The following is a 67,260-nucleotide window of genomic DNA, read 5'->3' on the forward strand; positions in this document are numbered from 1 at the left end:
CATTTTAAGATAGATGTTTAATATTTAATGTACTCTTTCCATTTTTTAAAATTTGTGCATTTACTTATTCTTGTATATATAATTCGTATATTTATATATTTATAATATATACTTATTATTTATTTTTCTATATATTGAGTATTTCTCTTTCTTATACTTCTTTATATTTAGTTAATATTTATATTTTATATTTTAAGATAGATGTTTAAATCTTAATGTATTTTTCCATTTTTAATGTAAAACGGCAATGTTTAATAGAAGAATTTGGACAAATAGTCAAATAGTTATATTTATGTTTTTTTATTTTTTTATAAAATGGTAATATTACATTATGGAGATAAGCCGTTTTTTTAGTGAAAAATGGTAATCTTACATATGTTTAATGTAGTTTTTCCATTTTTTATCTTGTATGTTTACATATTATTATTTTTAAATAAAAATGTAAAAAGGTAATCTTACATATGTTTAATGTAATATTTCTATTTTTTATTTTGTATGTTTACATATATTTATTATTTTTGAAATTATATATAATGTTTTTTGTTTGTTTTTTATAGAACAGTAATGTTACATTATGGAGATAAACCGCATTTTTTTTAAGTGAAAAATGGTAATCTTACATATGTTTAATATAGTTTTTCTATTTTTTATGATGTATGTGTACATATTATTTATAATTTTCGAAAATTAATAATATTAAAATGTAAAACGATATTTTATGCCACGTGTCATCTTTCGGGAAAAGTTTTTTTCGCCGATATGGACACCCCATGGAGCCTCAAAAGGTCCATTTTATTAGTAGAGATTTTTATAAAATGGTAATGTTACATTATGGAGATAAGCCGTTTTTTAAGTGAAAAATGGTAATCTTACATATGTTTAATGTAGTTTTTCCATTTTTCATGTTGTATGTTTACATATTATTTTTTTTAAATAAAAATATAAAATGGTAATCTTACATATGTTTAATGTAATATTTCCATTTTTATGTTGTATGTTTACATATATTTATTATTTTCAAAATTATATATAATGTTTTTTGTTTTTTTTTATAAAACGGTAATGTTACATTATGGAGATAAGCCGCCTTTTTTTTAAGTGAAAAATGGTAGTCTTACGTATGTTTAATATAGTTTTTCTATTTTTTATGATGTATGTGTACATATTATTTATAATTTTCGAAAATTAATAATATTAAAATGTAAAACTATATTTTATGCTACATGTCATCTTTCGGGAGAAATTTGTTTCGCTGATGTGGACACCCCATGGAGCCTCAAAAGGTCCCTTTTATTAGTAGAGATGTAATATTTCTATTTTTATGTTGTATGTTTACATATATTTATTATTTTCGAAATTATATATAATGTTTTTTGTTTTTTTTTATAAAACGGTAATGTTACATTATGGAGATAAGCCGCCTTTTTTTAAGTGAAAAATGGTAATCTTACGTATGTTTAATATAGTTTTTCCATTTTTTATGATGTATGTGTACATATTATTTATTATTTTCGAAAATTAATAATATTAAAATGTAAAACTATATTTTATGCCACATGTCATCTTTCGGGAGAAATTTTTTTCGCTGATGTGGACACCCAATGGAGCCTCAAAAGGTCCCTGGGGTTCAATTATATTAACAAAAGTATTAAGTTTTAAATCTTAATATACCTTTTCCATTTTTTTTAAATTGTGTATTTACTTATATTATATATTTTACATTTTAAAATAGATGTTTAAATACTAATGTACTTTTTCCATTTTTTTAAATTGTGTATTTCCTTTTCTTATACTTTCTATTTGCGTAATATCTATATTTTACATTTTAAGATAGATGTTTAAATCTTAATATACTTTTTCCATTGTTTTTAAGTTGTGTATTTCTATTTTTTATACTTTCTATTTACTTAATATCTATATTTTACATTTTAAGATAGATGTTTAATATTTAATGTACTCTTTCTATTTTTTAAAATTTGTGCATTTACTTATTATTGTATATATAATTCGTATATTTATATATTTATAATATATACTTATTATTTATTTTTCTATATATTGAGTATTTCTCTTTCTTATACTTCTTTATATTTAGTTAATATTTATATTTTATATTTTAAGATAAATGTTTAAATCTTAATGTATTTTTCCATTTTTAATGTAAAACGGCAATGTTTAATAGAAGAATTTGGACAAATAGTCAAATAGTTATATTTATGTTTTTTTCTTTTTTTATAAAATGGTAATTTTACATTATGGAGATAAGCCGTTTTTTTAGTGAAAAATGGTAATCTTACATATGTTTAATGTAGTTTTTCCATTTTTTATCTTGTATGTTTACATATTATTATTTTTAAATAAAAATGTAAAATGGTAATCTTACATATGTTTAATGTAATATTTCTATTTTTTTATGTTGTATGTTTACATATATTTATTATTTTTGAAATTATATATTATGTTTTTTGTTTGTTTTTTATAAAACGGTAATGTTACATTATGGAGATAAACCGCATTTTTTTTAAGTGAAAAATGGTAATCTTACAAATGTTTAATATAGTTTTTCTATTTTTTATGATGTATGTGTACATATTATTTATAATTTTCGAAAATTAATAATATTAAAATGTAAAACGATATTTTATGCCACGTGTCATCTTTCGGGAAAAGTTTTTTTCGCTGATGTGGACACCCCATGGAGCCTCAAAAGGTCCATTTTATTAGTAGAGATTTTTATAAAATGGTAATGTTACATTATGGAGATAAGCCGTTTTTTAAGTGAAAAATGGTAATCTTACATATGTATAATGTAGTTTTTCCATTTTTTATGTTGTATGTTTACATATTATTTTTTAAAAATAAAAATATAAAATGGTAATCTTACATATGTTTAATGTAATATTTCCATTTTTATGTTGTATGTTTACATATATTTATTATTTTCAAAATTATATATAATTTTTTTGTTTTTTTTTTATAAAACGGTAATGTTACATTATGGAGATAAGCCGCCTTTATTTTAAGTGAAAAATGGTAGTCTTACGTATGTTTAATATAGTTTTTCTATTTTTTATGATGTATGTGTACATATTATTTATAATTTTCGAAAATTAATAATATTAAAATGTAAAACTATATTTTATGCTACATGTCATCTTTCGGGAGAAATTTTTTTCGCTGATGTGGACACCCCATGGAGCCTCAAAAGGTCCTTTTTATTAGTAGAGATGTAATATTTCTATTTTTATGTTGTATGTTTACATATATTTATTATTTTCGAAATTATATATAATGTTTTTTGTTTTTTTTTATAAAACGGTAATGTTACATTATGGAGATAAGCCGTCTTTTTTAAGTGAAAAATGGTAATCTTACATATGTTTAATATAGTTTTTCTATTTTTTATGATGTATGTGTACATATTATTTATTATTTTCGAAAATTAATAATATTAAAATGTAAAACTATATTTTATGCCACATGTCATCTTTCGGGAGAAATTTTTTTCGCTGATGTGGACACCCCATGGAGCCTCAAAAGGTCCCTGGGGTTCAATTATATTAACAAAAGTATTAAGTTTTAAATCTTAATATACCTTTTCCATTTTTTTTAAATTGTGTATTTACTTATATTATATATTTTACATTTTAAAATAGATGTTTAAATACTAATGTACTTTTTTCTATTTTTTTAAATTGTGTATTTCCTTTTCTTATACTTTCTATTTGCGTAATATCTATATTTTACATTTTAAGATAGATGTTTAAATCTTAATATACTTTTTCCATTGTTTTTAAGTTGTGTATTTCTATTTTTTATACTTTCTATTTACTTAATATCTATATTTTACATTTTAAGATAGATGTTTAATATTTAATGTACTCTTTCTATTTTTTAAAATTTGTGCATTTACTTATTATTGTATATATAATTCGTATATTTATATATTTATAATATATACTTATTATTTATTTTTCTATATATTGAGTATTTCTCTTTCTTATACTTCTTTATATTTAGTTAATATTTATATTTTATATTTTAATATAAATGTTTAAATCTTAATGTATTTTTCCATTTTTAATGTAAAACGGCAATGTTTAATAGAAGAATTTGGACAAATAGTCAAATAGTTATATTTATGTTTTTTTCTTTTTTTATAAAATGGTAATGTTACATTATGGAGATAAGCCGTTTTTTTAGTGAAAAATGGTAATCTTACATATGTTTAATGTAGTTTTTCCATTTTTTATCTTGTATATTTACATATTATTATTTTTAAATAAAAATGTAAAATGGTAATCTTACATATGTTTAATGTAATATTTCTATTTTTTTATGTTGTATGTTTACATATATTTATTATTTTTGAAATTATATATAATGTTTTTTGTTTGTTTTTTATAAAACGGTAATGTTACATTATGGAGATAAACCGCATTTTTTTAAAAGTGAAAAATGGTAATCTTACATATGTTTAATATAGTTTTTCCATTTTTTATGATGTATGTGTACATATTATTTATAATTTTCGAAAATTAATAATATTAAAATGTAAAACGATATTTTATGTCACGTGTCATCTTTCGGGAAAAGTTTTTTTCGCTGATGTGGACACCCCATGGAGCCTCAAAAGGTCCATTTTATTAGTAGAGATTTTTATAAAATGGTAATGTTACATTATGGAGATAAGCCGTTTTTTAAGTGAAAAATGGTAATCTTACATATGTTTAATGTAGTTTTTCTATTTTTTATGTTGTATGTTTACATATTATTTTTTTTAAATAAAAATATAAAATGGTAATCTTACATATGTTTAATGTAATATTTCCATTTTTATGTTGTATGTTTACATATATTTATTATTTTCAAAATTATATATAATGTTTTTTGTTTTTTTTTATAAAACGGTAATGTTACATTATGGAGATAAGCCGCTTTTTTTTTAAGTGAAAAATGGTAGCCTTACGTATGTTTAATATAGTTTTTCTATTTTTTATGATGTATGTGTACATATTATTTATAATTTTCGAAAATTAATAATATTAAAATGTAAAACTATATTTTATGCTACATGTCATCTTTCGGGAGAAATTTTTTTCGCTGATGTGGACACCCCATGGAGCCTCAAAAGGTCCCTTTTATTAGTAGAGATGTAATATTTCCATTTTTATGTTGTATGTTTACATATATTTATTATTTTCGAAATTATATATAATGTTTTTTGTTTTTTTTATAAAACGGTAATGTTACATTATGGAGATAAGCCGCCTTTTTTTTAAGTGAAAAATGGTAATCTTACGTATGTTTAATATAGTTTTTCTATTTTTTATGATGTATGTGTACATATTATTTATTATTTTCGAAAATTAATAATATTAAAATGTAAAACTATATTTTATGCCACGTGTCATCTTTCGGGAGAATTTGTTTTCGCTGATGTGGACGCTTTATAGAGCCTCAAAAGGTCCCTTTTATTAGTAGAGATTCACATATAGAAATTAACCATTACGCAAAGAAAAAACAGTGAATTATTTGCGTTGTTTGTATATGAAATTTCTGATGAGGTATCTAATATATTACAAAGGAATAAAGAATCCCGCGTGCGGGTAAGTGTATTTGATTTGGAAATGCGTTTATAAACACTCCCCAAGTTCGAAGGAATCCTAGTAGTACTAGCAACAAAGATAATTGCACGTTGGAAAGCAGGGAATGGGGTTTGTCCACAATAGGTTCCTCCAAATCGGTGCTAAAACCAGGCTCGTTTTTGACAGCCGGATAAAAGAACAGGGTTCTGATACCAACTAATGAAAGAGAATGATAAAACTAGAGATCTATTGATTTTGAAAATACTCTAGAAAGCTAGAATAGTAATAACAATTATTTGTTTAGTGTAAGAATTCTCGAATAAAAGTTTCTTAGCCCTTGAGACTATTTATATGTAAACATAAAAATTATAAGAGCATCTTTATCGCTCAAAAGTGAGCGTTTCTTAGGGGGGCCTACGAATGTGGAAAAAATCGTGTTATATGGGCAAAATAATAGACGTGTGTTGTGTTTTTTTTGCACTATTCGCAGGTTCCACCGACATGTGGCGGTCTGCGATTGGTGCGTTTTTTAATTTTTTTTTAATCAGAAAAAAAAAATTAAGAAACTCTTAATGGGGTTTAGAGATAAAGATGCTCTAAAACCCTAATCCTAATTAAAATAAAAACTATTAAAATAAAAATAAAATAAATAAATAGTAATTATCCTAATTTTAAGCTGCATCAAGGGCCCAGTTTTAAAAGTCGGTGGGCTGAGTTTTCTCTGTAGGGCTGACTCACTAATGGAATTAGTCGGAAGTCTCTCCACTGAACAGAAGCTATGGAAGGGATTAGACAAGTTACATTTTATGGTTTTCTAACTTTGTAAGGACGTGTGTGTATTTGTGTATACATAAGAGTTTTGATCTTGCCAAGACATCACAAAACCAGTCCAACAAAAAGACAATAACCTGGTGATAAAAATAAATAAACATAACATCATTTTCAGTGGAAAATCTCTCAAAATATATGATTCATATGATATTAACATAATTATTTTTTTCTTATAATTTATCTACAAACATATATCACAAACTTTTATTAAGACTAAACATAACATATCCACACATTTAGAATACAACACCTATATTATTATATCACCGATCTGTTTAGGACACGACTCCTTATTTATTGTACTTTTATAGACTAAAACACACATATGCTTCATTGCACACATATATGGATAGGGTAGATACTACAACTAAAGAACACTCTTCTCTAGTCCTCATTCAGGAGATGTTCATCTATCTCTTTGGAAACTTGAACACAGAACTCAATGAAAGTCTCAGGGTGAGCCACTCTCTCGTCAATTTTCTCATACTCAACGTGCCAGTGCACTGTACTCCCAGGTCCTCCCTGTTTAGGAGTCGCCTGGATGGTGATGACAAAGCTCTTATACTCTTTTAATAAATCTCCCTCTATCACCCTAAAAGTGATCAAATTTTTCTCCGGCTCCACTGCCTCAATCCTTTCTTTCGCTACCTTTGCCTCCCCATCTGCACCAAATAAATATTAATATATGTTTCGGTTTTGACTCTGGGAATCGTTATGACTTTTAGTTCCTGAACATACTATAAGAAGGTACATGTAATTCAATCGAATGATGGTAGACAAATGGTGAGTATTTAACAGTAATTGCCATACCATCTATCTATCTATATATATAAAGTAGACTTTTCTCTCTTCTTATGACATGTGGAAGGGGGGTTTGTTGACATGTGTCCACTTTTTTGTTTTTTTACATTTTATATCATTCTTCTTTTAGATTATTGCATGGTTCACTATTTTTTAATTATACACTATCTAATCCTTCTCACACTAACCATCATCATTTGAAGTTTGATAATCTATTTTAATCTATTTTATTGTTCAAAAAATTGCAAAACGAATAAAGAAATAAGTAAAAAAATATAAATGTATTTTAAATATTCAATTTATTCACAGCTAAAAATAACATAAACTTTCGCGATTTTATTATTTTCTATTATTTCATTTATAACTATATATTTATCTTAATATTAACCAAACTAAAACATAACATAATCTAAACATAAAACCTCAGAGAGAAAAAAATGTCAAAGTAATACTAACTCAATAAAGGTCCAGAACTCAAAGGCGATCAAGAACGAAAACTAACTTACCCCACTTTATCATAGAGTGTCTTGGCCAGAACAATCAAAAGTCAGTAAAATGTAGAAAGATAATCTTGAGATAAAACAATCTCTCAAACACAAATGAGCGTGATCAATGACCAATGCAAAGAATCAAGAAAGCAGGTTAGAGGAAGAATAATCAACAGAAGGCCAAAATCACCACGAAGCATGAAGAGACATACATAACGAACGATAAGCACAACCACCAGCTAAGAGGTAAGAAGCACCTCACAAACTAAACAAGCACAAACAAGACGCCTATGCCGGTGAAGAACCACAAAGCTCGGGATAGAAGGGACCAAAGCTCCAAGAGACTAATACCGCACACTTATACTAAGGGGAGCAAAGGAAGAAGAGAACAACATGAGTGAGGGAGAACGAAAGCCAACCCCGAGAAACATGAGCCCAGACTTGAGACCAGAAACAATCTTCCAAATCTACAGAGCATACTCGGAGGAGAACATTATCCAAACCTGGAGTGGCAAATATAGCGAAAGAGAGAGTCACAGAGACGCAAGCAACGATGAAAGTTGCAACGAGATGAGGGAACATAAATGGAAGGGTAGACAAAACAAAATCATCGTGGAGCCGTCCTCGAGCTATAGAAGTCAAATCACCAAAAACCATATCTTGAAAACCAAGACGACAAGGGAGTATCAATGGTAAGCTAACGACGAGTAAAACAACTTTAAAAACGACTAAACTCTGACCCAACCCAAAGAGATGCAGTTCATAACATCAACTAAAATCTAAGGAAGAAGAGGAAAATCCTATATTGAATGGAGCAGCCTAAAACAACGCTAGAAACAACCGCACAACTGGGAACTCCTAAACCCGATTTACAACAAATACCAGAAATCTCAAGGTGAAGAAGGCGATAAAGAACAATAGCATGAGGTGAATCTTTTTCGGTGATGATGAGAAACACCGCATACCTGAAAGGTAAACAAAATACATAGATGTTGAAGGCTCAATTTCAAAATATGGGAAAATGACAAAAACATCTTGAAAGTTATAATGTTCAAAAATATGAAAAAAATAAAAAATAATTTTGATGCTGAAACCGTTAATCTTAGAATCAACAAATGCATAAATGCAAATTTAAGTTATTGAAATTCAATATATTTTTACATTAGATGCTCGCTTCACTACTATACTGAAAAAAACACATTATTGAAAAAACAAAGATAAAATATATTAACATATCACTATTACTACTAAATAACACAATAAAAACACCAAATAACGTTCTTAACAAATAAAAGTGATCATCTAATTACATTATCCAAAAAAATCATACTTTTAACAACAATAGAACAATATTCCGCGCGAAGCGCGGACACCCCTCTAGTATATAATATACATATGAGTTTTGTTAAGTTTATAGGTTTCAACTCATAACCAATTAGCAATAACTGGATTTGTCTATTATTTTCTAACAAGAATTAATAGTATATAGTATTGTATGATATAATCAATAAAGTGTAACTTCGACTTGCCATGAACATAATTCCAAAAGATGATAGAACCAACTTTTCCCCATTCGCCTTCGTGCAGATCACAACTCCGAATATTGCCTGGAGATGCTTTGGAGACATGGTGTGGTCTACCAGCAAACATGTGATGGAACTTCCCAGCAGAGGCCTTGATGTCAACATCAACCTCAAGCTTCCCAACCAAACTTGACACTTCTGTCTTCCTCATATTATGTGCAGCCCCGGCCATTTTTGTCGCCATTTTTATCTCCCGTTGATATTTTCTTGAGAACTAAAAGGATTTTGAGAGAGGATGAGTTCCTTTTGAGTTCTTTAGCCTCTTTTTGTAGAGGAGTGAGTGAGGTAACGGTTTCAGAAAAGACAAAATGTTTATTAATTGCTATTTTGTATCCCTTGTGATCATGACCCGATCATACTGAATTTCTGTAAATGGATCAGGATTATTTAACGTTGTACATAAGAATTATCGCTCAATACCACACAGTTGATCACGTCTACTGTTTTAAAATTTTCGTTTTGAAGTATTTCTTATTGGCAGGTAGTGTTAATAATACACACTTTATATTCTCGAAATAAATATTTTTCCGATGAAAATTTCATAAAATTTATAAATACTTTGAAATGATCCTAAATAGAACTGTCGTTTGTTAATGAAGACACGTTTGTTCATATGCAAATGAAAAAATATGTTATCAACAATGTTATCAGATAGAGATATGTTTAAAATCAATTTTTAAGTTCGGGTTATTGGCATCAAGACCGTAAAATGCGGAAATATCCCCAACACATACAAACACATGTAACGTAGTTTTTTATCAACAAAAGAGGGATACAATGACGTCGTGAGATGTTATTTGTCTATAAATGTAATATAATAATGTAAAGGTAAAATAGTAAAAATCTCATTTTTGTCAACATATAAAAAATCTGTTATAAAAGAACTGAAATTTTATTATATCGAAGGAATTTAAATAAGGGCAAAATTTTATACCCGTACGAAGAAGATAACACTGATAAAAAGAGAAAATGTGTTATTAAAGGAGAAGGGATGGTGTAATCGTGTTTTTACAAATGATCGAAAACTCCGTATTTATAGAAGAAAAATTACTGTGCAAATAGTGACAGTGGGACCCACATCTTTAATTATTTCAACATTTTCGGCGTTGGAAATGTCTGACTTTCATAACACTCCCCCTTGGGGACCGGTGTCACTCTCCGCTCTCGCTTAACGTCTTTGTTGCCTCGTTAAAAACCTTTCTAAGAAAACCCAATGGGAAAAACCATAGTAAGGTAAAAAGAGTACAACTACGTAAGCTCCCCCTCGAATGAGCAGTCATAGATCCTTCTGATGACGCATTTCAATGTTACGAACATGTTTTCTGAATATCGAAGTCGGAAGTGATTTTGTGAAGAGGTCAGCTGCATTGTCGCATGATTGGACATATCTTACTTCAATCTCTTTCTTTTTCACGAGCTCTTGAGTGTATGAGAAGAACTTCGGATGAATATGCTTCGTTCTATCGCTTTTGATATATCCTTCCTTCGTTTGAGCAACACATGCCGCGTTATCTTCATATAGAATAGTTGGCTCCGTATTTTCGCCAATCCCGCTGCTTGAACAGATGTGTCGGCTCATTGATCTCAGCCATACACATTCTCTACTTGCTTCATGGAGTGCAATGATCTCAGCATGATTTGAAGAAGTAGCCACGAGCGTTTGTTTCTGGGAACGCCAAGATATAGCAGTGCCTCCGATCGTAAAAACGTATCCTGTTTGCGATCGGGCTTTGTGTGGATCTGAAAGATATCCTGCATCTGCAAAACCAACCATTTGACCTTTTGAACTTTTAGGATAAAATAAGCCCAAATCAATGGTCCCTTGGAGGTAACGAAAAACATGTTTAATCCCATTCCAATGTCTTCGAGTTGGAGATGAGCTGAATCTTGCCAAAAGATTCACAGCAAATGATATATCAGGCCGTGTACAATTTGCAAGGTACATCAGCGCTCCAATTGCACTTAGATATGGTACTTCTGGACCAAGTATCTCTTCTTTCTCCTCAGGTGGTCTAAATGGATCACTTTCAATATTAAGTGACCTAACGACCATCGGGGTGCTAAGAGGAGTTGATTTATCCATGTTAAATCGTTTCAACACTCTTTTAGTGTATGTGGATTGATGCACAAATATACCATTTTGTGAATGTTCTATTTGTAGGCCAAGACAATACTGTGTCTGTCCAAGATCTTTCATCTCAAATTCTCCTTTGAGATAGTCTGATGCCTTTTGTATTTCCTTTTGAGTTCCGATGATGTTAAGATCATCAACATATACCGCGATTATTACAAATCCGGATATTGTTTTCTTGATGAAAACACATGGGCATATAGGATCATTCACATATCCTTCTTTTGTTAAATGATCACTGAGACGATTATACCACATACGTCCAGATTGCTTTAACCCATATAATGATCTTTGCAATTTTATTGCACATACATCTTTAGGTTTGGAACTTAATGCTTCTGGCATTTTAAATCCATCAGGAACTTTCATGTAGATATCAGTATCTAATGATCCATATAGATAAGCTGTAACAACATCCATGAGACGCATCTCTAGATTTTTATCAGCTGCTAGACTCATCAAGAATCTAAATGTAATGGCATCCATAACTGGAGAATACGTTTCTTCATAATCGATTCCAGGTCTTTGAGAAAAACCTTGAGCCACTAGACGAGCTTTGTATCTCGTAATCTCATTTTTCTCATTTCGCTTTCGAACGAAAACCCATTTGTACCCAACTGGTCTCACATCTGCAGGTGTGAGCACAATAGATCCAAATACTTTTCGTTTATTAAGCGAATCAAGTTCAGCTTGTATTGCATTTTTCCATTGTTCCCAATCATGTCTCTTTTGACATTCATAGACAGATTTTGGTTCTGGATCATCGATTTCTTCATTTATTTCACTTGACACAATATATGAGAAAGCATCATCAAGGTCATTTTGTTTATTTCTATTCCATATCCTTTTATTATGGATGTAATTAATAGAAATCTCATGATTATCTTTCGATTCATGATGCTCTGATTCATCAGAATCCTTATCATTTATTTCTTCCAAAATATTTTCTGCTATTTTGGGTGCATCATATATTTCAGCTTTCTTCTGTTTCCTAGGATTCTTATCCTTAGAACCAACAGGTCTACCACGCTTCAGGCGTGTTTTTGGCTCTCGTGTGTCATCCTCCTTTTCTTGTTCATTTGGCATTTTGATACGAGCAGGAGCATTTGCAGCTGGTATATGAGATTTAGTTACCGTCTTGGTATCTACAAATGCATCAGGTAGCTGGTTAGCTATACTCTGTAAATGCATAATTCGTCGAACTTCTAGTTCTGACTCTTTAGTAGGAGGATCAAGATATAACAATGATGGTACACTCCATTTTATATCACTTCCAACATTTTTGTTTTCTCCCCCTAGAACTGGGAATACATTTTCGTCAAAATGACAATCAGCAAAACGTGCTGTAAAGACGTCACCAGTCTGTGGTTCTAGGTATCTTATAATTGATGGGGAATCAAAACCAACATATATTTCCAATCTTCTTTGTGGTCCCATCTTTGTACGTTGTGGTGGTGCTACAGGCACATATACCGCACAACCAAAGATTCTAAAGTGGGAAATGTTTGGTTCTCGACCAAACGCTAACTGTAGTGGGGAATACTTATGGTATGCACTCGGTCTGATCCGAATGAGTGCTTCTGCATGCAAAATGGCATGTCCCCATACAGAGGTTGGAAGTTTTGATCTCATGATCAATGGTCTTGCAATCAATTGCAGACGCTTAATTAAAGATTCAGCCAAACCATTTTGCGTATGAACATGAGCAACCGAATGTTCAACTTCAATTCCCATTACCATACAATAGTCATTGAATGCTTGGGATGTGAATTCACCAGCGTTGTCTAGTCTAACTCTTTTAATAGTATAATCAGGAAACTGTGCTCGCAGTTTGATTATCTGAGTTAGAAATCTCGCAAATGCCACATTTCGAGATGATAATAGACAAACGTGTGACCATCTACTGGATGCGTCAATTAATACCATAAAATAGTGGAATGGTCCACAAGGTGGGTGTATAGGTCCACATATATCGCCTTGAATTCTTTCAAGGAACTTTGGTGATTCTTTATCGATTTTGGTTGGCGATGGCCTTACGATCAATTTTCCTAGAGAACATGCAACACATGTCATTTTATTCCCTTGAGAAATCTCCTGGATTTTCAGTGGATGACCATGTGAACTTTCTATGATTTTACGCATCATTGTAGTTCCTGGGTGGCCAAGGCGATCATGCCATAACGTGAACTCTTCTGGGTTCCGTTCTACTACAAGATTTGATTCGATCTCATCGATATAAGTATGATGTAACCCCGAAGGAAGCTCTGGAAACTTTTCCAATATGTGTTTTCTGCCACATTTCTCAGAAGTTACATACATGTATTTCTTTCCATCCTCAGTTGCAGACTGAGTATCATATCCGTGAAGATATATGTCTTTAAAACTCAACAAATTCCTTTTAGAACTTGGAGAATATAGAGCATTATTTATGGAAAATTTTGTTCCATTCGGTAAAGTAAAGTTTGCTTTACCAGTTCCTTCAATCACGTCTGCAGGACCTGATATTGTATTGACGACAATTCTTGTTGGTTTTATATCAGAGAAATATCTCTTTTGTCTCAGAATAGTGTGCGTTGTTCCACTATCTGGTATGCATATTTCACGAATCCGTTTCTTGGATTTTGCTTCATTACCATTCTGATCCATTTCTGAAATTGTCATAAATATAAAAGGAAACATAAAATTCATTCATATAAGGAAAACACAATAATTATACATTAAGGTGATGTTAAAACATCATTATTTGTTTAAAACAAGAAATGTAATAATTATACATGGTAATACTGAAAACTATTCAATACTCTTATCATAGGCATTTCGATTCTCTTCAGGAGTAATCTAGTCCAGCTCATTAGCGAAGTCGGAGGATTCAAGGTATGAAGTCCCTTCAACATTTTCTGTGAGGTTCACCTCTTTAGCCTTTCCTTTTATGGACTCTTGATATAACTTGCACAAATGTGGGGGAGTACGACAGGTACGGGACCAATGTCCCTTACATCCACATCTGTAACATACAGTCTCACTTTTCTTTGTGGTATCCTCTTCGGTTTCTTTGCCTTTAGGAGGTTGTTCAGATCTAACCCATTTGTTAGATCTAATACTTTTAGGATAGTAAGGCTTTCCACGTTTGTTGTTGAAACGCCGACCACGACCTCGGTTGGTCTGGTTTCTCCTTCCCGAATATTCTACCGCCGTAGCATTCACTTCGGGAAATGCCTTGGCTCCCGTAGGTCGGGAATTATGGTTTTTGATTAGTAACTCATCGTTCTTTTCAGCCAACATGAGTGTTACCATCAATTCAGAAAATTTGGTGTACCCACATTTTCTGTAAATTCGGGATAAGACGTTGTGTTCTTTGTGGAAAGTATTATATGTCTTGTCAAGCATTTCTGCTTCGGTGACAGGGTTACCACAATATTTTAATTGTGCAACTATCCTCAAGATAGTGGAATTGTAATCTCTAACCCTTTGGAAATCCTGAAACCTCAGGGTTTTCCACTCTTCAAGAGCGTGAGGGAGATTGATTTCCTTTTGATTATCGAACCTATCTTTCAAGGCTTGCCATAGTACGGCTGGGTCCTCAACGTCTCCATAGTCGTGAGTTAGATTCTCATCTAAATGCTTCTTCAGGAAGATAATCGCTTCGGCTATATGCTCGGGTGGCGATTTGTTACCGACTTCTATCGCTTCGGTTATCTTTTTTATTACAAGATAAGGTTTCACATTTGTGACCCATCTGACATAATTTTCGCCGGTTACTTTCAGAGCCGGGAACTGGAGTTTCTCGATGTTTGCCATTTGTATTTCTAAAACACAAAATAATAATTTTATTAGAACTTCATAATTTAAAAACCGTTTACATTAATCATACAAACAATTACAAGGAGAAGCGATGTAAAGAAAATTAAACCGATATTCATCTTAAATTCACTCGGAGTAAATTCTCCAACGAATAAACCATAAATAGAAACACAAATAAAAATGGCACATTAAAAACAAAAGTGCGCGAATCATCTTTCTTGAAATGGAAAATCGGAGGAGAGCGATTTGAAATTTTTGAGAGAAGATGAAATGTTTTGGATGATGAAATGGAGTGAAAATGAGTTGTATTTATAGGTGAAAAACACTGTTCATAACCGTTGGAGAAAGGGGAAATTTTTGAAAAAATTTCTTTGTGACCGTTGGGGTTAAATCGAGTGCACCAAAAATTAGTCTGAAAATATCGTATTAAACGGTCAATCAAATCTATAAAATTTCATAAAAGTAAAAAATTATGGCAATGAAATATTTATGTTATGACAACAAATCATGCGACGGCTCAGCCGATCAATGCAGAGTAATAAATAAATTATACGGCGGCTCGGCCGACTAATTAATAATAAACAGAATATAAGGCGGCTCAGCCGACCAATAAATAATAAACAGAATATGAGGCGGCTCGGCCGACCAATAAATAATAAACAGAATATGAGGCGGCTCTGCCGACCAATAAATAAATTAAATTACTAGTAAATAATATAGGCGGTATTCCGGCCATTATAACATGATATAAAAAATAGTAGAGGCGGTATACCGACCATTATAACAGGGTATAAATGATACAAATAAATTTTACCGAATCGCAGAGTGATCGTGCTGATAACGTGTTATAAAAGAACTGAAATTTTATTATATCGCAGGAATTTAAATAAGGGCAAAATTTTATACCCGTACGAAGAAGATAACACTGATAAGAAAAGAGGATGTGTTATTAAAGGAGAAGGGATGGTGTAATCGTGTTTTTACAAATGATCGAAAACTCCGTATTTATAGAAGAAAAATTACTATGCAAATAGTGACAGTGGGATCCACATCTTTAATTATTTCAACATTTTCGGCGTTGGAAATATCTGAATTTCATAACAAAATCTAATTTATCACTAGAATTTCACTATTTTCGTAGGTTTTTTATGATTAGACGTTTGCAAGAACATCTTTGTTTCAAGTATTTCATTTTAATTTTCTTAAAGTGGAAAATCAAAAAAACTATTGTGTGGATCTCTCAAAGTACTAGGAAAAAATGAGGAACTTTTGTGTGGTGTTCAAGTATTCGAGGGACCCACATATATTTTTTGAACTTGACAAAACTACAATCTTATAGTATATCAACATGTATAATTAATCTATAAGCTTCATTTGTTATTCCTCGGTTGCAGTCCTTTCCTACTTCAACAAATCACGAAAGAATGCTTAATTTATTTATTAAACATATATGATTTTATTATAAACAATCAGTTCATACATTAATTTTGAGTAGCTTCATAGCTGATGCTGCTACACTTAGCTTCTCAAACATAACAACTTCCAAACACTCATGACACACATATCTCTTGACAAACTCGGACAAGGCGGCTCCTGAGTCCTTATTCATTTCAAATTTAGAGACTGAACTTTAAGGCAAACACACCAATAGAAGTATGGATATGATTGAAACAAGAGAATTCTTCCTCTATTCTTCGGACATGAGATGTGCATCGATCTCTTTGGAGACCTCTACGGCAAACTGGAGGAGAGTCTCAGGGTGTGAGCCACCTCCTCGTTAATTTTCTCGTACTCAAAGTGCCAATGTAAAATGCTTCCAGGTTCTCCTTCCTTAGACTTGAAAGGTGACCATGAAACTCTTGTACTCGTTCATTAAATCACCCTCTAACACCCTGTACGTGGCCCGATTGTTCTCCGGGTCTATTGACTCGATCCTCTCTTTCATTACTTTTGCCTCCCCATCTGACCATATATAACACATTGACACATAATTATCGGTTTGAGATTGTTAGAAATCTTATATCTGAACAAGATCAGACATAATATAATGTGTAAAATAATATATATGAATGGATCAATCCACCCGTTTCAAATTTGTTTCCTTCAAAAGTGGATATATTTTAATATAGATTCGCTATGAATGTATTCACATAACTAGATAATTATAACGCTGACTTGCCATGAAAGTAATTCCAGGTCACGATAGAACCAACTTGGCCTATCTCGCCTTCATGCAGCTCACAGCTCTGAATGAAGGATGGAGATGCATCGGGCATGTGGTGCTTTTTTCCCGACAAGCATGTCATGCAACTTCTCCGGCGTAGATTTTACCTCCACGGTTGTCTCAATGATCCCGACCAAACTTGATGCTTCTTCTGCCATTCTTGATCTTTCGATAATTTGCAAATGTGTCTTTAGGGTTTAGCGTTTTGAGAATGAATGTGTTCCCTTCTAAGCTCTTCACACCCCCTTTAAATAGAAGAACGAATGAAGCGAGAAATACACTGGAATTTATTTTATACTTTATAATTTTGATTGGTTCTTTCTTCTCTTTGATCACGTTGACCCATCTGGCGCTAATTGATAAGACTGGATTATAAGATAATTTATAAAAAAAAAACTGTAAACGGTAAAGCTATATAAAATACATTCGTAGCTCGTGTCATACATAATATTTTGAATAAGTATTATTAGTGGGAAAGCAGTCAGTTTCGTGAGTCTTAAGAAAATAAGATAAAACGATGTGGGTTTAGGGTTTCATAAATCATGGACCATATTGGTTAACTAAGGGATTACGTAGTGCAACCATCGGTTTGCATCTACGATATACACTGTTTGTGTCAATTTAATTTAGACATAAATCATAATTCGGAGCTTGGAAGAGTACTTTGAAGAGGACCTAAGAATGGTATAGCGTGGATGTGACTGAAACTATACTTAAAAAAAAAAAGAAATCATTCAAGTTATTCGATGACTCAGTTCATTTCAGTTTTAAATTGATAAATTTCTTGAAAAGTTCTTACTCCGAAAATATAAAGAATTTTTTTGTCCATAAAGAATTCATATATCTGGATAATCCCTAAATGATCTTCCTTCTGTCAATCCTACAAGATCATATCTTTTGTAAAGGGGTACACGTTATTACATAATTTCAAAAGATAAATAAGCATTATTATAAATTGAGAAAGATTGTTTATCCCGCAGCTGTATCTCTTTAAAAGGAACAGAAACCATTTTTTGGGTCAAAATTCAGAATTTAAAATATCTCCCATTCTGTCTATAGTAAGGTCCAAATTTTGTTTTTAATATGTTTGTTCACTAACCAATAGGTCATAGCTGTTTTGACTTTTGATCAAATATATACATCAATCGTCATTATTGTAATTATAAAATTATATATGTTTGGTATGACATAAAATAATGTCTACTAGGCAACGTGTAGTTTGAAAAAGTTTGATAAAGTCACAATCGGATATTGATTTTAGTTAATCAATTTTGTAAAGTCTATGGAGAATTTGATACTAATCAAAGCACAATATATTTTTTGTTCATTTTGATTAAGCCTAATTTTGATGGATCATGTTTTAGTTTATATGAGGGTACTAGAGATTTTATGCTCAGGTATAGAAACTTCAAAATATCAATTATAGAGTCACTTAGATATGGTGTGCGTTGTATGAGGCTATACTATAGGAATTGATTATGAATAATTTGAGATGTACAAATTTAACTATATGATGTATTTTTTGTGTATGTATCACATGAGAAAACTTATGTTAGTTATAGAATATGCGGTACTGGATATGGAGTAGAGGATAAATGAATGACTGTATTATTTTATGCATCATTGAAAAAGTTGTTGCACTAAAAACATCCAAGGATTCAGATAAGTACATGTGACTAAAAAGTTGCTTGGCTAATTAACCAAATGATTTTAATAAGAACATCTTCATCTCATGTTACTCTCTGACCATCTCAAAGTTAAGCAAATACATTTCTTAACCAAATCATTTCTTACGTCAAACCAATCAAAGTTAGCTAGTTTAGCATTATTAATGTTATTGTTCATAAATTATCAGGACGATCCATCAAAAACCATAATTCACACATGTCTTACATAGAAGCAACCGTTATAAACAAAGCAATAACAATAATTATGCTATACTAGTTAACTTTGATCAATGGCACGGCCGCACGGGTTCGTCAATGGTTTGAACGATAACAGTTTGAGCATTCCTCTAAATTTATTCTCACTTATAAGCATGACTGATTTTAATTTTTCAAATATACTACATAATCCATAAAAGAAACTCCTTCCTACATCCTCAAGTAGATCTAATATGTTAATTAATTAGACTAGACAAAACAACATCTGATAGTATATATTTATTCTATAGGCTTTATATCCTTCATAAAAAAGTTATGTTAATAAAATATAACGGTGGGTGCTATGTTACATAGAGTTTTGTTTGTTAACTTATACTCTCAGTTAATTGTACCTTACAATTGTAAGGTACAACGTAAAGAATAAGGTATCTTTCTTTCTATTCCCGTTCTTCCCGTTTAACTTTCATCACGACTCAGTTGTTATTCCTCGGTCGCAGTCCCTTCTTATCTTCATCAAATCACGAAGCATAATGCTTAATTTATTAATTAAACATATATGCTTTAACAAACATTTCATACATCAATTTCGAGTAGCTTCACAGCTAATGCTGCTACATTTTGCTTCTCCAAAGTAACAACTTCCAAACACTCATGACACACAAATAGAAGTATGGATAATGGGCTCCTCAGTCCTTATTTATAGCACTTTCAAAGACTGAAATTTAAGGCAAAAACACACAAATAGAAGTATGGATATGTAGGATTGAAACAAGAGAAATCTTCCTCTATTCTTCGGAACAGAGATGTGCATCGAGCTCTTTGGAGACCTCGACGGCAAACTGGAGGAGAGTCTCAGGGTGAGCCACCTCCTCATTAATTTTCTCGTACTCAAAGTGCCAATGTACAACACTTCCAGGTTCTCCTTCCTTAGGGGTCACTTGTAAGGTGATCACGAAACTTTTGTACTCGTTCATTACATCACCCTCTAACACCCTGTACGTGACACTATTGTTCTCCGGGTCTATTGACTCGATCCTCTCTTTCATTACTCTTGCCTCCCCATCTGACCACATATTTATAGGTTTGAGATTGTTAGAAATCTTGCATTTGAATAAGATCATATATGTGTATATATGGATCAATCCAGCCGTTTCAAATTGGTTTTGATTCAAAAGTTAGTATATTTTAATATAGATTCGCTATGCATGTATTCATATAACTAGAGAATTATAGCGTTGACTTGCCATGAAAGTAATTCCAGGTTACGACAGAACCAACTTGGCCCATTTCGCCTTCATGCAGCTCACAGCCATGAACGAAGGATGGAGATGCACTGGGAATATGGTCCTTTTTCCCGACAAACATGTCATGCAACTTCTCCGGTGAAGATTTTATCTCCACGGTGGTCTCAATGATCCCGACCAAACTAGATGCTTCTTCCGCCATTCTTGATCTCCCGATAATTTTCAAATGTCTCTTAGATTTTAGAGTTTTGAGGATGAATGTGGATCCCTTCTTAGCTCTTGACCTCCGTTTAAATAGAAGAATGAATGAAGCGAGAAATAGACTGGAAGTTATTTTATCACTAATAATTTTGATTAGTTTTTTTTTTCTCTTGATCACGTTAACCCATCTGGCGCTAATTGATAAGGCTAAATTATTATATAATTAATATAAAAAATGTAAAGGCTAATATATAAAATACCATTCGTAACTCGTGTCACAAAAAGAAAGAATGATTAGTAGAATTAGTGGGAGAGCAGTCAGTTCGCGAGCCTAAAAGAAATAAGATAAAATGATGTGGGTTTAGGGTTTAATAAATCATGAACCATATTGGTTAACTTAAGATAAATGAAATCATTCAAATTTTTCGATGACACGATTCTATTCAGTTTTTTAATTGATAAATTTCTTGAAAAGTTCTTACTCCGAAAATAATAAGTATTTATATTTCTGGATAATCTCTAAACGATCATCCTTCTGACAAATCCTATGAGATATATTCCGTAAATGGATTATACGTTGTTATTTCATTATTTTAAAAGATAAATAAGTTTTATAGGTTGAAAAAGATGTTGTTTATCCGGGAGCTGTATCTCTTGACGTGGAACGGAAACGGAAGTTCAGAATTTAAAACATCTCCCCATTCTGATTTAAGGTCCGGAATCTATTTTCATGTGTTTGTTCACTAACCCACAGTAGGCCTGGAACGGATCGGATATCCGGACAATTTTAAGATATCTGGATCCGGATCCTTATCCGGCGGATCCATAATTTTACTATCCTTATCCGGATCTGGGGTTCGCGGATATCCGGATGTTGGATATCCTTCTAAAAATTATAATATCCGGCGGATATCCGGATCCGGATTTGGATCCTTAAAATAAATAAAAAATAATATTAATATATATAAAATATTAACAATAATTTAAAAATAAAAATATATAGAATGTTTTTAATTATTTCTATGTATAATATTACAAAATTTACATAAAATTTATATATACTATTATAAAAATGAAAATATATTAAATAAAATTAGTTTTTATATATAGATATTACTATTTTTGAAATAGTTATTAATAAAATTTACGGATCCGGATATCCGGACTAAAAAACCAAGATATCCAGATCCGAATTCGGCTTTGACGGATCCAACATTTTACTATCCGGATCCGGATTCGGCCTCTCCGGATATCCGGATTTTCGGATCGGATCCGGATCGGATCACGAATCGAATCCGGATCTCGGATAAAAGTTCCACCCCTAACCCACAGGTCACAGTTTGACTTTTGATCAAATATACATACTTATCAAACTTCTTTATTATTATAATAATATCTCCTTTCGGTATATGGTAAAAGATAATGTCTACCATGCCCCGTGTAGACAAAGTTTTGAAAAATTATTTGGTAAAGTCACCATGGATATTGATTTTAATACTATATATAAATTGTGTAAAGTCTAGGGAGAATTGGTATTAATCAAATCGAAAAATTATTTTTGTTGATTTTGATGGGTCATGTTCTAGTTTATCTGTGGCTACTAGAGATTTTATTTATTCCATGGAGCTTAGGTATGATATGAAGGTTGCATTTGAAGCTAGTCTCAGAGGAACAAAAGTGAAGGCTCGCCTCGTGAAACTTGTGAAAGTCAATTGATGCAAGAATCTTGTTTCACTTCTCCAATAGTGTAGATGCGTCTTTCCTCGATCTCACCACTATAGGTGAGGTCGAGAAGCGTCTACCCTTGTCTGAAACAGAGGTACAATCTATTTCTTCTCTGCACCGAAGAGAGAGCAATGACACGTGTCTGAGGACATACACTGATACACATAACACAACTCCCTTAAACCATGAAAGCACATTATCATAAACACACACTTCAACTTATATAAAACATAGCTTCTCTGACCTCATGGCCTAGTAGAGGTAAGAAATTTTCCTTAGCTTTAGTTCGTGAGATATGTTCTGTCCTGAGCATATGAACTCCAAAGAACACAGCGCTTTAAAAATACAACAAATCACCGATCTGAAAAGGATGATGTAAAGATAGTAAACAAACAAACGTAGCTAGTCAAAGATCTAAAGAACACCTACACATGGAGAAGAGCCACTAAATTCCACAATAATCTGAAAAGTTTCCGTGTCAAAGCCTTTCATACTAGTAAAAGTTTTCATCTTCGAATCAAAACTCAAGCTCAGACTCACAGTGAAGATGGATATAAAGGATGCACGACCAGCATCAGAAGTTAGAAGACCAAGTGCTTGCATCAGATAACCTAAGCTAACCCAAAAACCTAACTCAATCCCTGAGTTTCGCGTTTCAGCATCAGTCAACGACCTTACAACAAAAGGTGTAAACGGAATCGCAGCCACCAGGAATCTCACAACACTCATCAAAAGCTGCAGGATCCATGATCCCTTCAACTTCTTTAACGACCGCGATATTACTACCAGCTAATAAAACTTGTCTCTATTCTAGTAAACACACTTTCCATAGACGATAGTAATGGCATTGAGCAAAATGAAGCTCCTAAGTTTCGTTGAAGAAAACAAGATCTTCCTCCACAGAGGTTCTGAGGGGTAATCTCGTTTGATGGACGGTAGGGATTTCAAGCTTGAAATTCTTAATAGGACTTATGATGACATCAATGCAATAGATAACTTCAACTTTTCTCCTTAATTATAATGATAACTCTGCCCCTTTTTAACCTCTTCTTGTTTAGAATATGTCCCTTTATTATTAGTATTATCAAACGTTCATCAAATACTAGCAAACATAAACTTGAAGTAGTCTTGCAGGAAGCTTTACTTCTTTTACACATCGATTTAAATTAAAAACTTCAAACATAACTCGGCCGTAATATTATTCATACACAGATGAGTCGACACACACCAAGTCACCAACATATACCTCTTACCCAAACTCGGACACAGCTCATTATTTATTGAAAGCTTTGAAGACACAAAGATGCACAAACTTAACAAACACACGAAGAGTAATCCTCTATTATTCTGTCAAGAGATATTCATCGATATCTTTTGACACTTCAACACTTAACTGGAGGTGACTTTCAGGGTGACCAACTTCTTCGCTGACTTTCTCGTACTCAAGGTCCCAGTGCACAATACCACCAGGCCCTCCATGCTTAGGGGTCACCTGGCTCCTGCTCACAAAACTCTTGTACATTTTCAACAGATCACTTTTAATAACCCTGAACGTGATCAGGTTCTTCTCCCGCTCCACCTCCTCGACCCTATCCTTACACTCTGTTGCCACTCCATCTGCATCAATTGTTTAACTTTTTATTTATATAGGTTGTTAGGGCATTTACGAATCAACGTAATGTTATTTTTATAAGCATAAGACTCTCATCGACTTGTCAATCAAAATTTAATCTCTGTTTCGGTTCTAAGCATTTTTGTTACTATTAGATTCACATTGAAATTGTACATTTACAAAAAATAGTTTAGACTTCGGTTTAGAATCCAATAGTTTTAATAAAATAATATACATATACAATGACTTGCCAATAACGTAGCTCCAGATGACCACTGAACCGACTTTTCCCCAGTCGCCTTCCTGTAGCTCACAGTTCTGGATCTTGTCTGGAGTTGCTTTGGGCAGATCGTGTACTCTTCCTGCCCACATGTGATGGAACTTTTCAGCAGAAGATTTTATCTCGACATCTGCCTCAAGCTTTCCCACCAAATTAGCCGCTTCTGCCATGATTTTTGCTTGCTTAAATAAAAAGTTAGGACTTTTGGAAAGGAGTGAGTTATATTCATGTTTTATTTAGCCTCTATATGTAGAGGAAGAGTGAGCAACTGTCAAAGAATAAATTTTTTTTTTTATAGCACACTACTAAAACATGTTTTTATTTTTAAAATAACATATAAGAAGAAAAATAGCAGTAAGGTTAGTAGTTAGGATTTAGGGTCTATAACTTAAAGTTTAAAGAATATAATTTAGAATAATATTATCTATTTTATTTTTAAATAATTATTTTGTAAATACTTTATAAGGTAAATCTTCAAAATATAATATTTTTATTTTGGGTAACTCTTTCAAATAGATATTTTTAAGTTTTTATCACAAAAATAGTTTTAATGAGAAAAATGACTAAAATAAATTTCATTATTGAGGCAAGAGACATTTATACCTTAGATATATAAATACAAATAAATAATAAAATAAATAATAATAAATAAATAAATATTATAGTTTTAAATTATATGTTTTCAAATTCAAACTTATTTATAAACAAATAAAAAATTTATTTTTTCAAATTATTTTGTTTAATTCGAAAATACTTTTTGAAACTGTTTTTAAATTTTTAATTTTAATTTCAAAATTAATTTTATAAAAAATTTCTTTATTTTTTCAATTTTTGGAATTTTAAAGATCTTTTTAAGTTTTTAGAAAATTTTGGAAGAGTTTTTATTTTTTAAAAAGAAAAATAAAATTTTAATTTTAATTTTTATGCTCTAAATTAATTTTATAAAAATCTTCTTTATTTTTTTATTTTTTGTGGAATTTTAAAGATCTTATTAAGTTTTTAGAGAATTTTTTATATTTAATATGTACCAAATAAAAGTAAACATGTTAGTAAATACATTGAAAGTGCCAGTAGTCCAGTGGTAAAATACCTTGCCATTTGACCAACCAACCTGGGTTCGAATCCAGGGGTCTACAACGCCAACAATAAACGATGTCAAATATTTCTGTTAAATTTATTGACGGCGTGCTAAATTGGCAAGTCAGCGAAAACATAGTTAATTAATTCTAAAGTCAATGAAAGTTTAGTGTTTTTTTGGTCAGCCCAAAAGTTTATGTTTCTTTTGGCAATTCGTGCAAAGTTGAGGTTTTTTTTGGCCGAATTTTTTTGGCAATTCGTGCAAAGTTAAGTAATAATTTTCTTACTAAAACGAGCAAAAATATGTGTAATTTTAAATAAAATAAAATAAATATTTTTATTTTAAATAGGACTTTCAAAATTCGGACCGCCTCTAATGGCATCTCCAACGATATTCTATTTGTTACTCTAAAATGAAAGGAAATAGAGTACGGAGTAAGAAATGCTTTAATCCAACTTCATATCTCATTGTATAATAGAGTTTACTCCATAAATAGAATAATTTATTTTTTATTTGTTCAGTACTCTATCATAGAATGAGATATGGAGTTTGGCTGGAGAGATTTTACTCCATTTTTTAATTCTATTTTTTAAAAAAAATGAAATTTTAAAGTAGCAAACATAAACATAATTTTAAAAAAATATTGATATTCATCATATTTTTAGGTTATTATACCAAATGTCCCTTTATTATTAACAAACGTACATCAAATACTAGCAAACATAAACTTAAAGTAGTCTTGTAGGCAGCTTTAATTGCTCTTATTACACGTCGATTCCAACTAAGAAACTTCAAACATAACTCTGGCGTAGTATTATACATACACGCGTGAGTTGACACTTGACACACACCACACCATACACCTCGTACCCAAAGTCGGACATTGCACATTATTCATTGCAACTATAAAGACTTAAAGACTCACACAACACACACAAAGAGTAACCGTCTACTCTTCTGCCAAGAGATATTCATCGATATCTTTTGAAATTTCAACAGCAAGCTGGAGGATAGTTTCAGGGTGACCAGCGTCTACGATTATTTTCTCGTACTCCATGTGCCATTTCACAACACTACCAGGCTCTCCATGTTTAGGGATCACTTGGATTGTGGACACAAAACTCTTGAAATCTTTCATCATATCACCTTCTATAACCCTGAACTTGATCAGGTTCTTCTCTGGATCCACTGCCTCGACCCTCTTCTTGGTCATTGCTGCCTCTCCATCTGCACCAATTGTTAAACTTTTGCTTATATAGGTTGGGGTGGGGGGCATTGACGAATCAACGTAAATGTTTTTTTCAAAAACTTAATTCGACTTTTCAATTAAGATTTGATATCTTTTTTCTGTTCTAAGCAGCTTTTGTTACTTAAATTGAAATTGTATATTTAAAAAACAGTTCAGATTTCGGTTTAAAATTCAATGGTTAAAAACAATAAATAATGTACATATAACTTACCATGAACGAACCGGGCCTCGTGGTCTGGTGGTATAGGAACCTCGGCTGAAGTGCCCGCCATCACGAGTTCGAGCCCCGGCCACAGCGGATTTAACATCCCTTCCGTTGGAGCGCTGGACCCCCTACGGGGATAGTTGGGAATGTGGCTGCCCAGATACCAGAGTTACCAAAAAAAACTTACCATGAACGTAGTTCCAGAGGACCACTGAAGCGAGTTTGCCCCAGTCGCCTTCTAGTAACTCACAACTCTTGATCTTGCCTGGAGTTGCTTCAAGCCATTCGCCTTGTCTTCCTGCGAACATGTCATGGAACTTTCCAGCAGAAGCTTTGATCTCCACATCTGCCTCAAGCTTTCCCACCAAACTAGTCGCTTCCGCCATGATTTTTGCTTACTTAAGGAAAATGTTAGGATTTTATTTTTATTTTTTTTTTTTTGGAATCCAGGGTTCCCCGGTTCGCGGGTCAATTCCTGGGCCCGGTCAGGCAGCAGGCCAGCTTCACCCGGGAGGTTTTTCCCTGAGCCCGAAGGCCCAGTACCCGCTTTGGTGTCCAGATGAGGCAGGGTAGTTTCCGCATGGGGGGATCGAACCCGGATGGTGGTTGCCACCACAGGCCCGTCCTTCCACTTGGACTACCTCGTCCGGACAAAATGTCAGGATTTTTGGAGAGAAGTGAGTTATCTTTTGATTTCTTTAGCCTCTATATGTAGAGGAATGAGTGAGCAAGTGTCGAATAATTGAACGATATTTTATTAAGTTTGAGTTTTGATTGGAGCAGCTCCAAAGGTTGGAGAGAATTTCTAAAAATTAAAAAAAAGGAAAAAACAAAATTAAAGAAATTAAAGAAAAAGAATGAATCTGTTCCAAAATTGGACTCTTTAAGAACCGGTTAAAAACTTTTTCCTCCACATGTCATCCTCTAAATACATCAGGTTCCACTTGTCTGTATCTTACTAATTCAATTGTTTTATTTAAATTGAAATTAAATTATTTAGTTTAATTATTATTATTTTGTTTTTAAGAACCTCTTTTTTAAAAACTAATAGATAATGATGCTCTTAGGCTTCTAACTCAAAAATGTTAGCAATCATACATTAATTTTCTTTTTTTTAGGTTTGATTTAAGATGTGTTGTAGTTGAGTTACAACTTTGACTTAAATCCTTTATAAAATTGTTAACTCAAGTCAAAAACTTATATCAACCAAAATCTCATGTTTTAGAAGTTGAGTTAAAATTTTGATTGATTTTTTGTGTAAAAAATGAAAAACGTGAGCAAATATTGTGTGCCATAAATAGTCTACCTAAATTTATGATGGTCAAAGATTTTATATTATTTTTATTCCTAATTTTTTGAATTATTCAAACGTTTAACCAATTATTATAAAAAATCTTAAGTTAAATTCTATTTTATAACTGAAAAAAAATATTAGTCAAAAAATTCTATATAATTTTTTGCTATTATTGGGGTTTTTAATTTAAAGTTCAAGCTATTATTATTAATATTTCATTTCATTTAAATTATTATTGATATTAGAATAAATAGTATTAGTAGCTATTATAATACCTAGAAAATAATAAATAGTATTAGTAGTTATTATATACTCCAAATTATTTTTCAAACTTTTTATTTTTATTTATTTAAAATAGCTTAATCTTTTATTTTTTTTTAATAAAAAAATTACATTTATATGTTTATATATTCAATTCTTTTATTTAGAATTCATTCTATAACTTACACATCAAAAAGGTTACCAATCATCAATTTTAATAAATGATAATTCTTATTTTTACTGCAAACTTAGCACATAAACATACAGCTTTTACCACATACTTTTTACTGCAAGTTACATCGATTTACAAACCATATTGTAATTTAATTCTAACTAGATCTCGGGCCGCGCAACCGCGCGGATTTTTGTTTTCAATACTAAATTAGTATATATTATAATATATATTATAATATATGTGTCTATCAATTTTTAAAGCATAATAAGTTTACGGTATATTTTTTTCATTGAATAAATTGTTTCAAACTTTCACATGTATTTGTATCTTCTTCTATATATATATATTTGGATTATTATTTCATTATTAAATTTGTAACTATATATATAAAGATTAGTAAAATATTTTTTTATTGTCATATTCAAAGATATTGTAACATTTCACAAATTTAGAAAGTTTTTTTAAAAAAATAAACTTTTCGCTTTATAGATTTATATTATCGAGCAAATAATTAAATATTTAATTTTTGTTTAATTTTTAAAATAAACTATATAGTTTAAAATTTGTTTTCTTTGGTTGAAGTTAGTAAAGATTAATCATTGTTAGATAATATGATTTTTCTTATTTTAAAACTTTTTTTATAATTTTAAAAGTTAACATCGACAAATATTTAAATATTTAACATATAGAGATATAGTATTACAACATTAAATTATATCTATTTAATTTATACTATCTATAAATCTTTGAATCATCTATTGTTTAAATCCAATTATTGATAGCCCAATAAAAATTTCTGGTAGACCCAAAATTTAAATGATAAGATTAGAAATTAAAAGTAACATGACTTTCTAGGAATATGTCTATTAGGTCCATTTTTAAAAAAAATCACACATGAATTGAGTCATAACTTTTATTTTAATAGTATAGATAGTACATGTCACCTTTCAGACCAATAATGAATGAAGTTTCACATCAATAGCTGGAGAAATAATTAACTAATACATAAAAGAACAATGGCTCCGACCGGTAACATGTGGTATTAAGATTGAGTTGCAGTATGATTTATAATTTGATGTAATCTGCAGTAAAAATTATGTGGAAAAACTGTAAGTTTATGTGGTAAAGTTGCAGTAAAAATCAAAAATTTCATTTTTAAAAATTTGTAATTAGTAACATTTTCGATGTATAAATTGCAGCATGGATTTTTAATAACAAAATTGAATATATAAACATATAAATAGTGAAAATATTATTTAAAAAATATGAACCATCAAACTATTTTAAAGTAAATAAATTAAAAGGTTTATTTTAAATTAGTATAAAAATTGAAAAATAATTTTCAATATATATTATTTTCTAATATTATGACACTAATAATACTATATATATATATATATATATATATATATATATTCTAATATCAATAGTAAAACAAATTAATGAAATAATAATAATAGCATGAACTTTAAACTAGAAAAATAATAATAGCAAAAAAAACTATAAATGTATCATTTCAAATCATGGTTGCAAACTCAAACAAAAATAAACTTAGATATTACTATTGTGGAATTAGAACCATAAATAGTAATATTTAAAATTTACAAAGCATAAAGAAATCTGCAAACATCTAACTAACGTGACATACATATGTCAGTTTTGAAAACTAACTATTTTCTTTTTATTTTTAAACAGAAAATCAATTAATTTTGTAACTCAATTACTAGAACATGGAATTTTGGTTGATGTTGGTGTAAGTTTTTATTTAGTAATTTTACAAAGGGTCTAAGTCAAAATTATAACTCAACTACAATATATGTTAAATCAAATTTAAAAACAAAACAAACTGAATTTTATGCATGATTGGTAACAATATTTTTACTCTTAACTTAAAGTAAATCAACTATAACACATGTCACCAAATATCACTAATTTGTTTTATTAGAAACTTAGAAAACTTATCAGAATATCAGAATCACTTGATATTAAGCCATTCAGTGAATTAGGGGTGGAAGTTCGGATACCCGTTCGGATTCGGATCGGGTATTTTAGATTTTCGGGTATTTCGGTATAGGGATAGAGAACCCGTCCGGATATTTCTATACTTCGGGTCGGATTCGGGTATTTTTAGTTCGGATTTGGTTATTTTGAATCGGGTTCGGTTATTTTGAATCGGGTTCGGATATTTAGATTTTAAAAGAAAAAAAAATATTTTTTTCATTTTTTAAGTTTCTTGTATTTAAAAATATAGATTTCACTTAACTGATTTTTTATTTTTTATAGATTGGATGATTAATAGGTTTGAAAATAATATTTCAAAAACAAATATATGTTATTGGGTAAATATTTTTTTAAAAAATAAGAGATGTAAATTAGAAATATAAGGGTAAGTATATATATGTTCGGTTATTTTCGGATATCCATTCGGGTTCGAATATTATCCATTCGGGTTCGGATATCTAATCTCTCCTAAGTTAATGCCTGTCCGAGTATTTTGCTACTTCGGTTCGGATTTCTGTTCAGATTTTTCGGATGGGGTGCGGCTTCGGATATCGAATAAAATGCTCACCCCTGCTCTGAATGTTGTTTTCACAATTGTCCATGCACAAGCATAAGAGGAAGTGTAAATGAATGAATTAAAGCTCACATTGGTAGTTGAAAAATAAGTAACTAATAGGATGTTCGTTTCATAAACAGCCACGACTAGCGGGTGCGACCGAAAACTACATCTCTCACCATGGCAAATACACCGCTAGCGGGACAAAACCAATTTGTTTTTTCAGTTGCTGCGACGAAAATTAAAAATAAATCTGACGCTGATAAAAGCAGCGGCATCAGCCACCGCTATTTCAGTTTCCGGAAACTTGCTGGCGACTGATTTCATTTACAAAATCCATTCAATTTGTTTTTGTCATAGTGCTTTATGTTGATGCTACCGCTAGTCGCAGCGACCATTAAAAAAACATGGCTAATATATAAAGGAACAAGACCAATCTATTTACCACCAATAAAAATATTTTCTCACATGTCACCAACCCTTGTATATTAAGGTTCCAACAAATTTTCAAACCTTCAAATTTTGAGATTTTGAATAGTAAAACTCAAATCTGAGTTTTCACTTTCAAAACCTCGAAACATTAGTTAATTTTCATTTAAGTCCCTAAAAATATGCAACTTACCTATAATTTTACTAATATTAATTTTTACATCATTTTAATATTGATAATTATATTTCCCTTAAATATTCAAATATATTAATATTAGTACATAAAACATATAAATATGTTAATATTAAAATCAAAATTATTAATAGAAAATAATATTATGCAAAAATATAAATATTATGCATATGTATAACCATTTCGTAACTCCTTTTCTAGCTGATATATATATATATATATATATATTAAATAATGTTTTTTATTCAGTGAAACCAAAATATATTTTTTCATTTTTAATGTGTAATTATTTTTTAGCTATAAAAGTTTAATTTTTATAATCAATTATTATTAATGATGAAGACTAACAATTAATATATAAAAAACATTTAAAATATATTTAAATTGTTTTGTTAGAATAACCTATATTCAAATCTTCATTTTGAAAGTCATCCGCCATCAAAATGAAATTATTGTTTATAAATGACCTTTGGTGAGTTGGAAAACCAAGAACATAACAAATTCAATATCATGATCATTTTTGTGGCCCCATGATCACCATGGTGATCATGGACTGTCATAATAGCTCACATGCAACGTTTTTCTCATGTTTATCCCGGCAAATATCTTTTTTTTTTTTTGTAAAAATCTTATATATTAAGAAAAAAATCACAACATTAATTAATATGTGATTTTTTTTTTAAATGGATCTAATGGACCTATTCTTATAAAGTCATGTTACATTTAATCTATAATCTTATCATTTAAATTTTGAGCCTAATATAATTTTTTATTGGACTATCAATAATTGGATGTAAACAATAGATGATCCATTGGATTTATAAATAATATAAATTAAATAGATATAATTTAATGTTTTAATACTATACCTCCATATGTTAAATATTTAAATATTTGTCGATGTTAACTTTTAAAATTATAAAGATTTTTTTTTAAATAAGAAAAATCAGATTATCTAACAATGATTAATCTTTACTTCCTTAAACCAATGAAAACTAATTTTAAACTATATAGTTTATTTTAAAAATTCAACAAAAACTAAATGTTTAATTATTTACTCGATAATATAAATCTATGAAGTGAAAAGTTTAATTTTTTAAAAGCTTTCTAAATTTGTGAACTGTTACAATATCTTTGAATATGACAATAACACAATATTTTACTAATCTTTATATATATAGTTACAATTTTAATAATAAAATAATAATCTGAATATATATATATATATATATAAAAAAGATACAAATAAATGTGAAAGTTTGAAACAATCTATTCAATGAAAAAAATATACCGTAAATTTATTATGTTTTAAAAATTGATAGATACATATATATTATAATATATATTAATTTAAAATTAAAAATAAAATATTTATATAAAAATAAATGAAAACAAAAATCCGCACGGTTGCGCGGATCGAAATCTAGTAAATGTTAAATTTGAATTTATTAGAGACACATACCTAACTTTTGGATGGGAGATGCATCCCATACAACGTTTTTCTAATGTTTATCCTGGAAAAATATCTTCCGTAAAAAAACTACAACTTCAGGATGTCTTCTTTGGTTAAAATATTTTTTAACTCGGAATTTTCTAGACCTATTAAAATGTTTAAACTAATTTTAAATCAAATGTGATGGATCCTCTTTGTGGATATTTAAAGGGATTTTAAGCAATAGTTTCGTATCGGCATAGCTGCATCATGGAATGTAGTAGGATGTTTTCGAATCTATATTGCTTATTAATCCAAAGTTACTAGACTCGGTCAGTAAACTTTAAAGAAATGCTTATGCCAAAAAAAACCTCAAACTTTGCACGAATTACCAAAAGAAGCATAAACTTTTGGGCTGACCAAAAAAACACTAAACTTTCATTGATTTTAGAATTAATTAACTATGTTTTCGTTGACTTGCCAATTTAGCACGCCGTCAACAAATTTAACAGAAATATTTGACATCGTTTATTGTTGGCGTTAAGTGAAACGACGTCGTTTTCAAATGATGTAAAACGACGTCGTTTTACATGATTTGAAATTAAAAATATTTAAACCCCTGGATTCAAACCCAGGTTGGTTGGTCAAAAGGCAAGGTATTTTACCACTGGACTATTGACACTTTCAATGTATTTAATAACATGTTTACTTTTATTTGGTACATATTAAATATAAAAAATTCTCTAAAAACTTAATAAAATCTTTAAAATTCCAAAAAAAATTAAAAAAATAAAGAAGATTTTTATAAAATTAATTTAGAGCATAAAAATTAAAAATAAAATTTTATTTTTCTTTTTAAAAAATAAAAACTCTTCCAAAATTTTCTAAAAACTTAAAAAGATCTTTAAAATTCCAAAAAATTGAAACAATAAAGAAATTTTTTATAAAATTAATTTTGAAATTAAAATAGAAAATAAAATTTTATTTTTCTTTTCAAAAAAATACGAACTTTTCACGAATTGAAAAGAAAAAATAAAATTTTATTTTCTATTTTAATTTCAAAATTAATTTTAACAAGCTCATAATCATAAGTTCGATACCCCAAATTTTTTATAAAATTAATTTTGAAATTAAAATAGAAATTGTTTATAAAATTAATTTTGAAATTAAAATAGAAAATAAAATTTTATTTTTTCTTTTCAAAAAAACACTAACTTTTCACGAATTGAAAAGAAAAAATAAAATTTTATTTTCTATTTTAATTTCAAAATTAATTTTATAAAAAATTTCTTTATTTTTTCAATTTTTTGGAATTTTAAAGATCTTTTTAAGTTTTTAGAAAATTTTGGAAGAGTTTTTATTTTTTGAAAAGAAAAATAAAATTTTATTTTTAATTTTAATTTCTAAATTAATTTTATAAAAATCTTCTTTATTTTTTTAATTTTTTTTGGAATTTTAAAGATCTTATTAAGTTTTTAGAGAATTTTTTATATTTAATATGTATCAAATAAAAGTAAACATGTTAGTAAGAACATTGAAAGTGCCAGTAGCCCAGTGGTAAAATATCTTGCCCTTTGACCAACCAACCTAGATTCGAATCCAGGGGTCTACATATTTTTAATTTCAAATCATGTAAAACGACGTTGTCAAATATTTCTGTTAAATTTGTTGACGGCGTGCTAAATTGGCAAGTCAGCGAAAACATTTTTAATTAATTCTAAAGTCAATGAAAATTTGATGTTTTTTTGGTCAGCCCAAAAGTTTATGTTTCTTTTGGCAATTCGTGCAAAGTTGAGGTTTTTTTTAGCCGAATTCTCAATTTCATAAAAATGAACTTTGACGTACTAATAATTGTAATTAGGGTTTCTTGGAGGCATGGGTTGTATTTATAATGTTCTTTGGAGGCATAGAATTTATGTGTTAAAAGCAAATTAAACAGCTCCCTGTGTTTATAATAAATTTATATTTTAGCACCCTACCCTTTTACTGGTTTTGCCGTCAAATCTCCTATATATTAATTGATGAACATTCGAAAAGATGTAACTTTAATTTTGTAATAATTTAAAAAAACTAATTGCTTATGTGTCAATCAATTAGGTAGTTTAATTAATCATACGTGTCAGTTTCACATTGAAATTGAAAAACATGTTGGTCCAATTCGATTTTTATATCTCACTAGAAACATTTAATACCAACTATATGATATCATATGATATTAACTAAAGCAAGATGGCTATTTATTATATATATATTATATCCTTAAATAAAACCTACGGAATTACCTAATGTGATTATGATATATATAGTAATTAATGATTTTAAATAATGAAGATTTGCTAATAATCTGTATGCTTTCTATCTTGTTTAATTTTTTACTATTAAAATAAATTGCACAATTACATTAATCATATATTAAAAATTTAGATTTTTTTGTATATGTTGTATTTTGAATTTTTCAAAACGAGTATAAATTACTGAAACTGTTAAAAGTCTCACATAAACTTTTGTGATTAATGTTTAAATTTTACAATGATAATAAAATCATAGAAATAAATAATTTTATTTTAATAGGTGTTTATGTTAATATATACACACTTCATATCGTTTAAATTTAATTATATATCATATACGATAGATAAGATTGATTGTTTTGATTTATTTATTCTAAAATAGTTGCGAATAAACAAGAACGGTCATTTGATTTATATGTTCAAGCCAATTTATTACATTATAGTAACTGATTTCTTAGTTATTTAATATATAATTATTATTTTATTATTTTATATTATGCCGAAAAATATAAAATAAGTATTTATTTTGCACAAGGCACAGATCTTAACCTAAATATGTATCTCTTTAATAATTTTGAATCTTAAACATTTTCTAAATCTCAGGCCAAAATAAAAGAAAGAAATGAGAATAAACTCAAAAATCAATATTTATATCGAGCAATAACCAAAATGACACAAAAAGGAGAAAAATATCGAAGATAGATAGGATTGGCACGTGAACGTAACCTTCTCATAACCATAATTAACTTTTAAATTTCTAAATCATGATATAAAACCGAGCTGGCATAGTTTCATTGTAACCAAATAGTATGCATGAGATTCTTCGACCTAAACGTTAGGTTTTTATTCGATAAATAATTTTTTGACCTAAAATATTTTTAAAAATGAAATCAGTTCATTACTAAACAAATTATGTAATTAACAAAAAAGTTTTTAAAAAACTGTTTAAGGGCCAAATATATTAATTCGATCAATAATATAAATTTTTTTTCATACGATATTTTTAAAATAATTTTAATATAAATTTATCCTACGCAAGGCGCAGGTCTTGTAGTAGTTATAGTATTATTATTTGGACGCTCATGTCAATATTTTAATTTATTTTTAGTACCATTTCTTTATTATTTTGTGCCACCAGGATTTTGTTTTGTAAATAGTATACATAGAATTGTAATAGAGTTTATATTTAAACAAGTGAAACAAAACAATACCAAAATTTAGTAAAGCCCATTCGTCGAGAAAATAACAAAATAAAGCCCGTTATTTTCTGTTACACCCTCACTGAAATTGATCTTTTTTTGGCAATACTGAAATTGCGAAGTAACCGAAAACATCCAGCCCAAGATTTGAACTTTTAAATCTACTAGGGAAACATTTTTAAATCGTAGGGAACAGTTTTAAATTTATTGCTGAGAAATATTTTAGAATAGCCATAAAAAGGTTTTAATCACACAGATAGTTCTGAAAGATTAAAATGACCAAAACAGTTCATTAAAAAGTTAAATGAATTATATATACCTCCATTGTATATATAAAATAAATAAATATTTTTTATAAAATTATATTTTTATTTATGATTTTTTTGTAAAATGGTTTTCTTCAATTTTTATGATTTTTTTTATAAATGATTTTTGTTAACAAAATTTAGGAAGACTTATTCCTGAATTCAAGTTTAAAAAGACTTTCCTGAATGTGTATGATAGTTTCATGAATTTAAGCTTAGATCAACCTTTCTGAATATAATATTTTCTATAATTTAGTAGGAAATTGATAAATATGTTTAATATCTTCATAAAATTTAGAAAAACTTTCATAAGTGTGTATTTAAATATATATTCATAAATGTGTATTTAGGAAGTCCTTCATGAATATATAATTATGAATAATTTACATAATTTGAATTATATGTTTATTTAATAAGATATTATTAAAAATATATAACATTTTCCTAAAGTTTTCGAAAAATCTTCCTAAGTTTGATATCTAAATTTTATAAAGATACAATATATACTTAAAAGCATACTCAATAATTTTTGAAAGATGTATATAATGAGTAATATTTCTTAAATATGCATATAAACCAAATTCATGAGGATGATATACACAATTTAGGAAAAACTTACTAAATATACATACAATTTACATTTAAGAAATTTATTTACACATTTATGAATTCAATTCTGAATTCGAAAAAAACAAATTCATAAAAATATCATACACGTTCATGAAAGTTTTCTTAAACATTTGTAAAGAAAATCGTTTTGAATTTTTTTATCTGAAATGTTTTTAAACAAATTAAAAAAAAGTTAAAGAAAAAATCTAAAAGCTTTTTTCGAATTTTAATATTAACTGATTTATATTTATATTAAATAATTAATTAAAATTATAGATAAAGATAAAATTATCATTTAAATTTTTAATAAAACATGTTTTGGTCACTTTGATTTTTGTGCGCTATTTAGGAAATAAAAACTAAAATGTCTATTTAGAAAAATATTATTTTAAATCAAATATGTATAATACCTATATTAGTATTATTGTATTAAGTTTAAAGAAGATACATGTCTCTAGTTTTATTATGTTTTTGCGAGGTTCTGTTTCTTCTATTTTCTTGTAAACAAAATTTTATCGTGTATAATTATCTTAACTAAATCACATGATGGTAGTCTAGGCAGTGGCGGAGGCAGCATGCAATTAGGGTGGTCAAATGACCCATATAAAAAGTTTACTTGTATTTTGCTTTCTAAAATTTGATGAAATGCTAAAGGAACTAACATATTGACCTTTAGATTAATAAACTTTAAAGAAATGCTTCAGCGAAAACATTGTTAATTAATTTTAAAATCAATGAAAGTTTGGTGTTTTTTTTGTCAGCCTAAAGGTTTATATTTCTTTTGGCAATTCGTACAAAGTTAAGGTTTTTTTTGGTCGAATTCTGTTATGAAATTAGCTATGTTTTGAAAGAAAAAGAAAATATAAAAAAAATGAAGAAGAAACGGTAAAAAGAAGAGGGTGCTTTCGAAGACTCTTCCCTCGAATAAACGCATAGAAGTGACAGCCGTTATTAATACCGCCTGTCGTACTTTCTTCCACAGACCTAACCACACACACAACACTCTCTCTCTTTGCTTACGACTTCCGAGACAAATAGAGAATTCTTGTAAAAGCTTTTACCTTTTAGAGGAAAGAACAGTGCAGATCTTAGAAGGATCCGAAGACCCACCACGAAAATAAACCAACTATAACCAAGTCAAAGTCTTATATTTACCCACAGGACAAAAAGTTGAATTCCAAAAACCATTTTTATTCTATCTTCTCTCATCTGTCTTTGCTTTGGAAGAAGTCTCCAGCTTCATTTGACTTCAACTGTTCCAGGTTATTTGTTTGTTTTCATGTTCTTCTGTTTTGTGGCTTCTCTGAGATGACTCACGTGTTGGTACGAAGAGAGAGACACGGAAGCAAAAATAGAAGATGGGACATGACCATCAAATATTTCTTCTTCTTCTTAGTTGTCATGTTTCAGATATGCTTGTCCTCATCATCAGCTTCTGTTGATTCTCGTCGTCACTTCGTCTCGTCGCCGCCGAGAAAGACTCTGGTGTATGCAGCGGCGCCGTTTCGTTGGGATTTGAATATAGAAGATAACATTTATGGAGACGACAAGAGAGTAGTTCACACCGGTCCCAATCCTCTCCACAACTAACTTTTACGTGTTGCTATTATTATCCATTACCCTCCATACCCACCCTACGAAGGCTACAAGCAAGACGCAAACGTGAAACGCTAATCGCGATGCAGAGGTACCCTTAGTGTAAAATCAAGAATGTCATAGATTTTGTAAGGTAGAATCCTCTTTTTGTATCTCATGGAGCATATAAACATTTTAGCTTTTTGTGTAGGGCTTAGTTCGGGTATGTGGAACTATATAATATTAGTATTAAGAGTTTAAACTTTAAAGGTTACTCACCGCTTATTCCTTAGATTTCATTTTCGGTTGAAATGTTAGTAAAATATTGTGTTTTTCGTTTGTTTTCTTCATATAAAGGAGATTAAATTATCATATGATCTACATATATAAAGAAAACAATTGAACTGGTTAAGTACTAACCAGCGGGTATAATGTTGCTGTGTTTAATATAATCATCATAACACAATAAGTGCGTTATTCGTTATTTGGCGTTTTTAGCTCTTTAAGAGCATCTAAAAAAAACTCTATTTTGAAGTTTCCAAAACTCTATATTTGAAGTTTTAATGTGTTTTTTTCCAAAAGTAAAACTTCAAACTTAACTTCAAAATTATTTATATTTTACACTATGATCCTTATATTTGTCATAGTTGATGTAAATTCATAAAAAATCTATAAATAACTAATACATATATATTAATATTACAGGAATATTAATTAAAAAAATCTTACACTAAAATATAAAATTATAAATAAAGTACTTACTTAAATATTAAACTGCAAGCAAATACTACATTATTCCATAAAATTATTTTCGTAGTGCTCCCATATATGATCAACTAGTGCATTTCGAAATAAGAAATGATTCTCATTATTTTTTATTTGTAGATTACGAGTCAAAAATTATTGAAATCGGATATCCTCATAATATGGCCGCTGATAGTTTGATATCATCAAACGAAAAAATCCTTGATCTTTTAAACGAAAGTACAACAAGCAGAGAAAATGGTCACGAGATGATTGAATTACGATTGCAAAATGAAGCAAAAAAGTTAGCTTTTAAAGAAGTAAAAGAGGAAAATAAAATATTGCTAAAAAACTTAGCTTCTATCAATGATGTTAATATTCGTGAATACATTCGATCTGAACAAGAAAGAATCGTACGAAAAAGGTGTCAAGAGCAATAACAACAATCATCTTCGGTTACACAAAATTTGTTTGGACAATATTTTGGAGATTTGAGAGGTTCTGGAGAAAATTTACCAGACTATTAGTGTTGTTATAATATTTAAATTTGAGTAATAATTATGTCTTCGTGTGTCTTTTTAATAAGTTATTATGGTTTTTTGTAATATTTTTGTTGTTTAATTCTAGTTTTAAAATATTATAAATCTTGTTTTAAATTTTTTATTTAATTTCATGTGTAAAACTTAAATTTATAAAACAAATTTGAAATATTTATGGGATATAAAAGTTTTAAGGATTAAAACAATAAACAAAAAAAATATTTAAGAATTATAAATATGATGTATACTTGTAAGGACCAAAATGCAAATAAAAAGATGAAACTTCAAATATAGAGTTTCACTTTTCAAAATTTCAAATTTGAAGTTTTGAAATTCCTTTTTGGAGAGCAAAAAACTCTATCTACGGAGTTATCGAATTTTTCCCGGAGACGCTGTAAGTCTCGTATTAATTTTTCACATCTGCCTTCATAAATCCTTTTTTATTCAACACCTACCCCCTAGCTAGCAAATGAGTTAGTATGAATAATTATCTCTTATACAGTGATTAGATCAATCAACTGCTCATCATGACTATTCATTTGACAAATCTGCAAAGCGACCGAAAGATCCTCCATCTCAAACTTCGTTACCACTATTATGTTCAACTAGAAAACTCAACAATACATATGTATATTAGCCGGGACAGAATAGCCTAGTGGTAAAACACTAGAGTGAACTGGATCCCAAGGCACACGGATTCGACTCCTCCGGGATTCCAGAGAGCGCCCAGTGACAAAAAAAAAAAAAAAAAAAAAACATATGTATATCAAAGTAGGTTTTTGTATGGAAAATGTTGAATTTGAAATCTTCATACCAACCATTTACAAACTAGGTCTCGAGGAACATTGCCACCATAGAACGTGATACTAAGGAACAAAAACTGGACCTATCCAACGGTTCGAATGCGATAGTATAATTGGATTATAGACTTTATAGTCATTATTCTTTTGATATCAACTAAAGTTTTAACCACATATATAAAATATTCGTACAAATTAAATGTGATTTTTACTACCCACGCTGATTAAAAAGAAAAGGAAAAAGAAGCGAAACCTCTTCCAGAAATGTTCACGTTCAGTGAAAAAAGAATGTGAAAAAAAGTTAATACATGATCAAAGAAATAGTTTAGGACTTTATTCATAGCATCCATAATTTCTCTCTGACTAGATTCTATTTGAACTATTTTAAAATTTTGTCGCATCATTCATTAGTATTATCTACTAGCATTTTCTTCTACAGGTTTAACATTTATGTCTAGTAAATGGAGAAAATAACGGGATTGAATGACACCAGGGTAATATCAATTAATATGTACAAATCATACGTATGGAGAAGAGAAATGGTCAGGCCATGGCTGTGAGTCTGTGACACTGTCCATCTTCTTAATTGCTTTCTGCATCTTTTCCTTACCGTTCCCCTCTTCATACGCAGTCACGTCAATAAATGTTCATAATCGTTTTTTTCCTTCTAGATTTGGCACCGCTAGATCAATCTCATAAGTCATAAGTGTTCAAAACTCCTTGCCAAACAAAACTTTGCAAAGTCCACAACAGTAAATCACTCATGCCAAAGTCCAAGACCAAGTAGCCTACACACAACTATAACGATCTTCTTAACATTTTACCAAAAAAAAACTATAACGATCGAAGGAAATTAACCCTAGAGGCCATCACTTGGGTTATCGTAGTTTTGTTAAGGTGTGTGTTTTTGTTAAAAATGAATCAGTGACATTCTATATACTCCCTCCGTTCTTTAAAGATATATATTCTAGAGAAAAAATTTGTTTCTAAAAGATTCATTTTTTACATTTTCAATACATGTTTTATTAACTAATTGCAAACTTTAAAAATCTTAATTGCACTAATTGATTTTTTATTGGCTTAAAATTGTAGAAAAAAAGATAAACACAAAAAAATATGCAAATTTAATGTGTTTTATTAAAATGTGTGAAAAAACTATGAGATAGATCTTTTAGGAACAGAAAGAGTATGATTTAAGCCAAAGAAGTCATTCAATATATGAAACGCATGCAATGATTAAGATAAAAAATCAAATGTCATCTCAAGAAAAGGGCAAAGACAAAATCGGTTAAAGAGTTTCAGAAAGAAATAACACATCGTGAGCCGACATAATGAAGATTGAAAACATGACGGAAACTTGAATTTTTAAGACCGGGTTTGTTTTGTCAACCAACGGAGACCCAATAACGTTAGAAACTCACAGGGAATTGTGTAAACGAGATTAAAATATTTTGTTACATTTAATTCTTGACTATAAACACACTCGTATCCCTTATATATTAATTGAGGAACATTTGAAAAGATGTAACCTCAATTTTGTATTAATTAAAAAAGACCCCAATGCATAGGTGGCACTCAATTAGGTAGTCAATTACATTCAATTGAAAAATAAGTAGGTCCACATTCGATTTTTATATGTTGTTAGATACATAAGTTGGTCAAACTATATGATATAATGATATGATATGCTATTTTCTTTCCTTAAATAAAACCTACGGAATTACCATAAATGACTAATATATATATATGACAATTAATGAGTTTAATAATAAAGATTTGATAACAATGTATATCTCCTCCATCATTTTTTGTTTAATTTTATATTATTAAAATAAATTAAACAATCAAATTAGCTATAAAAATAAAATTTAGATTTTTTCGTATATGTTATATTTTGAATTTTTAAAAACGACAATAAATGACTAAAACTATTAAAATTATTATGTTAAAAATTAATGATCAATTGGTTTAACATTTTTATTATAAGAAGATACACATGATTTTAAAACCATATGAGTAAAAAATATCATCTAATAATAAAATAAATAAATATATATATATATATATTAAACACTATATACCATAAGATTACATAAATATTTTAATATTAAAACTTTCAATGAATTTTCAAGAACATTTATAAATTATAAATTTATTAAAGATTTCAGATTGAAAATTTTGTTATCGATGATTTAAATATTTTGTTATAAAACGATATGAACGATCATAGAACTGTATGATTATAAATTCTTATTTAATAAATAACTATACAAAATATACTATTCCTAGAAAAATAGGTTGGTTCATCTTAACTTATATTACACTTTTTATTAAACTAACTATCAAATTGATAAATAACGTACCAAAAAATATTTTGCACTTTCCTTAAATAAAAGCTACGAAATTACCTAATATGATTAACGTATATGTGAAAATTAATTATAATGAATAATAAATATTTGATAACAATTTTTGTATCTTAGTTCTTTTTTTAATTTTATATTATTAAAATATATTTAAAAATCACATTAAATATATAATAAAAACATTTATAATTTTTCTTATATGTTATATTATGAATTTTTCAAAACGTCTATAAATTATTAGAAATTTGAATATCCCCACTCTGAAAATTTTGTGATCAATAGATTATTTTTTTTGTCATAATAAGTTACAAATGATCATAAAATTGTATTAATATGAACTTTTATTTAATATTATTAGAAGATACACATTATTTTAAAACCATATGAGTAAAAAATATCATTTTATAATAAAACATATATATTTATATATATATATATAGATTATACTATATACCATAAGATTACATAAATATTTTAATATTAAAACTTTCAATGAATTTTCAAAAACATTTATAAATTATAAACTTATTAAAGATTTCACATTGAAATTTTTGTTATCGATTATTTAAATATTCAGTTATAAAATGATATGAATGATCATAGAACTGTATGATTATAAATTCTCATTTAATAAATGACTATATAAAATATACTATTCTTAGAAAAATAGGTTGGTCCATCTTGACTTACATTATATTTTTTATTAAACTAACTATCTAATTGATAAATAATCTACCAAAATTTTTTTTGCACTTTCCTTAATTAGAAGCTACGAAATTACCTAATATGATTAACGTATATATGAAAATTAATTATTATGAATAATAAATATTTGATAACAATTTCTGTGTCTTAGTTCTTTTTTTAATTTTATATTATTGAAAGATATTAAAAAATCACATTAAATATATAATAAAAACATTTATATTTTTTCTTATATGTTATATTTGAATTTTTCAAAATGTCTATATATTATTAGAAATTTGAATATTCTCACTCTGAAAATTTTGTGATCAATAGATTATTTTTTTGTTATAATAAGTTACAAATGATCATAAAATATAACGCATATGAATTTTTATTTAATAAATATTCAAACTAAATAATATATATATATAAACACTAATGATTTAAAGCAACAAGATTGGCTGATCAATTTAGTCGTCCAGTTGAAATCTTTCAAAAGTATGTGAAAGACTAAAGTCAAAGTAAATATTGATTTAGAATAGTAGTTATATTTTACTAACCAAATACCGAAAAAAACCGAACCGAACCGAATCTAACCCGATATCCGGGTTGAACACCCGTAATCCAAATGAAGCCAAACTATTGTTTCATTCTCCAAAATATAATAAAAATAATAACTTAATCCCGCGCAAGGCACGGATCTTATCCTAGTAAATGTATTATTGAGACATATAACGGTCTTAATTACGACGCGACCTTTATAGAAGTCCCAAAGATTCTCTAGCTATAACTGCCCCATTCGTTAAACCTAAGTAGGAGTAATTAATTTCATAAGAATGTGTGTTCTTGTTAATTTCGGCACACAAGTAGCTAGTTCCCCAGCTCTGTTTCTTAATTGGGCGTAGAATTAATAAATATAGATACTAATTTTTTAAAATAAATATACTAATTAATTTCATCCGGTATAGTACTACTATCAAACTTCTTCCGGTGTAGTATAATTGTTTTTGTAATTTTGTAGATACGTCGGAAAGTTCTTACACAACATCTATATGCGTTTATCCTATATTATTTGAACTCTAACTAAACAAAAAAAAACATTTATAATACATAAATTTGCATGTAAAAAACATATATATTTTCACCATATAACTTTTCTATGATAATTGCACAGAGTTATCATATTTGTCTGTATGTTGCACGTAGAATACATGAATGTAAAATACAATTCGCCTCAGCCCAGTAGAGCAGCAACACTAAGCCCAGCCCATGTTCGACCCAATAATATCTCAAGACTATAAATTGGAACGAATTAAACCGGGATCCGGTACGAGAACCAGCCGACTGTTATATGATTTGAGGGAAAGAGGAAGAGAATATGCCCTTTGGAGTCAAAGAAGAAGATTCGCGACTCATCTCTCTCTCTCTCACTGTCACCTTCCTCCCAGCTTTTCTCTCTGTTACAACAACTATCATCCGCGTTTTGTTTTTTTGTTCCAGGATCGTCATCAATCTCTCCGCGTAGATACGATCGCAAAGGTTTGTTTCTCTGCTCTCAAAATCTATCGCTTGTTCCTCTCTAGCTGAGCTGAATCTGTCTTGTATTGCTGACTCTATATCGGACTTTGCGTCGTCTCTTTTTTTCTCCGGGAACAGTTGTATAATCGAACTTGCTCGATTCGTATTGATTTGGAGATTAATTTGTCATAGATGATTTCGATTTTGAACTGTGCATGCTTTCCTGATCAATTTTCGATGAATCGAAATCCATAATCCATGAACTATTGAACTTGTTAGCTGAAAAAAGCTGGTGACAATTGAGTATTCTAAATTTAGGTGGCAAAAACCTAATTTCTATCTGGCAAAATACAGTTTCAAGATTAACAGATCAACCAACAATCTGTTAATCTTGTTGATTCAGTGATGAATGTGTTTGATTGCAATCAATTTTCAATTTACCTAAAAATCGAATGTGTTTTTTTTTTTCTTTTTTTTTTGGGTTCTTGTGGTGATCAGAGCAGCAGCCAACAGGCCTTGGCTAGACCAGCAAGTCGTTTTTGCTGGCTAGCAGAGATTTTGCGTTTGTGATCTTGAATTTTTTTCCACATGAGCCCTCAAAGCGTATCGAAGACGAGCAAATCCCTTGAGGGTCTCCATGGGGTTCATGTGGTGTCCCATTCGCCTTTCGCATTCGAGGGCATCAGCCAAGTATCTAGCTTTCAATCCTCAGATGCAAGAACAAAGCAGAGTCTATTCATTGAGTAAGCTTATCGGCTAAATAATAAATCGTTAACATATTGAGATGTTAAGGAAATGTTTGTTCACTGTGTCCGAGGTTAGATGTTTGATTCCTTTGCTCTTATTATTTTATCTTCTGCAGACGTGTCTGGCAACAAAGGCCACCATGCCTGAGACCTATCCACTGCTGCATCCACGGTATCTTTTCATCTTTTTCTTTACTTTCCCTTTGCAGACCAATAAGTTGTATCCACCTTTTCATATTCAATCCGTGTGTGTTTTATAACCCATTGACAGGTGATCAGAGTCTCTTAGAAACAGCTGCTAATGTGATCACATCGCTCCCTTTCATTTTCCTCGGTATGCAGACCCCAAGGTAAATCATTCTTTCTTGTTCCATATAATTTCAGATTAAAGAAATTGTATATTATTCCTGTAAAAGTAACCAATATGGAGAAAAATTGCGATATATAGGAAAAACCTGAACATGAAGGTGTATGCAAACTCCTTAATCGGAGTTGGAGTCGCGTCGAGTTTGTATCATTCTTCGAGAGGGAAGTTGAGGAAGTATCTGCGTTGGGCTGATTACACAATGATAGCCACAGCCACAGTAGTAAGTCTTTAACTTCTTTACGAACATACATGGATGGTACACAGCTTACATGACTGTAACCTTTATATTGTGAAGTGTCTATCAAGGGCTCTTAGGGAAGAGAATCCAAAGTTCTTGATGGCTGCATCAGCTTTGGCTCTACCCTTCCAGCCTCTCGTGGTTTCAGCTGTTCACACCGGAATGATGGAGGTAGCATTTGCGAAAAGAGCCTTAAAGGATCCAGATTTGAAAACTGCTCATAACGTACACAAGATGTCTACATTGTTGGGTGGAGCTTTGTTCATAGCTGACGATCTTTTCCCTGAAACACCATTCATTCACGCCGGTTGGCATCTCGCTGCAGCCATTGGCGTTGGGACTTGCAATAAGCTTCTTCAGTAGTTCCACAATACCAAATATATATTGGGTAGTTGTGGAACTACTGCCATATTCTTGGTTCAGAGAAACCACGGTTTCACTGAGCTCATTAATCAGCCGACATAGCCTTTGTAGTGATCTTATCTTCAGTGTATGTGTATGGAACCAAAACAAGTCGCTTGTAATCTTTAGAGAGCCACTACTTTTGTTTTCTTTCTTGGATACATTGAAAGTAGCTTGTAATCTTTAGAGAACCAGTACATTACATGTGCGTCTCTGTCTTAGATCTTTCAACGAGCATAAACAATAGTACAAATTGAATCAATAAGAGTTGGGTCCATGAAAGAGTATTAAGCTTAGATACCAAATGGGAACGTTCCATCTTACAAACGCTAAGCATAGAAATGGAAAGAGGAGAACTCAACACTACTGAAGTCAGTTCTGACTCTAGGCTAGTTTAGGAAGTACGAAGATGTGTTTCCCTGGGCATATTGTCCTGAAAAAAGCAAAACCAGACTAAAATTTACAAAAACTTGAACGGTTCTATTTTTTCAAAACCCGAAAAATCGAAACCTAGTTGAAAATTGAATGAGTGAAACCTAAAATACTAATTTAGAAAAACCGAATTAAAAAAATACTCAAATATTTTTCAGTTTTAGGTTAACTTGGGTTTTGTTTTTTATGGGTTTTGGTTTTGAACGCAAACCAAATCTGAATTATATTGTAATTTGGTTATGTTTTGGATTTCATAAAAATAGAAAACTGATCCGAATCCCCCTAGATCCGAGCCGGTCTGATCTGAAAAAAAAAAAACAGTTCTTAGACGGCTAAATTGATTATAGCAGTATCTTCATTGACTCGAGGAGTGATAAAGAGAGCGCAGTGGTCAAGCTATTTCAGTTTCCGAACCAGTGGAAGTATGTTCCAAGTAGGTCGGTTATGTTTGACTAGGTGCAAAGAGGCTTACGCTAGTTCAAAATCATCTTTGCGCTTGGGGCAGTGACGCAACTAATGAGGTACTAACCGAATGCGCGTCTATTGCTGGTTGAAAACTATTCCCAAACCCCCCCTCATTTCTAAGTTAGACCCTAACCACTTTCTATGCATTTCGATTGATTACTCTACTTTTTTTCTTGTTTGAATGAGTAAAAAAACACAAAACTAACAAACAAAAAATTGGATTTACAGTGTATTTGGAAGACTCAAAACCTAGGAGTGTGGGTAGTAATAAAAGGAGTCTAACAAAAGTTAAGTTATCATTTTAAAATTCACATAAATGATGGAGAATGGATACACACCCAGTTAAATTTCTAAATATGATTGGTCAGTACGCTGTAGGATTTAGGATATGACAATGAAAACAAAAGAGGTTAAACACAAAAGCATAAACACAAGATAGACAATGAAAGCATAGGGGGTAATGTCAAAAACACAAGAGCTTAAACATAAGCATAAAATAATAGTCTTAGAAAACAAGTGTGACAAAGAAGAGCTCGATAAAACAGTCTTGAGACAAAAGATAGAAGAGATTTTACAACCAAGATAAAACAAAAGTAAAGACCTCCCTCCACAGCTCAGACTAACTTCCTCAATTTAACCTGTAAAATTGTGAAAATCAAACATTCTGTTTCTGTAAGAATAGGTACTAGTTGTGTATAACGGAAATTCTCAAACTGAATCTTATAATAAAAACTTACACTTGATCTCTGAGCAGGTAGGGAGACATGCGTTTCCTTTTGTGAAGACGAGACATGCGTTTCAAGAGGATGCTTGACTTGCACTAAGCTTGGACGATAAGAGCAAACAAGTGGGGGACGAGCAGCTTTACGGTGTTGGTGTTCGAGTATGAGAGCTTCTCCAGGTTGACGGAGGTTTTGAAGTAGCCGTCTTGTCCAAACACAAAAGCCTTGTGAGCAGTCTTGGTTCTGTTTAAGTCCAAACAGTTCAAACAAGACAGCAAATTTGTTTTCCTCATCGACAAAGAAGCTCCCACCAGAAGAAAGTGAGGAATAGAGCTTAAAACCGTAGCTCGAGAAGGGCCCCGGTTCCATTCGCAAAAATCTGCTCCAGGACGCACGGTTGGGCTCGACAGTAAGGGTAACCCAAATCTCAAAAAAGCCAGATTCATAACCACCAAACAGGACCGCAAGCTGCTCATCATCACCTCTAAGGAAGCTTGAGAGGGTCACAAGGTCATCATTGAAACCATCGAAAGAGTCAAAAGGAAGAGGCAGGCGCGGTCCAAACCTCTCTTTGGTAAAATCAAAACAGAGTAAGAAAACTTCCTCTCTGGATCCAAAACCATATCTACCATGGTTTTCTATATCACGATGAGCAAAAAAGTAGGTGTTTCCCTTGACAGACACGCCTCGCTGATGTGTATCTATCGACCCCTCGGGATTCACCTCATCGAGGACCCTCCATGAATTAGACCTAATTTCATAGATTTCGAACCCCACCTCGATTTTGTTCATGTTTTTAATGAAATTATTCACAAACCTCAGGATTTTGTGGTTGCGCGATCGCGTGCCTGTCTGTTATGTGGAAACTTTCTCTCGGTCCGATCCACCTTGTTTGACACAGGTAAGGGTTCCACAACACCAGCTCCGAGTTGTCCTTACCAACGCATAACACCAACCCATCGCAGTGATATAGCTTTGATACCTCCAGTTCATTAAGCAAATCTACCTGCTTTACAGCTACATCAACAAATTCTTCTTGGAACCTCAGAGAGTAGACCTTGCCATTCATCGTCAGAAACTGTTGCTGCGGCCCTGCTGCTGCTTTACCCAAAACCACCCAGCTTTTGGTTATAGCGTCCCATGTTTTGCATGTAGATCGAACCGCCTTCAGTGATGTTATCGGAACCCTCGTCAGTATCTTCTCCCCAACCAATTCCTGCGGAAGATCGCTCATCATCATCCCTCCAACTCTTGCCGCGATTGAAAAAATAGGGGTTTCCTCTCTCTCTACGCGTGTCTTGTATATTTATACATTACTCCGGTAGCGTGCGTAGCACGTATCAAATCTTTAAAAAAAAATTATTTTATCATAGATTTATATTTCAATAATTCGTAATTTAAATTTAAATAACTCGTAACGCCTATTCTAAGCGGAAAAAATGGTCCATGTACAACTTTTTATTATCCGATTAGTACGATATTGTCTATTTGAGCCTAAGAGACCAATCCGCATGAGATTTATTTTTAGACTTATTCCCAAAAGGTCTCGTACTAATTAGATAATAAAGAGTTGTACATGATCATATCTTGAGTTGTTAAAACATGTAAACTTCTATTAAAATGATATACAAACATTTGTTATCCTGAATTAAAATTAAACTGGCTAATTCTGTATACCAGCCATAGCCATTGATTAAAATAAAACAGAGTTTATTCTAAACAAAAGAGGGTTATGCCTTGGTCCTGGATTTAATATTCCTAATGATCCAGATCAAAAGAATTTCGTAACAATAAATTCAAACCAAAACTTTTAATAAAAACTCAAACCAGCTTTGTTAACCAAAAAAGAAAAAAAATAACCAACAAACTTGTAAAAACCGTCTCATCAGACCCTTGCTTTAAAGCCCGATCCCAAATCCGAACCTATCTCCTCCAATCACCCGGTTTTCTCTACTTGTCACACACCACAAGCAAACCTTCATCCATAGAAAAGGATATGAGGCTCAAGCAATTTGATTACTCTGTGAAAACGAGCATTCCCCTAATGATTCAGATCAAAAGAATTTGGTAACGATAAAATCAAACAAATTTTTTTATTAAAAACGCAAACCATTTTTGTTAACCAAAAAACGAAAGAAAATAATTTACAAGCTTATACAAACCATCTCATCAAACCTTTGCTTTAAAACCCGATCCCAAATCAACCAATATTCAATCATCCGATGTTCTCCACTTGTCACATTTCTCCACTTGTCACACGCCACAAGCAAACCTTCATCCATAGAAAAGGATACGAGGCTCGAGCAATTTCTCTCTAAATATTCAATAAAATTGTAAAAATTAATATACATATATATTTTAAATATAACATATCTTTATTATTCATAAATAAGATAATTGTGTATTATATACTAATTTTATATAATAGTTTTATATATAAATCATTTACTGCTAAACTAATCACTTTATTAATTACGTTTATGAGAACATACTGCTTCCGTAGACAACCATGCCTAAGACCAGGGGCGGATGTACGTTGAAGGTGGAGGGGGCAGATGTCCCCCCATGAAACAACTACACCTAATGTAAATTGTTAAGGCAATTTAATATTTTTCCCATTTATTATAATTATTTTGCCCCAATCACTTTTTCTTTCGTTCACTGTTTTAGTTAATTTAATTATTTTTACGTACAATTGGGTTTGTCCGTTAAATACAATGGCTAATAAATCTTTTTTTTTCATTGTTTACTAATATCACTCAATAGACATGCATTTTTGCTTAATTTCTTTTAAAGCTTAAATTATATTCAGTTTAATAAGAATTGTTTTAATTTTATTTTATATGATATTATGAATAATGACTACAGATTAAATTTTTTTGAACATAAGCTATAGCTTCATTTTCACAGGTCATGTCTATCTAAATATTTTACCGTAAATATTTTAAGTAAACTTTCAACAAATTTTCAATAGAATTTATATAACATGCTATATTTTTTTGGGATAATTTTTTGAATAGTTTGAATAAAATTATGTTTTATATTTTGCCCCCGGTGAAATTTTTTTCTGGCTCCGCCACTGCCTAAGACCTATCCACTGCTGCATCCAAGGTATCTTTTTTCTTTCTTTTTGAAGATTGATATTCAATCCATGTGTGTTAACACATTGACAGGTGATCAGAGTCTATTAGAAACAGCTGCTAATGTGATCATATCGCTCCCTTTCATTTTCCTCGGTATGCAAACCCCAAGGTAATCGTCCTTTCTTGTTTCATCTGATTTCAAATCAAAGAGTCCTAACCAAATATGTGATATATAGGAAAAACCTGAACATGAAGGTGTATGCAAACTCCTTGATCGGAGTCGGAATCGCCTCGAGTTTGTATCATTCTTCGAGAGAGAAGTTGAGGAAGTACCTGCGATGGGCTGATTACACAATGATAGCCTCAGCGACAGTAGTAAGTCGTTTACTTCTTTACGCATTGAACATACATCGATAGTATAGTTTACATGACTGTTAACTATTATATTGTGCAATGTCTATCAAGGGCTCTTAGAGAGGAGAATCCAAAGTTCTTGATGGCTGCATCAGCTTTGGCTCTACCCTTCCAGCCTCTCTTGGTTCAGCTGTTCACACCGGAATGATGGAGGTAGTATTTGCGAAAAGAGCCTTAAAGGATCCAGATTTGAAAACTGCTCATAACGTACATGCCCGGTCCGGCACCATGTGGTGCCTAAAGCCCAAAAAATTTATACCCATCCAGGAGCGGATCTAGACAACATATTTATATGGGGCACAAATAAATAATATAGCAAAAATGAAAATAAAACATAACAAAATTATAGTTATGCAATTTTTATTCAAAAAGAAAACTCAAACTTGTATTTTTTTTTTTGAATTCTGAGCCTTGGAAAAGTAACTAATAAAAAACAATTCGAATTTTTTTGTATAAAATCAGATTCTAAAATGTTTGATAAATTAATAACTGATAAATCATTGAAAAAAAATTTTTACTAAAAGAAATAAATATATATATGGCTACAGGAAAAAAATGATAGTAGAAAAGAACATGGGGTTTTGGTGCTAAAAAAAAAAAAGAACATGGAGAATACGAGATGGTGAGTGGGAGAATAACACTTATCCAATGGGACTATCGATTCAACAAGTCACCAATTAACCTAAGGACCGACCGACTAATCACTTATAACTTTCCTATAATCAGTATGTGGCACATGTCCCACCCTTCAACAATCTAGGTCCGCCCCTGTACCCATCAATAAAATACATAGCCTTTAAAAAATGTAAGAGAGTAAATGTAAGAGAGTAGCATCGAAGTCACCACCTCCGTGACACAAGTTAAAGCACCAACCACTACACCACTGTTGTTTTTAGCAAACTTGCTACCCCTAAAATATACAACATAATTTTGGCGCCTAAAGCAAGGGCTTTACCCGCTTTAGCCCAGGGCCGGCCCTGATAACGTACACAAGATGTCTAGATTGTTGGTCGGTTGGCATCTCGCTGCAGCCATTGGCGTTGGGACTTGCAATAAGCTTCTTCAGTAGTTCCACGATACCAAATATATATGTTAGATTCGGGTTTAATTATGAGCTTCCAACTTAAAACCAATTGGTGATTAGTGGATTGACCCTAACCCTTTATATATTACTTAATGTCTCTTAGAATTTCCGATGTGGGATATATATCCCTAATACCTCTCCTCGAGATGATGGCTCTTATCGGCCAGAAATCTCGGAACTTTAGGACATTTATACTCGGTCGAGCGAGTTTAACACAACCTTTATACCCGGTTGGAAGGGTTAATCACGACTTTTATATCCGGTCAGAAGGGTTAATTTTAATTTTATTCATGAGTTTAGGGTATTTAGGATCTGGGCTCTGATACCATGTTAGATTCGGGTTTAATTATGGACTTCCAACTTAAAACCAATTGGTGATTAGTGGATTGACCATAACCGTTTAGCTGTGGAACTACTGCCATATTCTTGGTTCAGAGAAACCACTGTTTCACTGAACTCATTAATCAGCCGACATAACTAGTTACCTTTGTGTCTTCCTATCTTCAATATATGGAACCAAAACAAGTCGCTTGTAATCTTTAGAGAACCAATACTTTTGCGTCTCTGTCTTAGATCTTTCAACGAGCATAAACAATAGTACATGTGAATCAGTAAGAGTTTGGTCCATAAAAGAGTATTAGGCTTTGATACTAAAGGGGATTGTTCCATCTTACAGATGCTAAGCATAGAAATAGGAAGAAGAGTAATCAATACTACTCAAATCAGTTCTGAATCTAGAGCTAATGTTAGTTTAGGAAATTTGTTTCCCTTGTACACTTGTCACTTGCATACCAATTATCTTAACCAGGATGAAATAAATAATCTGATAGAACCGGATGGAAATAGTAAACCGAACTTTAAATAAAACAAAAACAGTTAATGGGTCCCAGTGTAACTCCACTTTGATTGCAAAAGCCGAAAGGCATGGATGTATTGGAAGAGTGGCCACCAATAAATATAGACATTTGGGAAAATCTGGAGTCATGCATGCCAACTATAACTTGTTAATTATCGCACAATGCGTGGAGTATATATCTACCATTTGAAAAATTATATAAATCTCTAAAGCTAAGAATAAAACTCTATAATCTGTAAGACTAAAGTATGTATTTAGCTATAAAAAAAGTATTTAGTTATAGTAATATTATTGCATTGTATGCAGTTTTTTAAAGTGACTATCTTTAAATTTTATTCATTAAAAATATATGTTGAGGATAATATGTTTAATAATGAATATGATATTGTAATTGGTCAACTAGGGTCTTTAGCTTATTTCCCTAAAGTTAGCTAGACCTAATCTATTTTGTATAGATACTTTGCGAGACACATGAATAAACTCAGACGTCCAATCAGTGATACTTATGTAATATTTTTTTGTTAAATAATCAACTATATTCAACTATATATGTTTTATTTTTGCTTAAACTATTTTCAACTATGTTACACTATTTACCTTAATATAATTATATAAACTATAGTTTTCGGAACTTTCAAGAAAAATGTATTTATGTTTTAAATGGTACATGATTAAGTTTCAGATATTAAACATCATAGTACTACTTTTTATAATTAATACGGTATTAGTTAATTATACGTTCTACGACATTTATAACAAGATCTTTTAAGCTTAGACCATTCTCGTTTTTTTTCTAAGATTATTGTATTCGTAACGCTCAACGCAAAACAACACTTCGGCCACCCGTTACTGTCCCACCCAAGGCCATAATGAATTCAACAACTCGGAAATTAAAACTGGTAAAACACGTAATAATTGATCATACGAATATGATTTGACTTAGCAACCCTAGTCAAACCCATTTCTTCCGCCAATTACACGTAAATACACCTCTATTTAATTCAATTCCTTTAAAAATCTCATCTTACACTGCCATTTGTTTTTTCAGTAATTTTTGGTTCATTGACCAGCTTCGGACTTTTATCCTTTGTCGTGTTTTGGGACTTTCTTTGAAATTTGATAATTCTGTGAGGCTTAATTCCTTATTCCATATTCCACGCTTTATAACAAAAATTTTCTCCTTTGTCTGGCTTTTTCTCTTTTGTTCTTTCACATGTGTATATACACACAGACATACACACACTTACATTTCTAATATCATATAATACTTCAACTTTACCTTTTCTCTTCCAAAAAAAACTATTTCTCTTCATCAGATTGTATTTGATCATTCCAGCTTTTCCTCATCCTCCTCTATGGCCGTCTCACCTAATTCAAGCTTCTTAGAATTAACAATATCAATCCCAAGCTTCTCTCCTTCTCCTTCACTCCCTTCATCTAGTAAGATCCAAAGATTAATTTTAAAATCATCTTTATATATGTATGATGTAGATTTTTAACAGTTATTCCAATGAAAAAGATCTAAATCATATGTTTTGGTAGGTGATCACATGGTGAGAGATTTGGACATAAATCAAACTCCAAAGATGGAAAAAGATCGTGAGTGGATCATGATCAGTGCAACACCGCATGTCAACGACGACGACGGCAACTCTGGTGGCCGACGGCGCAAAAAGCTCCGTCTAACCAAAGATCAATCGCATATTCTTGAAGAGAGTTTCATACAAAACCATACCTTAACCCATGTAAGTATATATATCATACAACTTTATGGTTCCGTATACGTTTTGTTTGCGTTGAGAGAAGGAGAAAGAGATATGGAAAAAGAAAAGGAGAGAGAGAGAGAGTAATATTTTCATGATGATCAAGTCGGCTGATTATGTTTTGGTTGGATGATGATGAAACCACAGAAACAAAAACAAGAATTGGCTACTTTTCTGAAGCTTAGTCAAAGGCAAGTTGAGGTGTGGTTTCAAAATCGAAGAGCAAGGTACGTACTTGAATCTACCGCTTTCATATGTATTGCATCATTTGTTACGGTGAGGCGTGTTATGTGTAGGGTTTTGTTGGAATTAGATTTTTTATGATTGCAGGATATATGTTAATTAATGAGAATGCGTTGACAGAATATTTATATATAAAGAGATCGTGTGAGATCGTTACTTAGATTCTCAAAATCATTCACCATATATACAATAATAGTTTTAGAAAAATCTAGTAAAGTGGAAATGATCTTTCTTTATCCAAGTGTTTAACGTTGATTCCCACATCTATAGTTATCACGCATTTTATGCGACACATGAAAAGCCCGTACTCTTATTTATGTGAGTACGTGTCTATATATAAATGCCCCGTGATTAAAAGTTAATATATAGAATCTAATAAATGCATCAACAAGAAAAAAAGCGTTAGGGGAACACAAGGGACAAAGTTCGAAACAATGCATGATGTGTTTTTTTTTTTCAGCCATCTTTGGCCAGTCTACAATTATGATGTTTGTTCATGTAGTATACATTTTTCTTTAATGAAACATAAACTTACACACTGTGCACATACATTTTTATCAATGTTTTTCTCTTTATGTCTATATACTCATGATATATATGCACATAAATGTGTTTGTATATATGTACATTTGTACATGAGTGCATGCATAGTATCCATGTTGCGTGGTTGTTTGTTTATGGAGTTCATAACCGGGCATGAATTGAATTTGATGGTTGCCGAGCCCCAAAATGTTTCCATTTTCAGTTTCATAAAAATATAACTAAATTTTTTTAACGTTTTTACTACCAAAATATTTTTCTTCCCAAATATATATGTAAAATATCATTGCAGTAAAAACGTTGTTGTAGTTTTGAGTCTTGGTATAACTAAATTTTGGTAGTATGTGGAAAAGTATCAATATGAAGAACTTGTGAATTAGCAAAAGTAGGAATCATTTTCTAGAATAATATGATTTATGACGAGGTGATCTTACGTGTCAATCAGGCAATATAATCACTTATGACTTATATAGTATCACATGTGAACACATAGTTCACCAACATATAATTATGGAAAAGGTCGGTTGAATAGTCTCACACAAGTATAAATTTTTTTTTAACACCAACCTCGTTAAGAATGCATTAAAATATTTCAGCCTATGGATAAATATGGTTGTTACAGGATAATACCTAGAAACTATAAATGACGTAAGCAAATTTAAAAGTATGATCAAACAAATGTTTATATAGGAGTAAGCTCAAGCATACGGAGATGGAATGTGAGTACCTAAAGAAATTGTTTGGGTCACTGAAAGAGCAAAATCGACAGCTACAAAAAGAAGTTGAAGAACTGCGAGCTCTTAAGCCCGTATCGGCCTCGGTTTTAACCATGTGCCCTCGGTGTGAACGTGTGACCGTTGCAGCAGATAATGGCTCTAATGCCGTGGAGGAGGGAACAGCTCTGAGAAGCCAGTCACGAATGACAATTTCCTCTTCCTCTACCTTATGTTGACTGGCTCGGTCAAAAGTCAAAGATTGAAACGCCTGTTTAGGTGTAAAAAGTAAAGATTTGATGATGATTAGGAGGATCTTGTTCATAATTCTCTAATTATTTATTACACCAGTGAGCAAAGAAGAAGTTTATTTAATATTAGTTTTATAGCTTTTCATGTTTTTTTGTGTGAAACTTTTTGTGTTAACTTGTTATTTCAAAGATATATTATAATTACAATAATTGAAAATTGAAAATCCGTGCCCTGTGCGAGAATATGAATCTAGTAATTGTTAATGAGAAAAAATAAATAGATTTAAACCAATACATCTTTCATATTTAAAACCACATGATAAAGAAGATAAGTGTTGTGAAACCAGAGAATATAATCTATAGAAACTTTTTATATATATGGAATTACACCGTCATAGAATAATGGAAAGATTAAAGAAAAGAAATACAAATATGGAAAGAGTACAAATCATAATCTAATAAGGAAAAATGCAAGATGCCGATTCCTTCTCTCTCTCTCCTCACAGTCGACTCTCTCTCTCTCTAGCATTGGGCCGGTTATGAACCGGGCCAGTTATGGACATCCACAATATGATTTATAACACTCCCCCTTGGATGCCATAACCATACAGGGATTGTAATACGCTTTAGATGTTGCTTCATTAAAACCTTACCAGAAAACCCAATGGGACAAAACCATGGTGAAGGAAAAAGAGTACAACACGTTTTACTCCCCCTGTTCTGAACATCACTGAAGGTCTTTCAGTCTACGCATCCCTATCTGATGCGTGAGCTTCCTGAACGTCGAGGTAGGAAGAGACTTGGTAAATAGATCAGCTGAGTTGTCACTGGAACGCACTTGGACCTCGCCGGTTTTCTGTAGTTCATGCGTGAAGAAGAACTTAGGCAAGATGTGCTTCGTCCTGTCTCCTTTGATGTAGCCGTCCTTAAGCTGAGCAATGCATGCTGCATTGTCCTCATACATCACGGTTGGTGCGTCCTTGCCTTTGGACATCCCACAACCAACTCGTACATGTTGGGTCATTGACCTCAACCAAACACACTCGCGGCTGACCTCATGCATAGCCAATATCTCCGAATGGTTTGAAGATGTGGCCGCGATCGTCTGCTTCATGGAACGCCATGATATGGCCGTTCCACCATGTGTGAAAACATAGCCTGTCTGTGATCGAGCATTGTGTGGATCCGAAAGATAACCTGCATCAGCAAAGCCAACTAAACCTTCTTTGTTTTGGTTAGTATAGAATAAACCCAAGTCTTTCGTTCCTTGCAGGTAACGAAGAACATGTTTAATCCCGTTCAAGTGCCTTTGGGTTTGACAAGAGCTTAATCTAGACAATAGATTCACGGCAAAACATATATCTGGTCGTGTGAGTAGCCAGATACATCAAAGCTCCTATGACACTGAGATATGGCACTTCAGGACCAAGGACATCTTTATCGTCCATCTTAGGACGGAACGGATCAGTGTCCAGGCCGAGGGACCTCACGACCATGGGGCTAGATAATGGGTGAGACTCGGCCATATTAAATCTCTTGAGTACCTTTTCTGTATATGCCATTTGATGCACAAGGATTCCATCTTTAATGTACTCAAGCTGTAATCCCAAACAGAATTTCGTTTTTCCTAGATCTTTCATCTCGAATTCTTTCTTAAGAAATTCAACTGTTTGAGAGATCTCTCCAGAGGTTCCTAAGATATTCAAATCATCAACATACACTGCTATGATTACAAAGCCCTGGCCGAATTTCTTTATAAAGATACAAGGGCTGATCGGATCATTCTTATATCCTTCTTTCACTAGGTACTCACTTAACCTATTGTACCACATTCGGCCTGATTGTTTCAATCCATAAAGTGACTTATTCAACTTTATACAGTGTTGTTCTCGAGTACTCGATTTGTTTTTCAACTCTATACCCTCTGGTACTTTCATATAAATCTCATTATCCAGTGGCCCATATAAGTATGCAGTTACAACATCCATTAACCGCAAGTCTAATTTCTCTCTTATAGCCAGACTTATCAGGAATCTAAAAGTAGTAGCATCCACCACAGGGGAGTATGTCTCCTCATAATCGATTCCTGGTCTCTGTGAGAATCCTTGTGCAACAAGTGCTTTATATTTCACGACCTTGCCGTGTTCATTTCTTTTCCTCACAAAGACCCACTTATAGCCGACTGGTTTAACATCATATGGTGTCCGGATTATTGGTCCAAAGACATCACTCTTCTTTAAAGAGTTTAACTCCACGTTTATAGCTTCTTTCCATTTGATCCAATCTGATCGTTGAGTGCACTCATAAATAGACGTGGGTTCATGATCCTCATTCAAATCCATAAGTTCAAGTGCTACTTTGTATGCAAATATATCATCAATGTCGACATTCTATCTGTTCCATTGTATCCCAGATAAGACAAAGTTTATTGAGATCTCATTATTATCAGGACCTTCAGTACCTTGAATCTTGGTGTCCCAAGAATCAGTATTAGATACATCAGGGCCGGCCGCATCTAAGCATTCATGATCGGCCGCGATCGCTATTAGGGTTTTGGGATCGACTGTGGTTAAGTCCTGAGATTTAGGAACGGTCGCGGTAGTGTCTAGGGTTTCAACAACCTCGGTTTCATTCTCTGCACCTTTCTTAGTTTTCTGAGGGTTCTTATCTTTGGAACCTATTGGTCTACCACGTTTCAAACGTTTTCTAGACTATGTAGCAACTTGATTGTGTCCCTCTTGAACATCAATTCTGATTGGTGCATTAGCAGCTGGTATACATGACTTAGTCACTCTTTTCGGGTCAGCAAAGGAATCTGGCAATTGATTAGCTAGCTTTTGTAAATGTATAATCTTTTGGACTTCTAAACCACATTCCTGAGTCCGAGGATCTTGCCAAGATAAGGATGTTTGATTCCATGTAATCTTTTTTTTACCAGCTTATTGCTATCTCCCCCTAATGTTGGATGTTCGGATTCATCAAAGTGACAATCCGCATACATGACCTTCAATAAATCACTCGTAGTTGGCTCAAAGTATTTTATAATCGTGGGAGAATCATATCCAACATATATCTCCATCCTCCTTTGAGGTCCCATCTTTGTTCTCTGTGGTGGAGCAATTTGTACATAGACGGCACAGCCAAATGTCTTAAGATGGGATATGTCTGGCTTATGACCCGTAAGCAATTGTAATGGGGAATATCTATGTTCACTAGACGGTCTTATACGAATTAGTTCGGCCACGTGCAAGACCGCGTGTCCCCAAGCTGTGGCCGGAAGCTTAGACCTCATAAGCAATGGTCTAGCTATTAGCTAAATTTGTTTTATGAATGATTCGGCCAAGCCGTTCTGTGTATGTACATGTGCCACAGAGTATTCCACATTTACCCCCATGACCATACAGTAATCATTAAACGCTTGGGACGTGAACTCACTAGCATTGGTCTCTATCATTCCGACCTTAGCATAGTAAAAGGCCAGTAGAGAGCGCATGTATAGACTCTAGGACTTTCTTATAGCCTTGGCCAATCTCTATGATCTGAAGGAACTCTTTGTTTCCTTCGCCCTTAGTCTCAATATGAAAGTCATTCATTCGAATGTCTTTAAAGATCAATAGGCTTCTCTTAGAGCTGGACGAATACAATGCATCAGATATTTCTAGATGCGTACCCTTAGGCAAGATGATATTAGCCTGGCCGTAGCCCTCTATGAGACTTTAGAGACTTTTATATCAAAAACTTTCATTCATTAATAAAATAAGTTCATAGCAATCAAAACATAGAAAACATAAAGCAAAGAACACAAAAACATAGATGTCGAATTCAACTTCTTTTTTTTAAACAATCTAAAGTTTCATAATCCATAAGATCGTCTCGTTCATGATTGAAATCATCTTCACCATCTTGATAAGTCATATGAGTTTCAAGATTCTTCTCTTTCAAACTCTCTTGGTAGAGGTCAACGAGATGTTTGAGAGTCCTACATGTCTTAGCCCAATGATTATCCATACCACATCTATGGCACACGGATTTGGTCGAGTTTTGTGGTTTAAATGATGTACCACGGCCTCGGCCATGACCACGGCCTCCATAAGAGTTTCCTCGGCCACAGCCATATGAGTTGCCTCGGCCTTGACCAAACGAGTTTCGGCCTCGACCACCACGTCCATGCCATTTTCCACGACCATGGTTGTGTTGGCTATCACTCTGGACATGGTTCGACTCTTTCTTAGCCTCTACGGCCGCATGTGCCTCAGGTAATGGGTTTGTTCCAGGAGGTCTCAATTCACTGTTTCTCATCAACGGTTCATTGTTCTGCTCAGCGAGCAAGAGACAAGAGATCAGATTAGCATAAGTTGTGAAGCCCTTCTCACGGTATTGTTGTTGTAACAACACATTGCTTGTGTGGAAAGTGGAAAAGGTTTTCTCAAGCATATCATTATCCGTTATATCCTCACCTCACAATTTCAATTTTGAAACTATTTTAAACAGGGCCGAGTTATACTCGTCCACGGATTTGAAGTCCTGGATTCTGATATTCCTCCAATCATACATAGCTTTTGGTAATAACACCGATCTCTGGTGATCATATCTCGTTTTCAACTCTGTCCAAAGGTCTAGAGGATTCTCAATAGTCAAATACTGATCTTTGAGACTCTCAATAAGATGATGACGTATAATTAATATCGCACTGTATCTATCTTTCTCACTTGTATTATTGCCTTCGGTGATACATTCACCGAGTCCCTTGGATTTTAAGATGATCTTAGCATCAAGTACCCATTGCAAGTAATTATCTCCAGAGAGACTTAGGGCAGCAAAATCCAAGTTGTTGATTTTCGACATCTGAAATCATATGTTTCATAATTTAGATTTAAAAGTGTTCAAGCGAATGCAATCAATATGCTCAACCAATCCGGATTCTAGGTATGATGCAAATAGGTCATTCGTATATGATGCATACATGTTCAATCTTAGCAATCAGATTCTATATGCAATCAGTTCGTCGATTGCATGATGCAAACAAGCCGCACGACTACAATCTTAGCAAACGGTTTCAATGCAATCAATACAATGGTTATTCGTTTTCAATCTTAGCAAACGGTTTTCGAAGAGTTCAATGTGTAATTGCAATCAAACGGTCGAGCAATGCAACAATTAGGGTTCATTCGAGAATGTATGAAAACTATCAATACTAGCCGGATCATTATCAAGACGAGAATGCATAAATCATTTAACCTAGCAGGCGATTTCTATTTCAATTCAAACATTCGGTTTTAATCAATCAAACAAGATAGTATTCGATTTTAATTTCAAGACATTAGGGTTTCGATCAAACAATCAATACGACTTCAATTTAAAAATCATTCAATCGGTTTTATCAATTCAAACAACCAAATTCAAGAATGAGATTATCAATCCTAGCAATCGATTTCTATGTGATCAAATTCAATAAAGTTTTAATTAATCAAGGCTAGCATACTATATCCAAACATACAATCATTCAAACAATCAATTTCGATTCAAAGCATTAGATTAGGTTTGATTCATTCAATCAATCAATTTGATTTCGAATTAGGGTTTATAAAATCGAATGTGTTTTAGTATTAAGGTTTTAAATAAAATCGATTTCATGCATTCATGCAATAAGCATGTATGCGGCTAGGATCATGGATATTAGGGTTTCGATTTTGATCTTAGATCATTGGGGCTTTGAGATTCAAAACCATTAAGGTTTCGATTTTAATTGATCAAACAATCAATCTCGATTAGGGTTTGGAGTATCGAACTTATGATTATGAGCTTCGATTTACTCATTGGGGTTTTGATCTATTACCCTATGGTTTTGATTTTAACATTAGATCATACTATTAGGGTTTGTAGTTTTTATGGTTTCGATTCTTATCAAATAATCAAATTCGATTATGGGTTCTCTTTAAGGTTTCGAATTACCTTAACCTCAAGTAGGGTTGAATGGACCAACAAAGAGATGAACCGCGAGCTGGAACTGATCAGAACGCGAGTTGATGTTTTCGCGAGCTGTCTGAGATCGTCTTGTTTGCGAGCTGAGGTTGAACAAGCCGAGATCGTCTGAGCTAGGATCAGGAACGCCTTGAGCTGAAGCTGATCGGGAACAGATTGCAAACAAGGATCAGGATGTAAGGTTTCGCGATCGGGATTAGGATGGTTCGCCGGTAAGGATGTTCGCCGATTAGGGTTAGGGTTTTAGGCGGTTTGTTAGATTAGGGATTTAGATTTTATCGTGCTGATAACATGTTGTGAAACTAGAGAATATAATCTATGTTTCTGTATTATTCATAAACATAAGGAGCCCTTTATATATAGGGAATTACACCGTCATAAAATAATAGAAAGACTAAAGAAAAGAAATACAAATATGAAAAGAGTACAAATCATAATCTAATAAGAAAATGAAATATGTCGATTCTCTCTCTCTCTAGCTTTGGGCCGGTTATGAACCGGACCGGTTATGGACATCCACGATATAATTTATAACAATAAGAGCATAAACGCTAATTTATGTTATGAGCTAGCCGTGACTTCATTTTCGTGTGCGTTCGGATTGAATACGATGTTCAGTGTTTTTTCTATGTCAATACGACGAAAGTATAATACTGAATGTGAAACTAGATATATACTGAATGTTGTTAAAAAAAGTCGTTTATAAGAAATAAAAGAAAAATCAAACTAAATAATATATTGGCAAGTAGCAAAAAAAACAATATACTGTAGACAGATTGTTAAAACATCAATATAAACGTCATTGTTATTTGACTTCCACAAGTCTCAAATAAGGCTGCTATTTTATTCTTTGATGTAAATAGGTAATCCGATTTTTTAATCTGTATACCGGTGGAGTCATTCACCTAATTCACCTGATGTTTCATTCCAAATAAAATTTATTTCTTTATTTCATGTGGCATTGGTCAATTTTCAGTGTCCTTTATAAAATAAATGTTTTGATTTTCCACATTTTGACACTATCACTAACCGTTTGTGTTAAGTTTATCTCAACCCTAATCTTACACTTAACTAATTGACGAATTAAATTATATCAAGTTTCACGAATTTCTAATAAAACTTGTATTACATGATGCATGATATATGCCCCTAACCTAGATGACAAGTCCACCGAGGGTCGTCACTTGTCTGTCATACATGAGTTGGACGACCTTTTCACATTACATTTTTGGGGAATTACTAAATCAGTATCAGTAAACTAAAAAAGATTTTACTTTTTCTTCTTGAAAAATCTGAATGTTAAGAGGACGGGCTTTCGGTCCTTCCGCGAATTGGGTAAAAAAAAAGGTAAAAGCCCATGAGCGATAAGACGGTCCACCCCGAATAGAAGGTTTCAACATGCAAGCAAGGACGCTGTGAACAGTGAGCACCTACCACCGCTCCCAACCACCTCGATCTATACACAACAGGTGCAATGATGATCGACGAAACGACTCCATGACACCACACTTACGAGATGAGAAAGATGAAAAAAAGATCCATAAATAGGGCATTCAATGAAGGGAAGCGAGGACAACTACGGACTTTAGAGCTCTTGACTATCTGTTTATCAATCTTTGTATTTCTTCGGTCAAAGTTTTAACACTTCAATAAAACGGAATCTTAGACTCCTAAACCTCTTTCATTATTGTTTTATTAAGTCCTTGAACTACATTACTGATTTTAGGATTCAGATATTAAAAATCCGAAGATATAGAGTTTTAAATTTGGTTACCAAGAAATTATAATAACAATGTATATTGTTTTAAATATCTTTTAAGGATTTATATCTCTGGAGCAACGTCGTCGAACAGCCGATTTGGGTTTTCGTGGGAAATAAATAATTTAATATTCTTAAAAATAAGCCCAATGGGATATATAGTGGCAAACATGAAATGGAATCTTCGCAATATATCCTTATAATTACAAACTGCAGATTGATAGGCGCCCGTGCGCAGGTATTGGTTTTTACATTTTTATAAATTGATCATAATTAGTATTATATATTTTAGATAAATTGTAATATAACTAATTATATTCAAGAGACCTGGACCGAATCAGATAATATGGTTATTTTGGTAACAAATATTTGAATCCGTTTCAGATACATTTGTTATTTAGATATTTTTAGGTTCTTATAGATCAGAATTTACTCGACTGAAAGGAGAGGAACACCTTATCACTTCTGGGTTAAGATAATGTCGAAGGTCTTATCCCTGAACTCATCCAGATCCAGAAAGACCAAACTCAAAGCTCACACATAAATTTATAATATTTAAGCAAAACCTAATTTCAAAATAAAATAAAATAAAGATACCCAAAAAAATAACTTGTACCTAAATGGATAGCCAAGGTTCATGTTTAACTAATTTATAAAGTAATAAAAATGATTTTTTTCTATGTGTTTGGCTAAACTAAGTGAAACAGAAAGATTTTTATTTAGTAAAATAATTATATAGAATGAAAAATTAAGTGACAATAAATGTGATAATTATTGTGATTTAATTTATATTTTATTCACAAAACATGTCTTTGATTATGTTTATGGCTACATAGTTTTCCACCGATTTAAGCTAAAGTATAAAAAATGTTTCACTAAAGCAAACTAAACCGAACGTTTAACCATATGCAAACCATGTTATTTTATATTTTTGATTTTATGATTGACACAAAGTTAATGTTGATTAACTAATAAATAAAAATATGTACTATTACTTTTATTGTAATATAATTAATGATGTGATGTATTGTTAATATTATATAATTAATAAAATTATTAAACTGTGTGAAATATAGAAAGATAATTAATGTAATTATATTGATGAAATTACTAAAATGACACTATATTTTTTTTACTGATATTCATGTTTCTAAACACTATTCATATTTTTCAACAGTACCAATAGGTATTCCAGTTTTAATAATATATATATTATCCACTGTAAATTAGGTACAATGATACTATAGTTTATGGCTGCAGAAAAAAATAGAATAAACAAACCAGTGTACTCGGGTCTGGTAG

General features: G+C 31.4%; 8 protein-coding genes and 3 pseudogenes across 9 annotated transcripts; 4 read left to right on the forward strand and 7 right to left on the reverse strand.

Moving 5' to 3' along the window:
- Window positions 1-6,442: 6,442 nt before the first annotated feature.
- Window positions 6,443-9,528, reverse strand: LOC111198277 (MLP-like protein 31). The gene is made up of 2 exons (XM_022704905.2): window positions 9,238-9,528; window positions 6,443-7,081 (listed from the first exon to the last, which is right to left on the reverse strand). The coding sequence occupies exons 1-2, from the start codon at window positions 9,473-9,475 to the stop codon at window positions 6,804-6,806; spliced, it is 516 nt and encodes a 171-aa protein (XP_022560626.2). The 5' UTR covers window positions 9,476-9,528; the 3' UTR covers window positions 6,443-6,803.
- Window positions 9,529-14,260: 4,732 nt separating this feature from the next.
- Window positions 14,261-15,220, reverse strand: LOC125589094. The gene has a single exon (XM_048761327.1). The coding sequence runs from the start codon at window positions 15,218-15,220 to the stop codon at window positions 14,261-14,263; it is 960 nt and encodes a 319-aa protein (XP_048617284.1).
- Window positions 15,221-16,655: 1,435 nt separating this feature from the next.
- On the reverse strand, window positions 16,656-18,016 carry LOC125589096 (annotated as a pseudogene).
- A 1,832-nt stretch (window positions 18,017-19,848) lies between these two features.
- LOC106405447 (MLP-like protein 43) lies at window positions 19,849-20,851 on the reverse strand. The gene is made up of 2 exons (XM_013845990.3): window positions 20,575-20,851; window positions 19,849-20,393 (listed from the first exon to the last, which is right to left on the reverse strand). The coding sequence occupies exons 1-2, from the start codon at window positions 20,774-20,776 to the stop codon at window positions 20,116-20,118; spliced, it is 480 nt and encodes a 159-aa protein (XP_013701444.2). The 5' UTR covers window positions 20,777-20,851; the 3' UTR covers window positions 19,849-20,115.
- A 2,820-nt stretch (window positions 20,852-23,671) lies between these two features.
- Window positions 23,672-25,023, reverse strand: LOC125589097 (MLP-like protein 31). The gene is made up of 2 exons (XM_048761332.1): window positions 24,364-25,023; window positions 23,672-24,117 (listed from the first exon to the last, which is right to left on the reverse strand). The coding sequence occupies exons 1-2, from the start codon at window positions 24,560-24,562 to the stop codon at window positions 23,843-23,845; spliced, it is 474 nt and encodes a 157-aa protein (XP_048617289.1). The 5' UTR covers window positions 24,563-25,023; the 3' UTR covers window positions 23,672-23,842.
- A 1,126-nt stretch (window positions 25,024-26,149) lies between these two features.
- Window positions 26,150-27,340, reverse strand: LOC125589095 (MLP-like protein 31). Its single transcript, XM_048761331.1, has 2 exons — window positions 27,112-27,340; window positions 26,150-26,697 (listed from the first exon to the last, which is right to left on the reverse strand). Exons 1-2 carry the CDS (start codon window positions 27,308-27,310, stop codon window positions 26,420-26,422), a joined length of 477 nt encoding a protein of 158 aa, XP_048617288.1. The 5' UTR covers window positions 27,311-27,340; the 3' UTR covers window positions 26,150-26,419.
- An 11,167-nt stretch (window positions 27,341-38,507) lies between these two features.
- Window positions 38,508-39,618, forward strand: LOC106404712 (CLAVATA3/ESR (CLE)-related protein 17). The gene has a single exon (XM_013845397.3). It carries the CDS (start codon window positions 38,978-38,980, stop codon window positions 39,257-39,259), a length of 282 nt encoding a protein of 93 aa, XP_013700851.2. The 5' UTR covers window positions 38,508-38,977; the 3' UTR covers window positions 39,260-39,618.
- Window positions 39,619-45,718: 6,100 nt separating this feature from the next.
- On the forward strand, window positions 45,719-47,876 carry LOC125574866. Of its 2 annotated transcripts, XM_048761333.1 has the most exons (6): window positions 45,719-45,919; window positions 46,397-46,641; window positions 46,761-46,816; window positions 46,916-46,994; window positions 47,093-47,231; window positions 47,307-47,876. In XM_048761333.1, exons 2-6 carry the CDS (start codon window positions 46,487-46,489, stop codon window positions 47,610-47,612), a joined length of 735 nt encoding a protein of 244 aa, XP_048617290.1. In that variant the 5' UTR covers window positions 45,719-45,919; window positions 46,397-46,486; the 3' UTR covers window positions 47,613-47,876. The 2 variants fall into 2 exon arrangements, with proteins under 2 accessions (XP_048617290.1, XP_048617291.1); XM_048761334.1 differs by lacking the exon at window positions 45,719-45,919 and having other exon boundaries at window positions 45,925-46,641.
- Window positions 47,877-48,569: 693 nt separating this feature from the next.
- LOC125589423 lies at window positions 48,570-48,741 on the forward strand (annotated as a pseudogene).
- A 295-nt stretch (window positions 48,742-49,036) lies between these two features.
- Window positions 49,037-50,539, reverse strand: LOC106403350 (annotated as a pseudogene).
- Window positions 50,540-55,725: 5,186 nt separating this feature from the next.
- On the forward strand, window positions 55,726-58,443 carry LOC106404861 (homeobox-leucine zipper protein ATHB-X). Its single transcript, XM_013845517.3, has 4 exons — window positions 55,726-56,147; window positions 56,250-56,452; window positions 56,618-56,697; window positions 57,944-58,443. Exons 1-4 carry the CDS (start codon window positions 56,063-56,065, stop codon window positions 58,203-58,205), a joined length of 630 nt encoding a protein of 209 aa, XP_013700971.1. The 5' UTR covers window positions 55,726-56,062; the 3' UTR covers window positions 58,206-58,443.
- Window positions 58,444-67,260: the final 8,817 nt, after the last annotated feature.

The sequence above is a fragment of the Brassica napus genome, chromosome C6 (assembly GCF_020379485.1).
Source record: "Brassica napus cultivar Da-Ae chromosome C6, Da-Ae, whole genome shotgun sequence".
Classification (NCBI taxonomy): domain Eukaryota; kingdom Viridiplantae; phylum Streptophyta; class Magnoliopsida; order Brassicales; family Brassicaceae; genus Brassica; species Brassica napus.

Excerpts from the sequence above, each read along its gene's own strand:
- LOC125589094 (XM_048761327.1), bottom strand. The coding sequence starts at position 15,220 with ATGGCAAACATCGAGAAACTCCAGTTCCCGGCTCTGAAAGTAACCGGC.
- LOC111198277 (XM_022704905.2), bottom strand. The coding sequence starts at position 9,475 with ATGGCGACAAAAATGGCCGGGGCTGCACATAATATGAGGAAGACAGAA. Across the intron at positions 7,082-9,237 it reads CTTTTGGAATTATGTTCATG|ATGGGGAGGCAAAGGTAGCG; the intron begins GCAAGTCGAAGT and ends TATTTGGTGCAG.
- LOC106404861 (XM_013845517.3), top strand. The coding sequence starts at position 56,063 with ATGGCCGTCTCACCTAATTCAAGCTTCTTAGAATTAACAATATCAATC. Across the intron at positions 56,453-56,617 it reads AAAACCATACCTTAACCCAT|AAACAAAAACAAGAATTGGC; the intron begins GTAAGTATATAT and ends ATGAAACCACAG. Across the intron at positions 56,698-57,943 it reads TTTCAAAATCGAAGAGCAAG|GAGTAAGCTCAAGCATACGG; the intron begins GTACGTACTTGA and ends ATGTTTATATAG.
- LOC125589097 (XM_048761332.1), bottom strand. The coding sequence starts at position 24,562 with ATGGCAGAAGCGGCTAATTTGGTGGGAAAGCTTGAGGCAGATGTCGAG. Across the intron at positions 24,118-24,363 it reads CATCTGGAGCTACGTTATTG|ATGGAGTGGCAACAGAGTGT; the intron begins GCAAGTCATTGT and ends CAATTGATGCAG.
- LOC106405447 (XM_013845990.3), bottom strand. The coding sequence starts at position 20,776 with ATGGCGGAAGAAGCATCTAGTTTGGTCGGGATCATTGAGACCACCGTG. Across the intron at positions 20,394-20,574 it reads AACCTGGAATTACTTTCATG|ATGGGGAGGCAAGAGTAATG; the intron begins GCAAGTCAACGC and ends ATATGTGGTCAG.
- LOC125574866 (XM_048761333.1), top strand. The coding sequence starts at position 46,487 with ATGAGCCCTCAAAGCGTATCGAAGACGAGCAAATCCCTTGAGGGTCTC. Across the intron at positions 46,817-46,915 it reads TATCCACTGCTGCATCCACG|GTGATCAGAGTCTCTTAGAA; the intron begins GTATCTTTTCAT and ends ACCCATTGACAG. Across the intron at positions 46,995-47,092 it reads CTCGGTATGCAGACCCCAAG|GAAAAACCTGAACATGAAGG; the intron begins GTAAATCATTCT and ends TGCGATATATAG.
- LOC106404712 (XM_013845397.3), top strand. The coding sequence starts at position 38,978 with ATGACTCACGTGTTGGTACGAAGAGAGAGACACGGAAGCAAAAATAGA.
- LOC125589095 (XM_048761331.1), bottom strand. The coding sequence starts at position 27,310 with ATGGCGGAAGCGACTAGTTTGGTGGGAAAGCTTGAGGCAGATGTGGAG. Across the intron at positions 26,698-27,111 it reads CCTCTGGAACTACGTTCATG|ATGGAGAGGCAGCAATGACC; the intron begins GTAAGTTTTTTT and ends CAATTGGTGCAG.